Here is a 72,089-nt window from a genome sequence, read left to right on the forward strand (position 1 = left end):
AAATTTCCTTCCAAGAAATTTTATATCTGCCACATGCTGCTCTTTATGGTCATTTCAGAGATAAAATACCATAAACTCAAATAAGCACTTACATTTTTTTAGCACTTACATTAAAAAAAATCATTTTATTAGGGGCTCATACAACTCTTATCACAATCCATACACACATCAACTGTGTAAAGCACATTTGTACATTCATTGCCCTCATCATTCTCAAAACATTTGCTCTCCACTTAAGCCCTTGGCATCATGTCCTCATTTATCTCTTCCCTTCCCACTCCCCCCTCCCTCATGAACCCTTGATAATTTATAAATTATTATTTTGTCATATCTTGCCCTGTCCGATGTCTCCTTTCACCCACTTTTCTGTTGTCTGTCCCCCAGGGAGGAGGTCACATGTAAATCCTTGTAATTGGTTCCCTCTCCAATCCACTCTTCCTCTTCCCTCCCAGTATCACCACTCACACCACTGGTCCTGAAGGGATCATCTGCCCTGGGTTCCCTGTGTTTCCAGTTCCTATCTGTACCAGTGTACATCTTCTGGTCTAGCCAGACTTGCAAGATAGAATTCGGATCATGATAGTGGGGGGAGAAGGGAGAGAGAAAGCATTTAGGAACTAGAGGAAAGTTGTATGGGCTTTGGGTCTCCACTCTGCACTCCCCACCCCATTCACTATGGTAAGATTTTTTGTTCTGATAATGCCTGATACCTGATCCCTTCGACACCTTGTGATCCCACTGGCTGGTGTGCTTCCTCCATGATGCTTCTGAACTAGATGGCCGCTTGTTTACCTTCAAGCCTTTAAGACCCCAGAAGCTACATCTTTTGATAGCTGGGAACCATCAGCTTTCTTTGCCACATTTGCTTATGCACCCATTTGTCTTCAGCGATCATATCATGGAGGTGAGCATGCCATGCTATGATTTTTTGTTCTTTGATGCCTGATAACTGATCCATTCGGCACCTCGTGATCACACAGGCTGGTGTGCTTCTTCCATGTGGGCTTTGTTGCTTCTGAGCTAGATGGCCGCTTGTTTACCTTCAAGCCTTTAAGATCCCAGACGCTATATCTTTTGATAGCCGGCACCATCAGCTTTCTTCACCACATCTGGTTGTTCACCCGCTATGTCTTCAGCAGTTGTGTCAGGAAGGTGGGCATCATAGAATGCCAATGTAATAGATGAAAGTATTCTTGCATTGAGGGAGTACTTGAGTGGAGGCCCAATGTCCTTCTGCTACCTTAATTCTAAACCTATAAATATTTGCACATAGATCTACTTCCCCATCATCAAATGTAAATATATTTGCCTATGTACATGTCTAGACCTCTATAAATGCCCTCTGCCTCCCAGCACTTTCCTCTATTTCCCTTGACTTTCCTCCTGCCCCACTATCATGCTCCGTCATCACTGGGTTTCAGCAATTCCTCTTGGTTGCATTACCTTTGCTCACGCCCTACCAGGCCTCCCACACCCTCCTCACTACCGATTTGGATCATTTGTTGTTCCCTTGTCCCTGGGTTTGTTAACACCACTAAATTTCTCCCCACCTCCCCCTCTCCCATGTTCCCCTGGAACTGTTGGTCCTGTTGTTTTATCCTCCAGATTATTCATCCAGCCTATCTTATTTAGACAGACCTGCGGAGATAATAACATGCACAAAAAGAAGATAGAGCAAAACTAAGCAACAATATACAACAAAACAACTAACCAATGACAAACAAAACAAAACAAGAAAGAAAAGCTTGTAGTTAGTTCAAGGATCATTTGTTGGCCTTTAGGAGTGTTTTCCAGTCCAGTGTGTTGGGGCACCATGCCCTGGCCCCAAAGTCCACCTACGGCATTCCCTGGGGACCTCACTGTTCCATTCCCTTGCTGTTCTGTTGCATCCACCCCCTTAGTGTTTTCCCTTGGTGTGGCGGGACCATATCGGGTGCAATACTCACACTGTGTCTCCGGTGTTGTCCCCTGTAGGGTTATGGGTCCGCGAGGGGCGTCATGTCTCAAAGTGGGATCCGCGTTGTGGTCCTCTCTGTTGACTGCCTGCTCTAATTGGGAACATCCTCCTCAGAGCCTGGTGTGCCAGGATGTGCTCCACTCTCTCCTCCTCCCCCTTCATCTGCTCCCGTGTGCTCCGATCAGATATGTCCCTTTCCCGAAGCTGCAGAATCAATGCTGTCCTTTGAAATAAATTCTTCTGGGGGAGGGGCAGGTGATCACTTAGCAGTTGGGATTGCTGCCAGCCCCCAGACCTCTCCACTGGTTCGGTACTCCACACCACCGGCAAGTTGTGAGCGCTTACATTTTAACAGTGCCACCTCCAATCTGTCTTAAAGATTGACAGGGACATCCCCCTGTGTTCTCAGGAAGGGAGGGCTTACTTTCTGGGTTTGCGGATTGAAAGCAATGGCGCATCAAAGCAGGGAGGTTCTTGGGTTATGCAGAGCAAAGGCGACTTCCTGTCTTGTTTTAGGGTTTGTTTCCTTCCCCTCCATGAAGGTGGTGGTTTCTGGCATTCTGCATCTTTGGCCTCAGTGGTTTCTCCTCGAGAGTGTGCGGTGGGAGTGCCTTGGCAGGTCATCCCAGCTATAATACAAAGGGAAGGGATGGAGAGAGGAAGGGCTCATTAGTAGACAGAGGGGTAGGCCCGCAGGGAGCTCGGTTAGAATTCTGGTTTTGCCACTAGGTTGAACTCACCTGGAGCGAAAGGGAAAGGAGATAGGTATTCATTCCTGTCATCCTTCATCCAACTGTTTGATGAAGCTGCTGGCGAGAAGAGTAGAGCAAGTGGCCTTCGCTTCAGAGAATGAAATCAGAAAGACCTAGTCAAATCCAGCACTGAGTTAGACATCGAGCTTTTAAACATAATCTGAGAACCTCTCTCTGGTCATAGAAGTCTGAATCGACCGGTGCCAGTGGGATTGGGGGTTGGTTTCGATTTTTAAAGCAGCAAGTTTCCATCCTCGAGCTTAAAAAGCCAAAGATCCCAACTTGCAAGCAAAGAAAAAGAAATTAAAAGGGGAAAAAGGTCCTTGCTTCTTGCTTTGGGGGTCAGTTTGTGACTACATAATATTTTCTTCTGCTTTTCTTTAAGGCAATTTCTCCCCCTGGAGTTCTGGTGCCCTGGTGATGCGTGTGGTCTGTACGGGTGACAATATTGGTTCCTCAGAGAAAGAGAGGGGACAGGACGGGACCCTCGACTCCAGTCAACAGTGACAGTCCCAAACTCCCAGGGCAGTTCTGCCCTCTCCTAGTGGGCATTATTGACTGGTGCTGTCCGTAATTGTTGGAGTGCTTGCTGCTAAAATCGACCAACCACTTAGAGGGAGAAAGAAGAGGCTGTGGTTCAAATCGACCAACCACTTAGAGGGAGAAAGAAGAGGCTGTGGTGCTTCCTTAACGCGGTGTAGTCGTGGGAACCATGGACAGGTCGAATCGCTAGGTGTTGGAGCAGACTCAACGGCAGCATTTTGTTTTGTTTTCATTTTGTGGTGAGTCATCAAAAACGCAGCCGTCTGCCTTCAAGAAACTTTGGATTGATTAGGCTCCTTGTCTACCTTTTGGACTTGTGAAGCAACAGACAGGGGAGCCTGATAGCTCCGATCTCCCCAGTAGGGTGTGTGACTGGAGGAGCAGCCAAGTCTAGGGTCATCTAGGGTACTCCCATCCCACTACTCATCAAGGCCCCTCACCTAACACCCCCCACACCAAGTAGGAGTGTTCTTTCCCCACCCACCCCACCCCCCTCCCAGTCCTTTTCCTGGGACTTCGGAGTGCGAAGCTGCGCGGTGGGGGTGGGGTGGGGGGTTCAGTGGCGTGGAGATGAAACGCTGCAGGGTCCAGGCTCCCCCCCCCCCCCCGCCCGCCAGGCTCCGCCGGCACGTCCTTCCTGCAACTACGGCCGCTCACCCCGGACCGGACCCCCTTCAGTTTTCGGGTGCGTCAACTCCGGCGGCACCCTCCTTGCCCCGCCTCCCCACCTCCCCTCGGACTCCCCTCCTTCCTCCGGGCGCAACCGGGCCCTCGGCCGGCCGTCCTTGGGGAAAGAGTTAATGCTGCTTTTTTAGCACCTTTTGTGATCTAAGGGACTGCCCCCCCACCCCCACCCCAGGTCTCCAGCTCCCTTGGTGGAATTCCACTTTTGTTTCAACTTCCCTGCGTTCTCTGCCTTTCCTCCCGTCTGATTTATCTGCGAGGTCTGGGGCTTCTGCCCGCCAGCGGGGCGGGGGGGGGGGGTGTAGGGGGAGGGGAGAAGGGATAAATAGGTGCTGCTGCCCCAGAAGGTTTAGACGTCGCGAGAGAGGCGCCAGAGCGCGGGGCAGCTCTTGCGACCCCATTGGGGGAATCTGATCCCAGGAAACCGGGCGCTCGCAGGGGGAGGAGACGCTTCCAGATCTTTGTGTGCACCTAAGGGGGAGGTGGAGACGGCGGACGACCTCCGCACGGCCCACGCCGCTGCCGCTGCCCGTCTCGTCCTGCCGGCGGCATGGTCGCACGCAGCCCCGGAGCGAGGCCGCGGCCGCGGGCCGGACTGCTGGCCCTGGCTGCGCTCTGCCTGCTCCGGCTGCGCGGCGCGCGGGCGGCAGCCTGCGAGCCCGTCCGCATCCCCCTGTGCAAGTCCCTGCCCTGGAACATGACCAAGATGCCCAACCACCTGCACCACAGCACCCAGGCCAACGCCATCCTGGCCGTCGAGCAGTTTGAAGGGCTGCTGGGCACCCACTGCAGCCCCGACCTGCTCTTCTTCCTCTGCGCCATGTACGCTCCCATCTGCACCATTGACTTCCAGCACGAGCCCATCAAGCCCTGCAAGTCGGTGTGCGAGCGCGCCCGGCACGGCTGCGAGCCCATCCTCATCAAGTACCGCCACGCGTGGCCCGAGAGCCTGGCCTGCGAGGAGCTGCCCGTGTACGACCGCGGCGTGTGCATCTCGCCGGAGGCCATCGTCACGGCCGACGGAGCCGGTGAGTCCTGCCCGGCCCCCTCGGGGTGCTGGCTGCACCCCTTCCCTGCCTTGCGTGTCTCCTCTGATCACTCCCCTCTCAAGCACCGTTCTCTCATTTCGCTCACCCTATTCCCCACGCAAACGGCCGCCCTCTCTGCCGCTCTCTGGTCCGTCTTTCTGAAACACCCCATTCATTCCACTCACCTCGATTTTGCCCTCAATAGCTCCCCTTCCCTAAACCCCCACGCTGAGCTCCGCAAGGGGCTCTTGTTTCGCCTGTGTCCCAACTTCTTCGTTTGTTTATAACCACTGAGCTTTCCCGCCCTGATCCCCATGAATTCTGAGCTGTCAGGTTTCGGTCCCTGTTAGCGAGTGTTAGCTGCTGCTTAAGATTTTGCAGAGAAAACAGAACCTTAAAGGCCTGTTTTCATCTAATGGCTGAAGATGTCAACTTCATTTTAGTAGCCTTACTCCACCCCACAGATGTTAGTGGTGTGCGTTTGCTCACAGTCCAGTCGGTGCAATTGCCTTCCCCTCACATTTCCTCCTCCGTCCAAGGAGATGGATTGTTCCTCCATTCCCGACTGAAGCAGCAGTGAGACATTGCTATGCGCTGTTAGTTTCTGCCACTTGCTCCGGCCAGCGCTAGACCTGATGGGGAAATTGCTCTATACCCACAGGCCTTGGAGTCATTTCATAAATGGCGTGTGGCCGAAGGAGTTTTATTTAAGACTTGTTATCAGCAGGCGCTGGTGTCATGCTATTTTTGTTCTCGCCCCTCCACAACAGCAATCTGTCTTCATCCACTCTTCCCTCTGCAAGCCACTCGGTGTTCTATCCCGCACTCCTTCTCAGGGACTGCACATCAGCCACACATTCCTTTCCGTCCTTCTCCACCATAAAACCTTCTTGCATTTCTATACTTAATGGAATCAATCAGAAGTTGCTTTCTCACTAGTGCTTGCTCTAATTAGGACATTGAAAACACTCCGAAGCCCACGAATCTTAATTCACCACCGTCCATTTCATTCTAATTCAGTAGTATCCCTTCCGGGACCCCAAAGTTCACAGTCCACCCTTCAAATACTTGAAACATAAGCCCAGCCTTCTCTGGGCAAGTCCCTTTCACATCGTTCCCGGACTGACTTCCACAACGTGTCTGCTTGTTTACCGTCACTGCTCGCTCCCTGGGCACCCCTTCTTCTGCCCCTCCACCTGCTCACACTAAGTTCGTGGCCTTAATCCTTTTCGAGGTAAAAGCTCTTGGTTCTCAGCAGATTGGTGTGGAAAAATGAGGGGGCCTTCTCCGACTACTTTCTGTACATGCCAGCTTATAGAGTCTAAAGCAGCGGTTCTCAACCTGTGGGCTGAGACCCCTTTGGGGGTTGAATGACCCTTTCACAGGGGTCACCCGAGTCATAACAGTAGCAAAATGACAGTTATGAAGTAGCAATGAAAATCATTTTAGGGTTTATGGGTCACCACAACATGAGGAACTGTATTTTTTAAGTCATTGTATTGGGGCTCAATCCATACATACATCAATTGTGTAAAGCACACTTACACATTCGTTGCCCTCATCACTCTCAACTTTTGCTTTCCGCTTGGGTTCCTGGAATCAGCGCCTCGTTTTCCTTTTTCCCCTTCCCCTCCCTCCCTCATGAACCCTTAATAATTTATAAATTATTATTTTATCATATCTTCACCCACTTTTCTGTTGCCCATCCTCCAGAGAGGAGGTTATATGTAGATCCTTGTGATCGGTTCCCCCTTTCTGTCCCCACTTCCCTCCCAGTATCGCCCCTCTCCCCGCCGGTCCTGAGGGGTTCATCTGTCCTGGATTCCCTGTGTCTCCAGGAGGAACTGTATGAAAGGGTGGCGGCATTAGGAAGGCTGAGAACCACTGGTCTAAGGTGAGAAGGGGAGTGGGAGGTACTTGAGCAAATCATGAGAACACCAAAGTGGCATAGGAAAACTTCCTGATGCCTCTACGACCACCTCACTTAAATGACTACCAATTGCATCTATCTGTTTCTGTAAGTTTAATAAAGACTAAAAGCAAGCTGGATAAGTCATTAGGAGTGCATGGTTAATCTATGTGCTCAAAGAGCATCCTTGGATCGCTTCTCACTGAAGCCACGGGCTCAGCAGACTGGGGAAGAGCTCAGAGAAGTTGCTTCTCAGTCTGCCTGGCCCTCAGAGGAGGTCAACTGCGAATAGTCCTCTCGGGCAGAGAGCCAGCAAGGCTTCCCCAGGACACACAACCCACTCCTCAAAGGAGAAGATCTCTCTGAAACCTCCCTGAGACATGACTCCCAAGTGAGGGTTTTAGCAATTTAATGACTCTCAAGCATCCTGATAATCAATATTGAGAGGAAGCAGTTTTATTAAGCGCTCATCACTGAGGACCAAACACAGGAGACCTCGTGGCACAAGTTACAGGTTGGGCTGCTAACTGTGAGGTGCGTGGTTGGAACTCACTAGCACTCCGTGAGAGAATGAGAGTCTGCTTCCGTAAAGATTCACGTTCTGGGAATGTGTCCTGTAGGGTCCCTCTGAGTCAGAATCATCCTGATGGCAGTCGGTTTGGTGAACCAAGCCTTTTGTCTGTCCATGGAGCACAACTTCTTAAAAATGGTACGTGCTTTTGACAACATTCTTGCTAAAAAATTAAGGAGCAGTTAATTGGATTCAAATTTTATTGATGATCCCACCCTTCTTGCTCGTTCTAACCTGCAGCATGAACTTGGCCCTATGGTGGCAAGGCGGATTAAAAGAAAAGCAGGGTGTGGATTCTTGATGGAAGGGGCCCCCAGGCTGTCAAGGTTAGCTTGATGAAACTACCCTGATTATCTGAGGTCAGATTGTGCATCACCTGGAATTACTTAGGAACTATCATACCCGACTAGCTTCATCTACGATGCACTGTCTTGTGTGGTCCTGTGGGATATGATAGCTCCCAAAGGAAGTGTTTGTTTTCTTTATTTCTTTTTATTCCTTCCTTCTTCCCTTTCCTCCAGGTGGAAATGGAGTCCCTGTGTTTTATGACTGTGATCTACCCCAGACAGATTCAGAATGAGGTCTCCTTGAATAGACGCCACAGCCTTTCACAGTCCTTCAGTGTCAGGAAGAGATTTCAAATTCCACGGTTCCATGGAACTCTTTCAACACAGTACATTAAGACTCCTCGAACGAGCTAAGGACATTTTACGAAGCAAAGTTCTATTGCAATGAATTATTGCTTCAAATTGCGTATAACTTTCAAAATACTTAAGGCACACATACTTGTATAGAGCAAAGGACATAGCCTGGCCATTACTCATGAATTCACATCGTATTCATGTCACATATGTTTACCCCAGGGCTGTTGCTTCGTTCAAAGGCTTTAAGGTAAATCATCTGAGCATTCAAGTCCATTTAGTCATTCAGCCAGTTAAGAAATTTAGCCAAATCTTTAGCATGGTGAGTAAGGAGATTAGGCTTGAAGTCAGCCTAACCAGGGTTTAATCTGACTCGTTCTGGGCTAGCTCTTATAATAGGAAAATTGTATAACCTCTCTGGTTCAAAGGTGACTTATCTGTAAATGGAACAATACTACCTATATCTTGAGGGCATGGCAGAAATTACATTGAATGACCCAGATGATGAAATGTAAGACCTGGTACAGAGCAGCTCGTAACAAATGATTGTTGCTTCTGCTGAGTTTGTTTGCTTTTATAAAACTATTACCCTTATTGATATAGCCAGTTGAGTGATATTCTTTTTTTTTTCTTCCTCTTTCTAGTGGTTGTGTTGGTGGATGCAGATACAGCCTAGCATTTTAATCCTTTCACCTCTGGGAAACAAGGTGCACACTGGAAAAGCACATCTGATTCATCAGAATATATAAAGTTTATCATTTCATTTTACACAAATAGACCTCAGACTCAAGAATGAAATATCTTGGAAACCACAGGGTGGGGAGTAAGGAGACAATAAGGCTCATCTATGCCTGTTAATAGTTTATCCCAGAAATCAAGCATTTAAGAAAATCTCTGGTATGATATTTACCAGCTATTTATACAACTTCCCCGGCTTGCCATGCCAAGGCTTCATAATCGCTCCTCAGTCAGAGCTGGTTTTCGTGGTAGTGCTAACTTGTCACCCCAGCTCTTGCTCAAGCGATTTCTCCAGGCCTCGTCCCGACGGGCAGGCCCGCGCCAACTTTCACATGCATGAACTGCTGTTTAATCACTTCTCTCCTCGCTGAGAAACAGGCGCTCTTTTCTTTAGCCTAGTCTACAAATATTTGAGAGGCCAAATACCAAGAAAGAAGAATTATTTAGTGTGATAGGCGGAGGAAAATGGAAGGGAAGGAGAAATGGAAATTTTATATTAAGACTAGAGAAAAAACATGTTTTGAAGGATATTTATGTAAAAAGATTCTGGATGGTACGGAAAGCGTGTTTTGGAGTGCTATGATATTTAATTTAATTAGTGGCTGACTTGATTATCAGTGGCAATAGAATCTTAGGAACAGAAACCATTTGGTTCTTATGCCATCCTCGACCTTCTTTTAAACTTTGTTCCTACCGGAATTTCATATATTGTTGCTATAAATAGAAAGATGGACTTAGCTACTTTTAGACTTACTATTGTCTGTCTAGAAAGGAAGACCAAGGACTCACCATACTTCGGAAGTACCATCGAGTCAATTCTGACTCAGAACAAGCCTTTATCGGGTTTCTGAGACTGCACATCTTTCTGTTAGCAGAGAGCTTTATCTTTCTCCCACAGAGTGGCTAGTGGACTTGAACTGCCAACCTGGCTGTTAGCAGTACCACCAGGGCTCCTTATAGATACATACAGCTTCAATAAGAAAGATATGCATGGGTCATAAAGGTCATGAAAGAATTAGTTCTTTTAATGAGATGTTTTTATGAACTTTAAAAATCCCCCTCATCTTTCTTCCATTTGAAGCAAACAACATTATTAGTGGGACAGGCTCTCTGTTGGTCGATCAGTGGGGTTTCCAGAGAAGCGGCAGTGAGAGGATTGGTCGAGGAATTGGCTCGCTCACACAATCATGGAGACTGGCAGAAACTGGCGGCAGTTCACCTCTCAGTTTTTGTGTTTAAATTTTGTGTTTAACTCAGTCCTTGTGAAGGACTCATGGTCTGAGACCCACCCATCTTAACAAGCTTAATCTATACATAAGCCAGCTGATCTAGACTAGACAAAATGGATCTCATCTCCAATCCTAGTAACACATAAATTCACATTTAATTAAGTAACTAATAGTATAACCCAGCCAAGTTGACATATAAAATTAACCATCAAAATTGGAATTTAAGATTTTCTCTTAATTTTGTAGCTCCAAGAAGTCACTTGACACTGACTGGAAATTGTGAAGAAAAAAAATTGATGTAAACTAAATATTCATGTGAGTTGCAAAGTATCATGAAAATTGTGAAGGAAAAATAAACTATTCATGTAAAGTATAACTATTGATGTAAATGACAAAGATGTTGGAGATGTCTCTCACAATAACATAAGCAGTAGAGGATATATGGTCATCCTCATTGTGGAGATTATTAACAACAACAGAATCATAACCAATAGCACTCACCCTCCACTGGGTGCTACCCCATGTCTTTTATGCGTGTTAGCTCGTGTCATTCTCATACTAGCTACATGGTAAACTCGGTGCCATCTGGTTGATTCACATTCATGTTGACTTATATAGGACACCGGGAACTGTAAGTCTCTGCAGGAGCAGATAAAACCTCAACTTTCTCTCACAGGGTGGCTGGTGGGTTTGACCCAGCGACCTTGTGCTTAGCAGTCCAACACTTATCCAACAGCCACCAGAGCTCCTTAGTACATAGAAAGCACTGTTCGATGGTACCGCCTACAGGGCTCCTTGGCATTAAATGGAATTTTGCAAAAAGAAATGGAAGCACAGAGAGACAGTAACAGCGCCTCCAAGTGGTGAGAAAAAGAACTCAGATCCAAGCCTGCTCTTTGCTATATTTCCTCCACCACTAAGAAAAGAGGTGATTTCTAACTTTACAGAAAATCTTGATCTTTTGCCCACTGCATTGTATTTAAAAGGAAAACATATTACCTATTTGTATTAGATTTAAGAGCTAGAAGGTGGCCCTGGCATGTGATTCCAAGAGATAAGAGAACATTACTTTATTCTATTTCTGAAATACCATGCACATTTCAGAATCTCAGCTCTAATGCCAAACTTCGCAATCTTAGCATGTCCAGGAATGATCTTTCCATTTCCTCACCCACCTACACCTGTTCTTTTTCGAGTAGGTTCTATATTGGGGAGAGAGCCCACCCACCCTTCTGACCAAGGCCATGGGGATTAGGTTTGATTCCAAACTTTTCCTTATTCCCCACGTCCAGTTGTTGAGTTGATTCTGACTGCTAGTGATCCTGTAAGACAGAGTCGACCTGCCCCATATGGTTTCCCAAGTTGTCATTTTGGCGGGGGAAGTGACGGTGGGTTAACGTTGTTGACGTTTGGGCTGCCTGCTGAGCTTTAACCCCCGTGCCACCGCCGCCACCTAGACACTCCGGGATTTTGCTGTTGCACACAGTTCCATTCATTAGAGGTTGCTTCCTCAACTGTGGACACCTTAATCATACCATTTCTTGTTTATGGAATCATGAGAAGAATAAATGGCTGTTCTTAATTCTTGCCATGTCTATTAGTTGTACTGGATGGTCGGTTTCCTCTCTGTGGAAGAACTCTTTCATTTGCAGTCGTTAAAGGGCATGAGGCCACTTTCTGATGTCTTCTTTAGGCACTCATGTATGCCAGTGTTATGATTCACTCATTTTTTGAAGAAGTGTTTGGCTCTGCCAGATATAAAGTCACATGTGTGTAGTGAGTGGCTGATGTTTGCAGGAGTCTTATTGTGATTTCAGATTTCATGAAACATAAAAACTTAAGTAGATAGTTACTAAACCCTAACATTCCAAGTACAGATGATGCAGATTTGCAAAGACAATCACAAGTTACTTCTTTTAAAAAAAACATTTTATTAGGGACTCATACAACTCTTATCACAATCCATACATACATTAATTATGTAAAGCACATCTGTACATTCTTTGCCCTCATTTTTTACAAAGCATTTGCTCTCCACTTAAGCCCTTTGCATCAGGTCCTCTTTTTTTTTTTTTTCCCCTCCCTCCCGGCACTTTTTACTTCTATAAAGGACTTGATCGTACCTTTTTGACCAACCAGTGACTGAGTGCCAGTCTCAGAGGCAGACAATAATGTATTCTTTTCAGACACCTGGGTTCTTACCCAAATCAAACTTGTCACTGGATTCGAGTTTCATGTGTGACTGCTTGAAGTGATGTAATAACAGATATGCTGTGGTCTCTCTGGTCTATCACCTCTTTTCAGATTTTCCTATGGACTCAAGTGACGGCAACTGTCGTGGGGCAAACAGTGGTGAGTGTGAATATCGTTATCTTCCTGATTGCTGTTCTGGAGTAAGTTAGGCTTTGATGTGACATAGACTCCCCAAGTCTTATCTGAGGACATGTGTAACCTACATTTTAAGGTAAGCTTTAACAATAAGTATTTATACTTTTACTTTATTTTTCAAAAATTTGAGTTGATCTAAATGGCCCCCCCCCCCTCAGTATGCAGTTCTAGGACCTTGTAAACCCGACTGTATTTGTAGAACCATCATCCCCATAGTCAGATATATATATAATCCATCACTGGTTTTCTCCCTTCAGCCGATTTACTGAGAAATTTGCAATGTCCGTCTCCCTTCGTTTATCGCAATGCTCCAGGAGCGGTCTGAAGCATGACTTGGAGCATTTCTTCTAGCACAGTCCTGTTGGAGCAGATTCTCCGCTTTCCCCACCTGAGTGTGTTTCTATTTTGCTTTTCTTCCTAAAAGATACTTTTCCTGGATATAGAATACTGAGTTGGCAATTCATTCGGTATTGTAAAGTGTTGCTGCACTTTCCTCTGGCCTCTGTGGTTCTTCATGGGAAATTCCCAGTCATTCAAATCTCTGTTCTCCCGTTCATATCTGTTTTCCCTGGTTGCTTTTACAGTTTTCTCTTCCATTTTCAGCAGTTAAATGTGCCGTGTCTGGGATTTCATTTCTTCGGGTTTAGTACGTTAGGGTTAGCCGTGCTGCTTGAATCTATCATCTTTGATCATGTGACAAATTTTGGAAGCTTTCTGACATGATTTTTCACATATTTATTTTTGTACCGCACTTATTCTCTTGTACTTCGCTGACTATGATGTATCAGTCGTAGGTATTTTTGTATTGTTCCACACGTTCCAGGGGCTGTGTTCAATTTTCTTTTTCAATAATTCTGATCCCCTTGCTATTTTTATTAGATCTTGTGCTTCAGACTATCTTCAAGTTCATGGACTCCTTTATTGTTTTGGTCCCTCCCCCCAAACAGTTTTATTGAACATTAATTTACATATCATATAATTCAATGGTTCGATCATATCACCGGGAATTGTACAATCATGCCACAGCAATTTTAGAGCATTCCCCTTTCCCATGGTTAAATCGCCTTTAACACGATTCATGCAACCATGAATGTTCTAATGCTACCTTCCCCCTCATCTTCATTACTTACTCCTGAAATCCCCTACCACCCCCCACTATCTTCCACCCCAACCCTGCGTTTCCAATATTCCCTTGGATCCGTTATCATCATTATGCATCCAATTCTCTTGGGCTTCACAGCTGGGAGACTGGGAAACTAGCCCTGAGGGAAATATGAGGAGGACTATATTCCCTAACTTACTACAGAGGGAATCTGGAAAGCTGGTATTTCACGGTAGGAATGCCTCCACTTTAGTGCAAGTACATGATCCTGTTTTAACTACCATTCCCACAAATTCTCCCATAACAGCTCTGCTGCCTTAAAGGGAACACATGGTTGATTATAGCTCCCTATAGAAGCAGACATTATCCTTTTGCTCCCCTCCCCCGCCACCGTGACACCCAAGCCCTCTTACATTCCCCCCCCCCCCCCCAATGCAGGTATTAAGTTTCCTTCCCTGTGAGCTCAGGGACCTTGATGTAGATACCACCCACCTTGTGACGCATGTAACTACTGAATATGCATGTCTTGAGGCTACCTGTAAATGTCCCAAGATAGTAAAGGCTCTCTCTCACTTCTCCCAGTTCCACGTGGTCCATCAAGAGGAGCTGAGGTGAGCATGCTACCATGAAGTGTATCTGACTCCTTATTTTATTCTCTCTCCTATCTTTCTTATCTTCTATGACTTTACTATAATCTTTATATATTATCGCTGTACATTTGAGACTTCTGGCCCTTTGGTTGTTGGAGGCTGGTCTCCTAGGACAGAAGAAATGATAAAAAACAGAATCATGTGTATGTATATGTATGAACGGTGATAAGAATTGTATGAGCCCCAATAAATTGTTTTAAAAAAACAAAACAAAACAAAAAAACAGAATCATGTTAAAGTGGTAAGGGAAAATATAATAATATACAAACAAAAATACTAATAATGTGTAAGAAGGAAAACATCCCCAACAATAATCAAAAACCCAGGGATAAAATTTCTGTCATGGAACCAGTAAGAGATACTTGCACTGAGATCAAATTCAGGTCTTGTCTACAGGGTGGTCATCTGGCCAAGTGTGGTGTTCAATCCAGCATCACCAAGATTACAATGGTCTCTGTCTGATAGAAAGGCTCATTGAGACTCTTGCCTGTGGCTTAAGAGGATCTGCCAGTGACTCAATCAGGCCCAATACACTGCAGATGGGTTTTGGGCTCCCGCTGTCCCCCATAGCCCTCCACAAATTGGCTGTTCATAATTTTTGCTTTGATGTTTTTTTCTTCTCACCATATTCGAGTTTTGTAATTGCCATCCTTGGATCACACAAGCTGGTGTGGTTCTTCCTTGTGTACTTAGTTGGCCCCTCACTTTGTTAGCTGCTTGTTTGAATACAAGCCTTTAAAACCCCAGACAGTATTCTGATTGATAGCCACGCACCATCTGCTTTCTTCACCACACTTTGCTGTAGCACCTTATCTTCAGCGATCATTCATTCATGCAAGTCAGTATCAAGCAGGGCCATGATATAAGAACTGGTTGTTCTTAAATGGGGGCTAGGATTTAGTACGAGCACAAAACCCATTCCTGGATCTGTGCATTTATTTTCTTTATTTGTTCATTTTAATTAATTTGCTGTGATTTGGAAGTCAATACATGTGTGATATCGTCCTATAGTTCAATCATGTCAAACCTAATCACACGATTTCTTGCATTCTCATACATGCTTTCCCAGACATACTTTGGCTTTCCCAGATTTCTTGACATCCTTTCCCTCCTGTCTCCCCATGTCTCCCCTACCCCCTACAACCCCTTCCCCCAACATCCCTAGGTTTCAATTCCCAAAAAATAATAAAACCCAATGGCGACACACCTCTGATACACACTCTCATGTGAACGAGCATAAACAGAATGTAACAAAATGGCCGTCACAGGGTTGCTGGGACGCGTCTTCAGACAGCGTGCTGGGTGCTGATGCACCAAGACCTTGTTTGTCCTCCAACCGACAGTGCCCCCGATCTTGTGCAGTATCTTCTCCTACCTCAGACGCCACCTGTTTTCCAACGTAAGTCCTCAGGTTACAAGGGTGTCTGGGGTGGAGTCCAGTGCCCCAGGGGGAGTTCCCATTTGGGGTCTCACCCATGCAGCCCCGGAGCATGATGTGTAGCCCGAGATCAGGATCCAGTGTCCCAGTATTCTATTGTTTTTATTTTGCTCTTCAGCCTACCCAGTGAGTTACAAATGATTTCTTTTCAGATGCTATTTTTCTCCATTATAAAATTTCTATTTGGTTCTTCTTTACATAGTCTTCTTTTTCCCCCAAGACTGCATTTTTCCATTCATTTCAAAACCTTTCTCTTGTAGTATTTTGATAATAGCTCCTTAAAGCCATCGTCAAATCATTTTAACATCTTTGTCACCTTTATTTCCCCTATACAAGTTGAAATTTTCTCGGTTCTTCATATCTTGAGGAACGTTGCAGTCATCCCTCTGGTGCTTTCGTAGACTCTTGGATAGTGTGAATATGTAAATTTGAGCACTATTCGGCTTTGCGTCCCATTGCAAACCCTGTGGAGAATGTTGACGTTTTTGCTTTAGCAGGGATCTGCCCAGGAAGACTTAAGCTGCAGTTTCTGGCCAGCCTTCTGCGGGTTACAGATCTCCACATATGTGCACCCCCAGGGGCTGATATACGACCAGGGCATGATCTATTCTGTGGTAAGATGCTTAGTGTCAGATCCCCACATGTCCAGCTCAGGGGTGCTCCCAGCAGTTCCTAAAGGACTCGGGGGTTCATTTCTCAACCTCTTCTCTCTCTCTGTAACCTCCTTGGTCCTTTCAGTTCCCATGGACTCTTGTTTCTTGGGTCTTTGGCCCAGGGGCTGGTGCTTTATTTACCCCACTCCCCCTTCTCTGCCTACAACTGCTTGTGGCTGTGAGTCCAAGTGACAGAAAGCATAGAGGGAGGAGAGAGCGATCAGCAACCCCCCGACTCTCCTGCTCATAAGTCCTTCCATCCAAAAGAAATGATTCCCTACCTTTGAACTTCAGATTCCTGGGAGCCTTCCTTGCTGCCACGATTGCTGCTGGCATTCCCATTGGATTGCTTGAGACCCGAAATAGAAGACAATGTTAGAAGAGTCTTTGGGATGTTTTGAGTCAGGAGTATTCAGTCTGCCTGGATGCCTCCTTCCAGGTTTCAGGCTGTGCTGAGTCCCGACTGGGGATCCTGGAGGGAAATGGTGGTATCGGTTGAAGGTATCAGCCTCCCCCAATCTGCCTGCTATTATTTACTTCTTTGCAGTCTGTAAGAAGCTCACTCACTCATTCATTCATTCAGTAAAAGAGACAGGTTGCACTCTGTTTATTTCATCTTAGTATAAATAAACTTTTAAAGGCATTCATGCAGAAAGGTACATAGTCATAAGTATACAGCTGAGTGCATGTGGAAAGCAATCCGTCTCATGTGCCTACCATCCAGGTCAAAAGATACAACATTATCAGTACTCCAGGGGCCTCCCTTGTTTCTCTTCCAAATCACTGCTCCCAATCTTTTCTTTCAGAATAAAATACCGACAGGGATTTTCATATCCATAGATTAATGTTGTCTGATTTGATCTTTATGTAAGCAGAATATGATCGTGTTGTACAGGCATGTGTGTTGTTTTTCTTTTCTTTTGTTCTTCATTATGCTGTGTAGCAGGTTTCCATTGTTCTTGCTTTATCTTCTCCCATCATATGAACAGACTCCATTTATTCATTCTACGTTCTTTGTTCCCAGTTTCTGACACTAAGCTAATTGTGTTTGCATTTATAAGAAATAAGCACAATCATTTTCCTCATTGTAAGTACGATTATTTATCAGTAATAAGTATAATTACTTTCCTTGTTGTTCTATTTTACTTTTAAAAAAATAATTTGCACCAATTTGGATCATATGTTCTGCTTTTCCAAGGTGTTTTATATGTGGAAACTGAATGTTTATGATTAGGTAAAATCATTTGAGACGTTGGTTTTGATTACAGTGGGACTGTTTTCACAGATGATTTCCTCTGAATCTTATCAATTAATGTGTTTTTGACCCACAGCAGTGTCTATCAAAGATACCCCAACAAAACTTTATCTCAAAAACTTAAATGAATTAAAAGTATTTCTTTAGAATTATTTTGTGATCTCCTTGGTAGACAATGCTCTTCAGTGTCTCAAGTCTGTTAGAAGTCACCGGTGTCCAGCAATAGTGCTTCCGAAGGGCCACTCCTACTCTTAGGCTTTGTCTAAGTAAACCAGAAGCTCATCTACTTAATAGTGCAACGGGGGAGTCAAAATGTCTGATCAAATGCATGCATGTGCTGTCGGTTTGTCCAGAAACAATGTCAGAATACTCTAACCCTTCAATGTGGGCAGGAGAAAACAGGACATTAACAATATTGCAAGCAATATATACAAATAATCCCGTGTATAAAACTACGTAGAATGAATACAGTGTTCTTTGGTTCAGAGTTTACTGTTCCTCTTTAATAAATATTTTCCTGGTGTAAAGGTAGTGATGAAAACAAACAAACAAACAAAGCTCACATTGCTTGTGAGAAAACACACTAACATATTCATATGTTCCAAAAGGAAATACAGGATTTATTCATTCTCAAAATTTTATACTTTGGGATAATGTACCAGCTGAGGTTGATCATAACAAAACAGGAAACGAGGATTCACAAAAAACCATTGTAGCCCACATAGCCCCCTTTCAAACATGTTAAGCTATTTCTCTCTGGAATGTGGAAAATAAATTCTATCACTCCAGCTAATTGATCCCTGACCTCAAAGTGCAGTTATGCTAATAGGGAGCACTGAGAAAGAAAGAGAGCTCAACAACTTTGGTTTTTGGAGATAATTATTCTGAGACACTTACAATTTATGACTGCATTTTGCTGTTGCATATCCACTATCAGAATAAGTAGATCCTTTCTGGTTTCTTCACCATGGAATATGGAGAAAACCAATTTTAGTTCTGTTTTACCGAGTCACTTAATCTTGTCAAATCTGCACTGCAAATTAAAGTAGGTATTCGCACAGATCAATGAAAGGTGTTTCATTGAAAATTCCAAAAAATCAGTTTCCCCACTTTTCTTTTGTGATGGTGACAAAATGATGAGCTTCGTACCTTTGAAAATGCTCTTTCTCCAGGAAGGGGATGTCGTTGTAGATTGACACTCATCAACTGCATGACCATGACCAAGATTGCTCTTCTCTTTCCTAACATTCAATCCGATTGTGTTGACCTCTGAGCTCTCTTATGATGTACCTTCAAATTAGGGAAATCTTCAGAGTATCCTCTTGGGGAAATCAGATACTCTCCCAGGCTGTTCACTGAGCTCTCCCTGGCCGGACTTCAAAGGCCCTGCAGAGAAATCCTCTGGATGGCTAAGTGGCAACTGCTGAGTAATTGGAGATTGCTGTTTCATGTGGTTGCCAGGCCTGGCCCAGCCACCCCGCCTTTTGACTGGGATGTCCTGTCCTCAGCTTAAGGGGCTCTGGAGGTGCAGTAGGCTAAATGTTGGCCTGCTGACCACAAGATTAGAGGTTCGTACACCCTGCCTTCTCTGTGGGAGAAAGACGAGACTGTTCTTAAGATTTGCAGTGCTGAACTCTCTAAGGAGCAGTTCCACTCTGTTCTTTAAGCTCACCGTGCTTCAGAATATTCACTGGCGATGGGAAGCTCTCACGTGGGGAGTACGGATTTAACTAGCTTTCTTTTTCCAGTTCCTTTGGGCCCCCTACTAACTTGGGGAATGAATCTCGGTTTCTCCTTGGTGTAAATGTTTACTCTTTTAAGAAGTTGAATTAACTTGGGTCATCTTCTCTGGAAGAAATTTCAAGGGATTAAAAATAGCACTCGTATAATCATAGAGTACCTACACCTATAGTGTTTTCCTTGCAGCAGTTAACAATTTTGACTACCATATATATGCGAATATAAGCCGACCTGAGTATAAGCCGAGGTGCCTAATTATTACCTGGGAAACCAGAAAAACTGATTGACTCGCGTATAAGCCTAGGGTGGAAAATGCAGAAGCTACTAGTGAGTTTCAATAATCAAAACAAATGAAAATAAAATTACTAAAAATTGAGACATCAGTGGGTAATGTATTTAAATATTTATTTTAAATTAAAAACATAAATAAAAGGACAAGTCATTTAACATTAGTAAACCAGCACAATAAGTGGAAAATAGGTTCAACAAAAACAATAATGTATCAACAATGATACTTAAGAGTACTATTCCCTGAGCTCAATCAGCAACCAAGCTAAAATGTAAAGAGTTAAAATACTTCAAAACTGGATTCCTCACCATCATCCATATCCCAGTGCAGATCTTCAGCTGGTGTGAGGTCATCATAGACGCTGTCCTCACTGAGATCGCCGTCATCTCCATCACTGCTGTCATTTTCATACAAAGCACAGTCTTCACTGCCATCCATAGCATTACTAAGACTACATTCCTGGAAGGCACGGACACACCATGTCTTCTGGAATGTCTTCCCATGCTTCTCGAACCCACTTTGCTATTAAATCATGTCAGGCTTCATGAGATTTCCTCCTTTTGTTAGCCGGGATTGACCAGATGACATCCATTCATGCCACATCCTTCGCACACGGTCTTTAAAAGGCTTATTCAAAGATACACGTCATAGGACGGCTCTGATTGGCTAGATGTGAGTAAACAAACATTCAAAGCCCTGCAGTGTCAGCGGGACTTTGAATGAACAGCGGAGAAACGACAATCACCTGCGAGATAACGGGCACTTGTCCCGTTATCTGGGGGGTGGCAGAGAGATGTTACACCTCGCTGGGGTAGTACTGACCCGTGTATAAGCCGAACCCCAGTTTTTCAGCACATTTTTTGTGCTGAAAAACTCGGCTAATACATGAGTCTATACAGTAATTTCCCTTCTTAATCATTCTTATCCTTGCAATATACAGATTGTTGTCGTTCTTCTCCTGCTGTGTTCCAGCTGTAGATATTCCCCAAGGCTCTGGGCCTAGTTTCTGCTCTTCTCATAAAGATTTACAGCCTTAGAAACCCAAAGGTGCAGGTCTACGATGTCCTCTCGGGCCCTGTGATTTAGAATGTACTGGATGGCAGTGAGCCCTTTGTTAGGCACCACAGTTCTTAGGTGACAAGAAGCTGTGGAATATTGCCCGTCTCTGCTCATTCAATGTCTTACAATGATGGATTAATACATGAGTGAATCTTGAGCCTATTTGAATGTAGCACTTATGGGGCATGATATGCTAGGTACTGTGATGAGTATGCATATGTCATATACGTGACCTCATTGAATTCTCCCAGTAACCCTATAGCAAGATACCACTTACACGGTATCCAGAGTCACATTAAAAGGAAAGGAGGGGGTCCTGACTAAAATCCAGCTATGTTCACCAGTATTAACCACCCTTCCAACTGCGGTGCTTCTCTGGTGTCTGCTGCAGTATGACAGTTCTTACTTCATCTGCGTGGTTAGCTTGGTTCTGCAAAAGATACATTAAAAAGTTTCATCATTTACTTTAGGAAATTAGGGTGCTGGAGTTTAATTGCATGTTGTTTGTTTTTTATGCCCCATGAATAATGAGATTGTCTAAATTTTTAATAGGTGTATCCACAGGATGGCATTATTTGGGCACGAGAGAAGATGGTTTTAGGGGTGAGGTTCAAAGCATATTTCATTTTTGCTAGGTGTTTTTAGGAGTGTGGTATAACTGACCTTGTGGAAGACCAAATGATCTGTTTCCCAGCCTCCATGTAAGCACTCTCAGAACAATTCTACAAAGGCTCCTGAGAAAATGAATGATGTTTGACTTGAATGTGCCATCCAGTGTCCTCTAAAGTCCATATCAGCATAAGGTTAAGGTTAAGGTCAGATGTACCTTCAACCTCCAACCATCCTTCCCAGGCACTGTCTGCTGCTCAGCTGGGTCAATAATTCATTGCAACGGCCACATAGAACTCATAAACAACACTCATGATTACAGAGTTTACTAAGAGACTACAAAATCTTCAGTTAGTCTTTTTCTGGCCTTTGACCTCTCAGGCACATGACCCATTGACTCTTGCCTGCTCATGCAATGTTACACAGCTCTCCCAGGGCTGTTAATAAATGGCTGCAGTCCATGCCCCTCCACAATGAGCCTCAGCTAGAAGGTACTCAGCTTAGTTCTGTGGATCTGCAAACCTACCTCCCCCAATAAAGTGTCTGAAGGCATCCCATTCCACAAGCCAGCCTCTTGCCTAAGGTACTTAGCTTCACTTGCACTGTAAGCTGGTAAACCCACTGCTCTGTTGAATGCTCCGTTCTTGGTTGTGCTGCTGCTGCTCCTTTGGGGTCAAACTTATCTCTTGGATGAGGAGGTTCAATGTACAGAGATCCTGAAATCCAAAAGGCATACTCCACTCCTGGCTCTTGCTGGTAGTGAGATCACGTTTCAGGCAGCAGAACGGCAATCGCAGTTAATATTGTTAACAATCACTCGTAGCGGAGTGCTCTCAGTGTCTTCTCTCGTCTAAGTGTAAAATATCTCGCTTTGTTCTGGTGGGTGGTGGTTATGCATTGGGCCGCTAACTGCCAGCTCAGCAGTTTCAAACCACTAGAAGCGCCTCAGAGGAAGGCAACGCTTTCTACTTCCACTAAGGGTTACGGTCTTGGAAAATCACTGGGGCAGTTTTACCTTGCCCTGTAAGGCCACTATGAGCCAGAATGGACTCAATGGCATTGAATTGCCTTGCCTTTAAAATAGGTGTAACATTTCAGTACACAATAACATATCTGTATAGGTAGGCACAGAAATGATAACTTCCTATTTTCTTTCAAAGACAAATAAGTACATTTCACTAATTAGCTATTTTTGGAGAATGACTGCAATAGCACTAAACTACTGTTTGAAGACCAAAATTCCCGCTGTTGTCAGTGCTGACTCACGGATAGCATCCTGTGGCTTCCCAAGATTGTAACGGTTGAAAGTGGAGAACTCCGCTGCCAGCTGTGCGGGGTGGCAGCGCAGCGCGTCACCACTGCACCGTCAGGGCATCGGTCCGCGCTGATTCATGGCGACTGTGGCTAACAACAGGAAACAGTTCCTGCCCTGTGGTAGGCTTGCGTCTGCTGCTGTAGTTTTGTCAGTGCCTCTCACCGACCAGTCCTTCCTTTGTGTTGTCTCTCTTGACCAACCGTGATGTCTTTTGCTAAGGCTTGGAGTTTCCCAAGGCGGTGTTCGAACTCAGTCAGTTAAAGTCTCGCTATCTTCGCTTCTGCAGGACACGTGGCTGTGGAGTGAGAGCTGGGTTGTCGTTAACTGCTCTTGCGTCCGCCACCGTCCCATGGTGACACGGAGCACAGGTGTCGTCCTGTGCCGTCCACGTGGGGAGCTGTGTTGTGGGCGGCAGTGCTCCGGGCTCTGCTTTCATCGGCTGATGTTTGGAAGCAGATCCCCAAGTCTGCCTGCCCACTCCCACCCCAGCGTCGCCCCAAAGCCCTGCATCAGCCAAGCCGCACAAAAGGCTCCCCTGGCAAAGGGTGGCGGGTGCACGTGGCGGGCCTTGGCTGGCCTCCCACACAGAGCGTGGGAATTCTACCGCCAAATCACGAGGTCTTGCTTCCACTCTCCTGCGTCTGCGCACATACTACACACCGGTTGTAGGTGGAGAACTTTATCGCACCGAAATGCTCCGTTGAAAACTATCTGGAACAAGCGGTGGAAGAGTACTCCCGTCTTTTGTTGGTCTCAGTGCCAAATGTAAAGCTAAATGTAAATTTAAACACCTTTTTCCCTGTTGGCCTTTTCCTGGCTCATGTATTCTTGTGTGTGTGTGTGTTTGCGTGTGCGTGCCAGCGTGTGTATCAAAACAGAAGAAATTCGCCATTTCTTGTTTAATGAAGCTTTTTTGAGGATATTAAAAAAGTCTTTGTATACAATAAAGTGATTCCTAAGGTAATTGTGTATTTTATAGTTCTAAAATGACTATAATTACTAACCGTTCAACAGGATTATTATGTCTATTTCTTAGCAGTGGAAAAAGTACAATAATCAATTTTCCAAAACGCTTACATGACCTGTACCAGGGTCAGCAATCTTTTGAGACAGAAGAGCCAGTCCTGTCCTTCACAGCAATTTAAAATATATTCAATAGCTAGCCATAAATATATATTTACAAACAAATGAAGTAACCATTATCTAAATAATATCCCTTTTAGACCCTGCACTTTACTTCAGAGATGCATATTTGGACCGAAAAAGCTCCTTCTGGCTTGTGAGCGGCAGTTTGCTGACCTTTGACCTACACTATCTATGTACTATTTTGAGATAATTAGAGCTTTTATTGCATCTACCTATGATACGTAAAAATGTTTTCTGGTTATCATTCACCAAATGTTTTAGAAACATGGAACTTCTTCTAAAATATGTACATAATAATTTCCTTCAAATAAGCACAAAAATATCACTGAGTGAAATAGCAGCTAGTCTACCCATAAAAGGGGCTTTAAACTCTTCTTCTTAAAACCTGCCTTAATCTCGCTGGATTTCAAATCTGAGAAAGGAGGATTGAATTCCTTTCATGATCTCCTACTGTCTTAAAGTGGCCACTTAGCACCTCAGAGTCAGCAGTACATGAGGGTGGAAGTAATCCCTACTTGTCCGAGTGAGCTGTTTCGGATTCATGAGCTAACAATTGCAGCAGAGCTGTATGCACTGTCAACCATGTAGAGTGTAGGTGCTACTAGAGATAAATGGGTCAATCCATGACCCTGATGAACAGTGTATCCTCAGAATATGGGTAGTTTTTCAAAGGTGGGACATTACGAACATGTTACTATGGAACGAGAGGCTATAAAACCAAGCTCATGAGCTTTGGGTTGATTCCAATTCATAGCCACCCTACATAGTCCCAAGAGAAAGAGATTGGGCACATAGAATTGCTACGAATCTACTCGCTGCCAGATTCAGGTCTAGCCTTATCAAACAAATGTGATTTTTTTAATATGGAACATGTCACAAATTTGTGTATCATCCGTGTGCAGGTGCCAGGCTAGGGTTCTCTGTATCATTCCAATTTTAGTATGCGTGCTGCTGAAGAAGCGCCAAATGTGATTTTTTAAAAAGGACGCTAATGTCGACATTTTGTTTATAGCTAAACTGTTTTATTTTTCAGAACGGTGCAAATGTAAGCCAATTAGAGCTACTCAGAAGACCTATTTCCGGAACAATTACAATTACGGTAAGGATATCATGGAGGCCTAGAAACTGCTGTGTTAAGAAGGGTGTGTATGTTTGTGTTTTGGCGTAAATGAATAGAGCAGTTTGAACATAAAGCTTAAAAGCAACACAAATATATAACTTTATGAAGACCCTCCCCCTATCCAAAATGATTCAAGCGTGTGTCATGTGGATAAAAATCTTAACACAGGTTTGATTGTAAAGCATATTGAACTGGTTATCATCAAGTTCATTGCATTTATGTCAAAGGTGAACTGTCTCAATCTTTTTTGTTTTTAACATAACCACCTCTTATGTGTGGGTGTATAAATATCGCATTCATAATAGTCAATATTGACACAGTCTAACATCTAATGTGGGACCCATGTTCAAATATTAATAGTCACTGTCATGTCCTTCAGAGCCTCTCCTCCTCCAAATCCTGGATGCAGAGTCTGCTGCTTAGTTGTCATGTCTCATTAGCCCCTCCTTTAATCTGAAGCAGATCCTTGGCCTGCCTTTGCTTTTTATGAACTTGACATTCTTGAAGATAGACCAGTTTTGTAGACCATTTTGCAGTATATATCTGCCTTTTTCTTCACAATTGAACTCAAGCCATGTTTCACTGGTGAGGAATAATGTTAACGACTCACCATAAGTCGCATGATGTCTGTTGGCAATGTTGGCTTCGATCACTTGACTTAGGATCAGTTTGTGTCCACTGAGTTTCTCCTCCATGAAGCTCCATGTCCCCCCTTTCCAGTAGATGTGGGAATAGGGAGCGTATAGGCTTTTCAGTGACCGAGTTTTAGCAGTAGCCTGCCTCCTCTTTCTTCATGGTGCCTCTGGTCGATGGGAACTGGTTCCAATGTTTTTAGTTGTGAATTAGTTGTGGGCATCACTCCAAAACTTGAGAGCCTTTAGGCAGCATTCATCGATGGTACCTTAGAGCCATCAGAGGGCTGAATTTCAAAATAGGTGGGACTCTATCTCTTGGTAGACTTTCTGCTCTCTCAACGATTTATAGCCTCAGAAATTCACAGGGGCAGTTCTACCTGGTCCTATGAGGCCCCTGAAGAGAATCGATGGAAATGATTTAGGATTTCTACCCTTGCCTCTAAGATTGCTGAATAGAATTGAGGTAATGAGTTTGGCTTTTGGGTTGTTCTCTGTCTTGATGCAGAGGAGACTTTGAGCTCAAATGTTTGGTGTTTCATCAACTTCAGCTACATTAAGGTGAACGCAAGTGTCTTTTGATACTCATAAGGCATGTGTAAGTGAATCAAATTTCTTTTTCCTGTCAGTAAGGAAAACATTGGCAGAGTTAGAAAGTAACTTAAAAGAAGTTGTCACCATTCAATGCAGGGCACATTTCGTTCGATACATATAGAAATGTGACATTCTGACAGGCTAAATGTTGACTGACTAGTACTTATTTTAAGCGTATTTGCTTATTGATTTTTCTTTACCTGCCCTCTGTAGTGCTACCGAGGGCGGTGCTGAGATAGCTGGTCAGAGCTAGAGCACTAGTGGCCTCTGTCATGGAAAGAATGCACATGACTGAATCGGGTCACACCACATAGCATACAGGTCACAATAGGTGGAAAGGAGCCGGTGACTTCTCTCTCATATCCAAATGATGCCCACATTGCTCATCACTTAGGGATTTTGCTTTGTCAGGGACTTTCAAATTCTTTGGGGGGAAACAGGCACTCAGAAAATTAATTATGAGAAAAAAATCTGAAAATAAATGTTTACTTCCAAATTATGTTGATTTTTCTTTGTTGTCATATTTCTGCTTGTCCATTAAAAAATCAAAACATATAAAGCAATGTCTACTGAAACAAAGGAACCATGCAGCTGACGTCTGGACTATGAGCCAACACAGGGGAGGTGACAGGATCACAGGGTAACTTGAGAATGCTAGAAATAGGGCAGCTTCATCCCTCTAAAGAGTCTCCCCCGCCCCATCTCTTTAGAAAACTTACTAACAGACTGGGTAATGTCGTGATGGTAAGCATGATGGCAGACGGGTTAAGCCCTAGCCTGCTAACGGGAGAGTGAGCAGTTCAAACTTACCAGCCACTGCAAGAGAGAGAGATGAGGCTGTCTGCTCCAATAAAGACTTGCCATTTCAGAACCCCCCGGGAGCAGTTCTAGTCTGCCCCACAGGGTACCTGTCAATTGGAATTGACTTAACGGCAGTGGATTTGGTTTAGTTTGGTCTGGCAACAAAACAAAGCATATTCAAGTACTAAGTCTTGATCTCTGTCGATGTTAGCACAGTTTATATTCCTGTAAGCAGCAATTGCAGTTGCAGGAAAATTATATCAGCCTATTCACTTAGCTTTTGCATATTTAAGTGTAATTTTCATAAGGAGACACATGCCCACATGTGCCCATATACCAAACAAACATACACACCATTGGAAGGGATGGGACTGGGAAGTAAGGGACCAGCTGCGTGTTTCGTTTTCCACTCACTAGTCTAAGTTAGGGTCTATTCAAGTCAGCATTTTTTGGCATCTAAGGTAAAAAATACCTGGATGACTTTGCCCATCCGTTTATTGGACAACAAGTGTTTAAGAGTTGACAGGAAAGAAGCCTACTTGTCTATTTTGGTTTCAAATGGAGAGCCTATTGTGGATCATATTAGCATATCAGCTTTATTGTCTTTTCATCTCAGTCATTCGGGCAAAAGTTAAAGAGGTCAAGACGAAGTGCCACGACGTGACAGCAGTGGTTGAAGTCAAGGAGGTTCTGAAGGCTTCTCTGGTCAACATCCCACGGGACACCGTGAACCTTTATACCAGTTCCGGCTGCCTGTGCCCCCCACTGAATGTTAACGAGGAATATGTCATCATGGGCTATGAAGATGAGGAGCGCTCCAGGTAATCCGTGCCTAAGGATTCAGAAACGTGCTCGCCTCTGCGACGCTGATTGCCCCTCCCTCTAGGACCCGGCCCTGGGGATGTGTGCACCTTCCAGGGTATCATTACATTGTTGGGCCCCACAATTTTACGTATTGGATGCAAAAGTGTATGTAGGCACTAAAATTATGGGTATGCATTCACCCCCCCCACCTTCCATCGGAGTGAGGATGTATAACTTTTATTTGATTCTCAAAGGGGGTCCATGACTGCCAAAAGGTTATGGACTCCCATTGTAAAATGTTGCTCTTCCACTCCACATTACACTGTCTGAGCACCTCCCCTTTGCATTTATCTGTGGTGTGTTTCAACTTTCAAAAATGCTTGCTGCTTTTTCAATATACAGGTTACTCTTGGTGGAAGGGTCCATAGCTGAGAAATGGAAGGATCGCCTTGGTAAGAAAGTTAAGGTAAGCCTCTATGTTATACGCAAAATAACACAGTTAAAGTCCAAAACTAGCTGTCTCTCACTTAAATTAGGCAGTTGTCCTGAACTCATGAGAAATGCCCAAATCTGGGGTAAATATGATGGGGCTTCAAAAATGTTGTGGGAAAATCCCATTATCTTTTCATTCAATTTTTCCATGCATTTTCTGAAGCCCCCACCTATATCTAAAACTGTTAAGGATTGAGTTTGTCTCTGATGTTTGCTTCGTTTAAAGCATGGATTCCTCAGCCTGGTGATCAGAGACCTAAGGGTCCCCTGGACGTGCACTGCCGTTCTTTTGGCTGGCCGCCAAGCACACTCACGCTTTGTACAGGCGAGGACTCTGATCGAAGGAGGGTAAAGGATGGGTCGGAAAATGCCAGTGTCTCTCCAAACGCATCGACCTCATTTGTAGTCATCGGTGTCGAAGAGAGCAGACCTAATCAGACCCTTCAGCTGTACGGGAGTTGTGTTTTTCAGTCAGTGACTCTCAGAGCTAGAATCAATACAATTGTAGAAACCACACAGGAACTACTATGGAAAGCTTCATTTCTCCTCACTGCCCTAAGCAAATCTGTTTCAAAGAATGTGGGGAGTCCATGGAGAGCGACAGAGAATCTAAAATGTGAAGTGTGAGAGGGTAATGGGAGCAGCCCCAAACATAATACATCCTCTTCCTCCTGCAAGCCGGAAGCCTGGGGAGACCTTTGCAGGGTAGGCAGTTTATCTGCTACATCTGGCACTGACACAGCAGACACATTGGGACTAAGTGACTGACAGAAATGAAGGGAGAATTGTTTTTCATGGAGAAACCCACCACCCTCCCGCAAGCGCATTGTCCTCCATCCCCCGTGTGTTGGTCAAAAGTGAGAGATACATTTCAAGTTCCCATTTCTGGGAGTTCTCTGTACTTCCCTTCAATAGGGGTGCTCTTTGCTAAAGAAAGAGGGGCTCTTCAGCGTGTTGGAATCTCTCACTGTCCTTTTAATTTGGTTTTCTGCTTGCTAATGCAGAACAGGAATTTGTCCTACATTCCTGGACCAGTTGGAAGAGCTTCCAACATCCCTGCTGCAAAGCGTGTAACAAAGTTCACTGCTGCTCTTTCGGTACCCAAACAAGAGCATCATGTAAAGGCCCGGGCGCATGAGGTGTTGGTCCAGCTTCTGAGTGAGGGGAACATATTTCCTTCTACAGGGAATTCACAAAAGTCTTTATGTGAGGTCATTTATTTTATGTCTGGATGTAGCCATGCATGCTAAAGGGAGGAGGCGAAGCAATATCTTGAACAATTTTTATTTCTTCTTCAGATACTTGGGTCTGAAGGGCTTAGAAGGATTGAGAATTGGCTGGACTGGTTCAGGTCTAGCCTTAGAGTTTGGGTCCAGTCAATTGGAGGATGTCACACAGCATTTTATGGAAGCAATTAGCATTTTCTTTTTAAAATCAATATTGTTCTTTTAAACGGATTTTTGCTATCAGTGGATCAAAAATTTTCAAAAGACTTAATGGTGGGAGAGGGAGGGGAAAAATGAGGAACCGATACCAAGGGCTCAAGTAGAATGTTTTGAAAATGATGATGGCAGCATATGTACAAATGTGCTTGACATATGGGTGGGTGGATGGGTTGTGATAAGAGCTGTAGGAGCCCCCAATAAAGATGATTTTTAAAAAGACGTAATTGCATCACCATGTAAATTACTCTTTGCCTAAGTCATATTAAAATTAGATTATTCAAGTTACAATATTTGGTCTGCCTTGGGGAGATGACAGTCACACTGTGTAACCTTTACAGGAATTAAATACAATAAAATTTAAATTGCAGCAAAGTGAAGTAAATGAAGGAAAAATAGTTACTTTCATGATCAGAAAAACTCTAACAATAGTGACTATTTCATTCGTGCTCTGGAGGTGTAGCGAGTTGGCCCTGAGCTACTACCACAGGTCAGCTGTTTGCAAGATGAGCCTGTCAACCCCAGTGATGATTGAATCTCAGAAACCCAGAAGGGAAGTTCTACTCTGTCCTCCAGGGTCACAACAGATCTGAATTGACTAGAGAGCAGCCATGTTTGGTTGTTGTTCTTTAAAACACTTGGTACATTTTCATCCGTTAATCTTCAGAACAGTCTTATAAGTCTCTTCTTTTGTTAATTACATTGTTATAAGTGATAAAAATGAGAATGAATGAGTATGAGAAACTTCCCATGATGAGAGGTAAAGCTAGATTTAAACTTGAGCCATCTGATGTCAGCTAATGTGGTCCCCGGACCAGCAGCATCAGCATCACCGGGAGCTTGTGAGCAAGAACAATCTTGGGCATCTGCAGTTTAACAAGATCCCCAGGTGATTCCTATGTCCACTGATGTTCGAGAAGAGCTGCTGTGGTGTGTTCTAATTCAGTACCTATAAGCCAGGCCCGCTGCCACTGAGTTGATTCGAACTCACAGCAGCCTATAGCGCTGCCGGACAGGAACTCTGCCACGAGATAGCGCCAGCTCTCTGCTGCCCAGTGACTGGGGGTTTGATCCATCTTCAGTGTAAAGTATATCAGCCTTGCTAATATAAAATATCAGTAAACTTTATCATGGCGTCAATCAAGGTTGGTACTGGCTTCTTTGTAAAATTAGAATTCAGGGTAGGACCATGTCTGGTAAGTTTGTTGTCGTTGGGAGATGCTGCATAGAAACCTATTTTCAAGAGATCCCCATTATACCCCAAATCTCCTTTTTGAAACTGTTCAAGTCACACAGGTTCTAAAAGGCTATGTTCTTATATATCTTGAAAGAAGATGAGGGGGAGGGGGTGGATGAAGGGAACCCTTCCTTTGAATTCTCCGAGTAAACTTTCACAGGCCAGGCTCGTGTCATCTCGGAGGAATGTCACAGGTATTAGACACGTGTACCCCAGTTGCAGAGGACGGCCCTCCAGGAAAACGTTCCTGAGCTGTGTATGGGCGACCGACCTCACTGTGATACTGAAGCTCAGAGCGTACGCGCGTCTCCCGCGGGTTGAGCGTTGCCCGGGAGCAGCAGTCCACTGATGGAGCAATCTGACTTTGCAGCCTTACTCAGTTGTTTGACAGCACAGACTTGCCGAGCCTCGTGATGTTTGCATGTGAACACGCTCTGTCTTACATCCCACAGCGCTGGGACTTGAAGCTCCGTCATCTTGGGCTGAGTAAAAGTGACGCGGGCCACGGTGACTCCGCTCCGGCGCAGAAGTCTGCCAGGAACTCGAACCCCCGGCCGGCGCGCACCTGAACTCGGCGACGTGACCATGTCGGACCGCTGGGCTGCGGGTCGAGCCTGCCTTTGCTGGACTAGCAAAGGCGAATTGCACGATTGCACGTCATGTTCCATTGTTTCCTACAAAATTCATGTGGTAACTTATACTACTTCTGGCTCTCCTGCCCTGCTTTTCCCTCCCCTTCCCACTTTCTGTGGTCTGGCAGCAGAACCTTAAAAGAATGATCTATTTTCTATTTCGCTAGCCATGGGGAAAGGGCTCTTTTGCAATACTACTAATAATAAATGAAACATGTTCATCACAGGGCCTCTTGGCTGGCGTTCCCAGATGCAATTTACTGTTCTGCACTCAGATTGGGAATGCAATATTGGATGCAGACATTTCTGATAAACCCGGAGAAAGAGATAGGCTGTGAAACTTGCTCTGGGACCTAATCACAGCTTCCTGTGCCTCCGCCTCCCAGCCTTGGCCTCCCTCGGGGCTGGGTGCTTATAAAGGTAACCGGCAGCTTGGAAGCAAATGCCACCCAGGCAGAGCCGTCAGGCACCAGGAAGCATTTATGAGAGAATGACACACAAGATAGTTTATTTGCAAGATTGGCAGGAAGCAAAATAAACAGCATTCAGACCCGTGGAAAGCACGCTTTGCCAACGGAGAGGCACAACTGAACCAGTCGCTGCCGGGCTTAGCAGAGGCTCTTTGGGGTTTTGTTTTTTGGCAAGGCACTTGCTTTGTCCATGAATCTATTAATCAGCACGAGGGAAATGAATTATAACTAGCCACCTGCTGTTATCAGCATGGCACCGTTTAATTTGCTTCCCTTTAAACCAGACCATTGGTGTGAGTCTTTAAGAAAATAAATAAATTTAACTGTGCATTTACCAGGAAAACAACGTCTGTATGCATTTGAGACAGGGATGATTTTTAAAGGAACATCGCTCTGCACAGTGCTATAGTGTGCAAGACGATGACATGTGCAAGTTTTGTAACGGGGGGGGTTCACATCCAAGCTGGATGAAATTACCGGGCCTATGTACTGGTGTTGGTCGGCAATTTACCCATAGGGCTTGTGCTTCTTAATGCTCAGTAAACTAGACCTTGTAAAAGGAATGTGTGACTGTGAAGGTAGAGGTTAGTTTGAACTCTGAACCAAGTGTACATTCTCATTACCCAAAGGGCAGCATGATCCCCAGGAACGGTGAGGAGCAAATGACCCCTCTCCTCGCTTCTTTTAGCCAGATTCCGTAGAACCTGTTCCACTCGTGTGACAGTCTCACTTCCTTCAGTTTGCATGTGTGGTATCAGTGGAGACAAATTTCTAAGTTCTGATGTGCTGACAAGTAAGCCATCATGGAGCCAAATGATGGCGTGCCTTCTTTACAAGAGCAATCAGGCCAAAGTGAGCTTCATGCCTGGACAGGTTTCCTAAAATGGTCATTAATTAATCATTTAAATTCTCTGGGAAAATTAAGAGAAGCCCTCTATTCTGACTGGTTCAGCCTAGAACATGCCCCCTGATCCCAGAATAAAGACATCCCATCTTTGCCACGTGAATATTGGGTTATCTTTAAGGCACTGTATGGTCGCTTCCAGAAAATTTCGCTGTCTGGCATTTAGCCAGAATTTTCAGATGGCCTACCATGCGGGTCCCTATCTCTAGCTGCTGCCATGATGGCTTTAAAAGGGTCAACTTGGGGATGCCACAGTACCAATGAAGTGCCAGACGGGAGGACCCTCAGTTTCTCTTTGGTGTTTAAAAAACACATTATTTTCTTTTGCTTTTATTGTTGTTGAGACTATCCACAGCAAAATGTACCCAGTTCTCCAGTTTCTCTATGTACAAGTCAGGGCCCTGGGGTGTTTTCTCTCCCCCTGCTGTGGGAGCGGCTCCTCCCACCTGCCCAGTAATACTCTGCTTCCGAAGGTCCCATGGCATCTGCTGAGTTGCTATTGTCAGTTTGATCTCATGCAGATAGAGCGTAAGAAAGCATAATGCTCAAAGCAGATAGTCTTTGCCATTTAAGCTAAATTATTCTTTGGTTTTACGAAAACTTCAGGGATATTTTTGGCTCAAGGTTCAAAGATGATCTCAGCGCAATAGTTTAGTGCCTTCGTCCAGCACCCATCACTCCAGAGAGCCTGGGATTTTTGAAATTTGTTCTGCGTTTCCCTCCTTTTGATCTTGGTTTTTTCAGTAGCATCTTTGATCAGAATGTTTCACAATGGTAGCTGGGCACCATCCACGCTGTGCTGCTTTCATGGCAAAGGAGGCAGTGGTTTGTGGAAACAATTCGCCACATATTCCATATCTCCCTGCTCGTCCTGGCTCCGGTTTATCCTCCGCAGCTCTAGGCTAAGAGAGATTCATTGTTGTGCTGTGGGTGGCTGTTTGGCAGCTCTTAAGAACCCCAGGCCCGAGGCAGGAAACTGGGAGGTAAAGCAGAAACACTAAAGGCGTTAGTAAGCCAAGTGACAGAAATGTCCTATGAAACCACGACCCTTGATTAAGGTTTTTATGCCTCAAGTGAGTTTCTCCATGCCTGTGAAAGTTGGACACTAAGTAAGGAAGATCAAAGAAGAATTGATTATTTGAATTGTGGTGCTGGCGAAGAATATTGATGATGCCATGGACTTCCAATAGGACAACACCTCTGTCTTAGACGAGGTTCAGCCAGAGTGCTCCCAAGAGACAAAACTTCATCTAAAGTACATTGTGCATGTTGTCAGTAGAGCCGAGTCACGCTTGGTAAAGTAGAGGGGCAGCGAAAGAGAAAAAGAGCCTCAACAAGGTGGATTGGCACACGGCTGCAGCAATGAATTCAAGAATGGGAGCAATCGGGAGGACAGCGCAGGACAGGTGGCGTTTCTTTCTATTGTGCATAGGGTCATGTTGGGCCAGACGGACTCAATGGCACCTAACCACAACGCTTTCCTTTTGACCAGGCTATAAGAGCGAGAACTGACGGCATGAGAGTGAAAGCAATTGGTATCTCCATCAGCAAAGTACCAACAACTCTTTCAGAGCATGTCCACTGCGTATGCAGTTCTGATTCTTAGCAACACTGTGTGGTTTCCTCCATGGCTTCCAATGCAGTGATCCATACAGAAGCAAGCTACCACACCTTCTCCTGTAGAGTCGGAACAATTGTACGTGCCGAAATGTTCTGGTATACCATAAAAGCCACAAATGACTCTAGCTCCTTATGTTTGTCGTCATCTTCTTCTTTTTGTATATTTAGTTTCTGTGTAGTGATTTGGCATAATTTATGCTCAATAAACATGCATGCATACTACAACTAAGCCATAAACCGAGCAGGACTAGGTCCGTAGGTTCAGCAGTGTCTTCAAACTCTTCCACTTTAGTTATCTAAATTAGCAATGCTTGAATGTGCTTATCCTTATTAAAACTGTGGCCAGATATTTTAAAAATTCTAATGATATGCATTCTATGCCCAATGCACATCTGGTTTCTAATTAGATAGTTACGGTCTTATATTCATGAATTCTATGCAAACTTCTTTTGGAAGATGACATAATTTGTTGATGATGAGCACATTTCTTTTTTTAATCTTTTTATTGGGGCTCATAAGGCTCTTATCACAGTCTGTACATACACCAATTGAGCAAAGCGCACTTATACATTCGTTGCACTCATCATTCTCATAATTCACCTTCCACTTGGGTTCCTGGAATCAGCTCGGTTTCCCTTTTTTTCCCCCGTCCCCCTCCCTCCCCGATCCCACCCCTGGTCCCTTGATAGTTTATAAATAATTATTATATCTTTTCTTACACTCCCCGGCGTCTCCCCTCACCCGCCTCCCCATTGCCCATCTCCCAGAGAGGAGGTTACACATAGATCTCCGAGATCGGTTCTCCCTTTCTACACCCCCTTCCCTCCTGGTGTCGCCACTCCCACCGCTGGTGTTGAGGGGTTTGTCTGTCCTAGATTCCCTGTGCCTCCAGATCCCCACTGCACCGCTGTACATCCTCTGGTATAACCAGGTCCGCAAGGCAAGGTAGAATTGGGGTCATGATGATTGGGAGGGGAGGAAGCGTTCTGGAACTAGAGGAAGGTTTTTAGTTTCATTGTTGCTACACTGAACCCTGAGTGGCCCATCTCCTCCATACTACCCCTCTGGAAGGGGTGTCCAGCTGTCTCCAGATGGGCATTGGGTCCCCATCACGCACTCTCCCTCTTTCACGGTGATGTGATTCTCACCACCACCCCACCTGTGTTATTGGAGACCTGGTCTCCTCTGCCCTTCACGATCACCTATGTTGGTGTGCTGCTTCCGTGTGGGCTCGGTTGCTTCTCGGCTAGATGGCCGCTTGTTTGCTTTCAAGCCTTTAAGTCCCCAGACGCTATATCTCACAGTGGCCGGGCACCATCAGCCTTCTTCACCACACTTGCTTATGCACACTTTCGTCTTCAGCGATTATGCGAGGAAGGTGATCACACAGTGATTGTTTTTGTTCCTTGGTGTCTGCTACATGGTCCATTCAACACCTTGTATTCGCTTAGGCCGTGTGCTTCTTCTCTGTGGGCTTTGTTGCTTCTGAGCTAGATGGCCGCTTATTTGCCTTCAAGCCTTTAAGACCCCAGACGCTATATCTTTTTGATAGCCGGGCACCATCAGCTTTCTTCACCACGTTTGCTTACACACACATCTGTCTTCAGTGATCATGTCGGGAAGATGGGTATCCTGCAATGACTGTTTAGCAGGGCGAGGTGCTATTGTCTTGGGGGATTATCATGAGGAGGCCCAATGTCCATCTGCTACCCTACTACTGAACCTATAAATATATGCATATAAGTCTTGCCCCCATAATCATAAATATATTTACATATGTACATGTCTGTATTGATGATGGACACATTTCTAATTATACTCCCAGACCTGCTCTGTACAGCAAGTCCTCTACGTGTAGATCACACCTGTGTCTCTGCTATAGGTTCGCTAGGAGTCAGGATTGTCTCGATCACAGGGAGTTTGGTTGTGTTTGTTGTGTGTGTGTGTGTGTGATTAAGTTTCATTTTGTTTGTATTTTTTACTTACTCACCATCATTTCCTCCCCCTAGGGAAATTCTCTCCCCTTTCAGTTGAGACTTTGTAGTAGAGAATTAGCAGAAAGGTGGACCACTCTGCCTGTCACTATGGTGCTTTGGGAGGATATGGAAATATTTAGGGTAATTGTGAAGGTTATGTGAGATAGTCACAAAACATCTCAGATGGTTCTTAGCATGTAGACATACTCCAGAAGTACAAATCGCCACCACTCCCCTCACTGTGTTCAGAATGACTACTATAGAAATCCACACCTCCACTTTTGATAGCCCACCTCAGTGCTGGGCTCTTTTACATTCTGTTTTTATTTCCATTGAGCCTGACAATGGTCATATAAAATAGATATTACCCTTTTTATTGTTTAGTAACCGAGAGCCTGCCAAAGTTACATAATGCAGACCGGCTCTCCCTAGAAAGCAGAGGGAGACACCAGGCACCCTCCACCCCACCCATCACTTTTGAGTCAATCTGACTCATGGCAACTCTTTAAGACAGAGTGGAGAAGCCCCACAGTGTCCACAAGACTGTAGTGTACATTGTTCCACTTTCAATTCTGATGGGGTGGGGTTTCCCAGTCAGTTCATGAATATGTATGTTGTCTACAAATTTTACCGGCAGGTACTCACATTCAAAGTAATTAAAATTTTCATATAAATTCATACTTGTTAGTTTCCTTGGAATATATTAAAATATATTTTTTAAAATTTGGGACCATTTTATTCACCTTCAGGATGTCAATTTTCTTATATATTAAAAAAGTGCCTGATGTATACTGAAGAAACTGGCAGAATTAAAGAAATAGCAAACTTGGCCTCTCTTATTCCTGGATACTCTGTGGTGGAGAGAGTGTAATCTGACTCGGGGCCATATGTTGCCCTGGACATTGGGGGTGGGGTGGACAAACCATGACTTTCCACATCTGCTATGGATTATTGAAGAAGGTAAGCATGAAAGTTACAATCACTGTGAGTACAGAGCACTATTTAATGCCTGCAACAAATTATTTGCTATTACATTTCAACGAGTTAAATGACTGAAAAATAAATAGTTCAAGATCGGAGTTTACTTAGCACTATAAATATTAATATATTTTCAACACATATAATGTTCAAGAAGATGGTCAAAATGTGGTCAAGGTGAGATTTCTTATACTGTGTTACTGAAATCAAGCTTTTAGAATTTGAAAATCTAGTTCACAGTTGTATGAATATTTGCAATAAACAACATAGCCAGACCTTTTGATAATTACCTACTTGGGCGAATAATATTGTTTAACAGTGGTTAGAGTTCAATACAAAGCACTTGCTTATTACCTCCTTTCATCTTTGAAAGTCTGTGAAGTAGGTATTGTTATTGATGAACAAATTTTATCGATGAACAAATTGAGGATTTAAATGTCAGAGTTATGTAAGCAGCCAAGCTTGGACTCATTCCCTCCCCATGATGTCACTGGAGCCCCGGTGGAGCGGCGGTTAAAGTGCTTGGCTGCTAACTTAAAACTTGGCAGTCTAAACTGACCAGCAGGTCTGCAGGGGAGAGCGGAGACAGACCGCTTCAGTAGAGACTGACAACCTGGAAACCCAGCGGGGTAGTTCGGTTTTGTCCTAAAGGGTTACTATGAATCAGAACTTGTTCAGTGGCAGTGGGTTTAATAGTTTCCACTATTTTAACTGCCCATAAAAAGGTGAAACGCATCCTAACCTCATTAAAAAAAGGAAGCATGATGCCAGGCATATAGTGGCTACGAAATGTTTGCCCCTTCAACTAAGGTCTACTAACAAGATGTCCTAAAGCCAATGCCACTCAGTCCCAGCTCCGACTCACAGTCATGTTACTACATCACTCCAGTTGTCTTCATCTGTCGCGTCAACACGTCCACGGGCTGATTCTTGTACAGAACAAGCAGGTAAATTAATAAATTAGCAAAACTTTTGGCACCAATAGTTTAAAGACTTAGTACTCTTAAGAGAATAAAGATGATCATTTCTGTTTTTCCTTACGTTTGGACAAAGAGGTTTAAGAGTGTTCAACAAGGCCAGGGAGAACCTTGAAGTGAAAAGTTGACAGTTACTACAGATAAAGTCAGAATGATGACTTTCTTTGGCAATTTTCATGTTACTAGATTTTCCTTTCCCACCACGGATCCTCCAGCATCTGGAAAGGAAAGTTCTGTATTTCCCAACACCCCGTGTTTTCCGTTAATTATTTTTCTTATGGCTGGGATTCAACATGCTGAAAGACAACTAAAACGGGTGTTCTCTGAGTAAAATGAAAACATTATGTTTCTATTCTGAATGCTGGTGTTAAGTTCCCATGAAATGGTTCTATGCAGGAAAATGTGTTCCAGGAATCATGTGCATCTGAAGAGAAAGAACCCAAAACTACTAAGGAGGCTAACCCAGGAATGAAAGACAATGTAGAAAGAGCTTCCTACTCACTGTGGGGATGTAGCCACTCTGATGGCAGAGGGGTTACGCATTGGGCTGGTAACTCCAAGATCGGCAGTTGGAATCCACCAGCCAGTCTGTTGGGAGAAAGATGAGGTTATCCATTCCTGTGAAGAGTTACAGTCTCAGAAACTCACATGGGCAGTTCTGTTCTGTTCTATAAAGTCGTGAATGAGCCAGAATCATCTAGCTAGCAGGAACTTGCTTACCCCCACCTTACCCCACCTACCCACCACCACTCTAAAAATACCCAAAAAACCTTGAAAAAGTTTGTTACAGGGACAGGGTGAGTCTAGGGTGATTTATGAGGTTCACCAAATAAAAAATAAACAAACCAAACTTGCTGCCACCTAGTTGATGTTCACTCACAGTGACTCTCTGGGGCAGGGTAGAGCTGCCGCTGCGAGTCTCTGAGCCTGTCACTTTTTAGGTGAGTAGAAAGCCCAGAGTTTCGAAGTACGGACCTTGCAGATTGTAACCCAACAAGTAACCACTATGCGCGGCTCAGGATAGCTTTGGTCTATTAAATAGTCTGTGAAATCAGAAAAGAGGCCTTCTTGCCTCTGTTCTGACTGAGAGCAACCCTACCGGACAGAGGGGAACTGCCCCATAGGATTTCCAGGGCTGTCCGTCTGTCGTCCGGATGGAAGCAGACTAACACCCTTCCCTCCCTCAGTGGCTGAGGGAATCATCCACCAGCCCTGCAGTTAGCAGCTCAGCGCTTAACCCCTGCACCACCACAGACCTTTTCTTGTCAAGATGTATGGTCAATAAAGCTAGTAAGTGAAGCTAATTGGGGTAACTGTATTTCCATATGATATTGGTGATTCTGAGGGATTATGGCTTTCCAGACATGGGAACCTGGCACTACCAGTGAACAGAATGTTGTGTGAATAGGTTTAACCCAACTGTTGGAGAATTGGGCAAAAGAAGAGATCTGAACAAAACCCTTACTGAAAAACTCCTTATGACCTGCAACTCAAGTGATGCATCAAATCTTAAAAAGAAACCCCAAGCCCAAGAAATTATCTACCTACCAACGCTGCATGATCCTGTCGGTACACATCCATCTCTTTCATTCTGGCCATTTCCCCCTACCCTGCTTCTGCTCATATGATCTGGCTAATTATGTACAATACATGCCTGCAATAGGGCAGCAGCACTGTGAGACAGAGCAGGAAGATGACACCGAGATTCAGTCTCTCTGCTCATCAATACCCAGGACACGCCTCCTTTCCTCTGCTCCCTGGTTTAGGCAGTCCTGTCTTTTACTGGGAAATACTTTCACATCCTGTGGGGAGCTTCTCCCCATCCTAACACCTTGGATGTCCATCCTCTCTGCAGTCCCTGAGGACAGTTTCTTTTGAGACATCTGGTCACTCAGAATGGCCCACTCCCCACACCTTGTCAAACACTTTGGAGTGAGGCGACCTCCATTCTAATTCTTGCTTCGCATCTCCCTGGCGGTGAACCTCCTCTGATTCGTCACAAGAAGCGTGGTGATCAGCTGAGCCGAACTGGACGGAGACGGAGCATAGTTAAGTGCTCAGTAAGTTTCACGACTACGCTGCCTTTCCCTAGCAAATCCGTTCTGAGCTGCGGAGTTCTCAACCTGGACTGGAAGAAAAAGTAACTCCCAAGAAGCCCTACTTCCTTCCCTGTCTTCCTCCTCCATCTGATGCCAGACTCAAAAGCCCATCAACTCATCCTAAAAGGGGAAATTACAAGGCCCTTTCCCTTTCCCGTGGCCAGCTAAACAGTAGAATATATCACGATGAGGAAACTGGGTGGATTTCAATTAAAATTAATTTTAACATTTTCTTTAAAAATTATTTCAACTGCATAGTGTTCAATGTTAGCATATTTATATCACCAGCGCAAATGTTTGGTTATTCCAAATGTGACTTGTTTTAGAAACGGGAAAACGCAATCAATTAAGAAGGCATGCCGATCACTTTGAAGTACGGGGATGGCAAACCCTTAGAACCACAGATAACTTCATGCTGGTCCAGATCAACTTGTTTAATCCCTGAAATATTAAGTGGAATTCGGTTTTTATCATTTACTGTCATTCATTATAGATAATAGATGGCATCACATAAAAGAAAAAGCAAATAAAACAAATTTGTTGTAAAATTAATCTGTAAAAGTTTGGCTCCCCAAACCGGCTATTGTTCATAGTGTCGGTCTGTGGGAAGAGACCCCTTGGGAAGACACGTGTGCTCAGAAAGGGCTGACTTGTGGTCAGAAGAGTGTCGTCATGTTTTCATCTCCCAGGGAGTTTTGAAGCACCCTAATCATAATGATATGTGTCTTTATGTTTCAAAAGTGCAGGCCCTGCATTTCAAGATCTTTCCTAAGGGTTCCCCAAACAGATGCAGATTTTACTGAGCCTTGCAAAAAATAAAGATAACTCACGAGGCCTTGAACTAGTCCCTATTCGAACACCAATAGATAACCTACAGACCAGCTGAACAAGAACACCCTAATCCAGGGGTCAGCAAACGTTGGCTGTCAAAGCCAGATACTAGTAAATGCATTGTGAACCAACTGTACAGTTTCTTCCTCCCCCACTCAGCTCTGTGATTGCTGCTTAAAGGCAATCAGTTGCCATCCATTCACCAACGAGTATGATCTTGGTTCACTGGAACTTTATTACCCAAACCAAATTCGTCTGGATTTGGCCCACAGGTGGTGTGTGTTCATCCTTGTGGGCCTCACCAAATGCCTACTAGGTAGGTTGAATGATTTATCTTTTTTTTTTATTTACTGAAATGAGTGTTTTGGATTCAAAGAGAAAGAGCTTCTCAGAAAGTTTAGACTTGTACTTAAATTAGACTCTGGCTAGCGTCCTACTAGATTCAGTCTTTCGGGCCAAATATTGTTCTCTTTTGGGATTGCTCTGAATGCAAGAGTTTATTAAATATATCTAGTCAATAATATTTCCTTAGTATTAATTAGTTTATTAAGTAGCCGGAGTCCTGGAAGCTGCTAGGAATAACTAAAGAAACGGAGCTTGAAAGGGGAGTAAGAGCTAAGAGAGGGCGACATTAATTATTTTTCTACCACCCTTCTTGACCCATTCAGCTGCCCAATAATACAACAATATCTTGTGATACTGCAGAGACACATTTCTTCGCCTTTTGTTTAGGAAAAAAGTCTTATATAAGTGAGTGGTCACTTTGTTTCACATGCATTCAACAAACACTTATTTTGTTGCAAGGGGCTAGGATTTGAAGGACAGAGCATAGTAAAATAATCCAGCGGGGAAATCCACATGTGATACAAAATGACAAAGTTATAAAGAGAAGCAAGAACAAGGGGTACTCTTTTTAAAAGCCCGTCATTTATCTCCTGCTCTCTCCCATTTATTCCAGTTTGAGGCAGAGGAGTGTGTTTGGAGAGATCGCTTATTTTTAAAGCTGGAATATCAGTAATCATGAACATTTATAAATATTGTTGATATTTGTAAAATATCTCATTTACTCTTTGCTGTTTCCTCAAAATTTACATTTAAATTGCTAAACTTAAAAAAAAAAGTCTTTGGAAAAGTTCCCCCTGCACTCAAACGCTCTTGTGTGTTTAACCCATTCACCAGAGACTTGATTTACAACTGCCTTCCTGGCCTGATGAGTCCCAGATGCCCCACAATTTAAACATCTTAATGTGCCTTTCACAGGAGTGCCTTTTTATTTGAATGCAGATTGATTCTGAAACTGCTCTGAGTGAGATGCTGGTCTTTGCTATACGTCCTGTAACTCAGAGTCACCTGTGGCCCCACTAAGATCCAATCGCAGAGTACTGAATTGAGGCGCGATTTCAGCCATCTGACCCACCTCCCATCAATTTAACCATAAAATATACACTCTAATGGACTGTTTATTCTGCCACATATAAATGAGAGGCACAAACTCTGAACTACTTAACAAGTGGGATGCAGCTCATTTATATCAACACAGAACGACCTTGAGAGTTCATCCAGGGCTTTGTGCAGCTTTTCATTTATTTTTGGAGGGTTTTAAGGGATTTTTCAATGAAAGGCAAACAAGATCCTTATAACTTTATAGACCTAGATGCAATATCTCCGAATCCTGTCTAGTTCAGGTCAAACAAAATACAACCCATGTAAGTTAGTAGCTTATCTCTTTCTGTAAAACATTTAATTATCTCCATTTATAGATACTTCTAGAATTTAACAATAATTCCGGCTATTGGAAATTAGCCCAGAAAGTGCTTAGGAAGAGGAATTAACTCTCCTGGGAGAGGGGTTGGATAAACTGTAGGCGATTCTCCAGGTCAGGCTAACTACTAATTTAGGTGAGCGCTATAGGCAGTTTCATAACTTAATTGAGGCAAGACAAAGCCTCTACTCTGAAATAAGTGAAAATATTAAATCAAAGAGTGCCATGGGGAATGACAAGGTTCTTAGGAAACCAATGCTGGGAGATAGGTGGAAGTGCTGCCAGCAAATTGTAATAATCGCAGAAAGTTGTATTAGGAATATCTGGAAGGATATTTATGTTGTAATGGTATAGCCATCTTTGTGTAAGTATGCCAATGCTGACATTTCTTTGAAGGCGATGTGAAAGGATTACGGATTCAGACACAGTGCTGCCTCTTTTAATCCTGCTAGGGCGGGCAAGAATGAACTAGGTCTGTGAGCTGTGTGCACCCTCTTAAGAAGTCAGGCTTTCATGTTTGTTTTCTGCGTTAGTTTCCAGTTTTTAGTGTCCTGAGAGGAACAATTGTATGTTGCCCATCACTGAGTCATTCCAATCAATGTACAGACCGGGCTTTTAAAGCTTGTCTGAAATGTAGTCAACATTGTGTTTGCCTCGGGAGTACGACCTTGACTTTCAGCCTCAGTTAGGAGATGTCATACTAAAGTTAAAAATGCCCTTTTGCAAAAAAGAAATATTAATGAGTCTGAGTTTCTAGCCTCTTCCAAGTGAAGCTGAAAGTTCTAAATTCCACTGTAGCTCAGAGTACTCCGGGTAAAGAATGCCGACAAATTCGCTCCTCGTTTTCTGTGTTTGGAGCATTATAGTCAAGTTTAAAGCGCCGTGAAGTAAGATATTGTACCATAAGCCCAAACCAAGCCCACTGCCACGGAGGTGACTCTGACTCATCGCAGTGCTATCCTGCTTATAGGATTTCCCAGACCAGGGATGGTTAAGGGAGGACAGAAGCTCATCTTTCTACTCAGGAGGGGCTGATGGCCTTGAATAACTCACCTTCCACATAACAACCCACACCACCCCCTCACACGCACCCACTACCGCTGAGTTGATGCCGAGTGATTCTGTGTCAGGCTTCCCATCATGGTGGGAGCACCTACCGTCCTCTTTCTCCTGAAGAGTGGTTGCTGGGTTTGAATCACCAGACTTGCGGTCCATAAGAAGAAAGTAACTTAGCACGTCGGTCTGAAAAATTCCGACCCTTTCCGTAAGTGATAAGGAGCACAATCTATCTCATGTTTACTCTGCGATGCTGCACAGTGGCTAACCACTTGGCTTCTAACTGGAGGGGAGTTGCTGGACTCCATCAGCCTCTCCAGGAGAGAAAGATTGTGGCAATTGATTGTTTGTTTTTGCATATATAATCCGCACTCACTCACTCACTGTCATCCAATCAATTCTGTCTCATAGTGACCTGATACGACAGAGTTGAACTGCCATTATGGGTTTCTGAGACTGTAACTCCATGGGAATAAAAAGCCTCCATTGGAGCTGCTGCTGGCTTTGAGCGGCTGACCTGAGATTCCTGTCCACCAGTAAGCCACCAGGACTCACACGGTCAGTAACGCAGAACACGGTCTAGAACTGCAGTAAAAGTTGTTATTCTAAAAGCCGTTCTCATTCGCTTTAGAGAGTGCGCAGGTAACGAAGCCATTTTGGAAGGAGGCGGTTCGGCTGCAGGGTAGCTTTCTTACAGAAGAATGACAGCTGTCACCATTAACTTGAAGAATGTCATGATAAAATTTCCATGAGATTTTGTATGAATTAGTTTCCATGTTAGCAGAATCTCTGTTTTCAAATCCCCCTTTATTATTGATGGCCGTAGTGATCTAGGAGTGTTTCTATATAATTTTCGTAGGACTTTTGGCCTCCTGACAAATACTTCCTGAAATCTCTTGGTATCTGAAGGAACCCTGGTGGCAGAGTGGATTCACATTGGACTCTAGCTGCAGTTATAACCGAGGAACCCCAGAGGGGCCTTTCCACTCTGCCAATCGGGTCACTATGCATCACAGTGACGTGCGACACTAGTGCTATTTGATGGGATGACCAAGGGGGGTCGGATAAAGAAGGCAGGAGTGGGGAAGTAGGAAATAATATATGTTGCTGTAAGCGCAACGAGACAGCCAGCAGGAGCCTCTTAGGGGTGAAAACAATACTTTTTCAATTGCTGAATATTTCAGTGCTAGAGCCTAAAGAAATAGAAATGAATGTTCAAGTTCAAACATTTTAGAAAAAAAGTAGGAAAAGAGGCTAAGACTATGGTAGAATTAAAGGGGAATGTTTCAAGAAACCTTGCCAATAGCACTGGAAAGAAAAGTAACACAGTGGTCAAATTGCAGAATTTTGGGTATGTTATTAAATAGGGAATCCTGCTCGCTCAATGGTTATGGACTGGACTGTGATCCTCAGGCCCCCAGTTTGAAACCACCGGCCACTCTCGAAGAGAAAGTCGGGATTTTCTACTCCCACAAAGAGTTACAGTCGCAGAAACTCACAGGGATAGTTCTGCCCTGCCCTACAGGGTGGCCGTGTGGTTACTGAGTACTGGTAGCAGTCAGCATGCACTTGATGGAAGTGAGTTTGTCATTGTTTTTATTAAATAGGGCGGGTCTAACAGCTGCCTACAAGTTGTTTGCTAATGAGGCCTCTGCCTTCACCTCCCATTTTCCCCAGGCAGCAGCTAGTTGTTAGGTGGAATTCAAAGTGATTACGAAGAGTTAGTAGGTCGTTCTCTAAAAGGAGCAATACTAGTAGGGGAGCAGACACCAGGAGAGCAGTCGAGCATTTGAAATAAGCGAGCCAGTGTTTCCCCCAAGCCAGAGTTCCCGAGGGTCAGCGCAGGAGGGATGGTCACAGGCAACAGAGGGAGGAAGGGATGTTACACGGTGGAGATTGCCCTGAATGAGATGGAATACATTGCTTATGAACTGAACGGAAAACTGTCCTCTCAACCTTCATGGGGTTCACACTACTCCTCACTGATTCTGATTCCTGGCTACCCGCCCAGACAGAGGCAAATGCCCCTCTGGGTTTCTGATACTGTCAATTTTGGGGGGAGTAGAAAGCCCCATCTTCTCACGAGGAGCACCTGGTGGTTTTCAACTGAGCAGCCAACTAAGCCATCAGGACTCTTTCTCGCTTCACAACGAAAAGTTAAAAATAAATGAACAAACAGGTCATTGTGTTGCCACCTGAAACACCATCCGTGCAAGAGTGGGAACTCTGAAGAGTGACCTCTCTCCTGGCTCCTGGCCAGGGCGCCCCCAAGGTTTTGAGAGGCGCACTTGGTGCGGTGGCAAATCTGCGGGAAGGAGTCCCAAGAGCCCTGGCCTTCACCTTCGCTCTCCAGCCCTTGTCTCTCCAGTGGCTGCCGAAGACCGCCGCTTGGAGTCAAACCTGAGGGATCGGCCGGAACAGACCTGCTCACAGCCCCGCAGGCTTTCCAAGGCTGTACGTTCGTAGGGGGGCGGTTTGCCCCATTTCTCTGGGGGGACGGGTGGACTTGAAAAGGTGACCTCTCAGGTGGCCGTAGTTCTGCATCCTGGACTCTGGCTTACCTAGGCGACTCTCCCTTCAGAAATGTCTCCCATGTTCCCCACTGCGCACGCTCAGCTGGTGCCCGTGGACCGATCTGTGCCAGCTCTCACACTGCATTTGAACTTCCGCAGCACACCAAGCTCAAACCACACTCCCTGGCACCGAGTCTGCTCTGACTCACGGTCACGCGAAAGGTCAGAGTGGAACTGGCCCTGGCGGGTTCTGAGACTGGCCGTCTTCCCGGGAGCAGCCGACATCAGCCTTCTCTTCCCAAGCGTCCAGGACGTGCCCACGATGCCACCCGGCCTCCGTGCGCAGCCACGAAGGCGTCAATAATGGGCGGTGCACGTGGCTACCCCAATAACAAGGTTGACGGAATTAGCCATAAAATATACGTTTTATGAATATCTATGAATTCTATTTATGAACTAGAAGTAGAAATAGTATTATTTATTTTCATTACCAGACTTTGCTTTTAAAAACGTCATTTTTTTAATCGAAAGAGAGACCTGAATGAGTCAGAGGTCTTCCTCTTATTACTGACAAGAGTGGCTTTTGTCAAAGCGGGAAGAGTGAGCCAACATGCAATTCCAGAAATATGGCTGCTGTTTGTGACTTTGCACGAGACGCGTTCGCGCTCGGGAGATCTGGCACAGTCTTGCCCCGTGCAGTCAGCGCACTGGATAAACGTCTCACAGCGAATTTTGCCCCGTCTCCTATGCTCATAGCACGGCTTCTATCTGCAGTCTGCTTGACCTGCTTTCGAAAGCACACTGCGCAGCCGCAGTGGGCATTCTAATGGAGTTGTCAATAGACACAGGCATGGAGGCGCTTTACTGCCCTTTCAGGCTACAAAAACTTTTCTTAAAGGCTGCCTGCTGTTTCTACCAACTATGCATGAAATACAATTAAGAAAAGTCTGGTGCAAGGTAGTCACACAAAACGCTGGCAAATCTTCTCGGGAGCAAATTGTGTGCAACGGTGCTTGTAAGAATGTGTGGCCTAATGAATGGACGCCACTTAGCGAAAAGTTAAATGGCCTTGCTGCCTTTTGCCCTGTACCCTGGTGTCTAGCCTTCAGCATGAGAACTCTAGCTGAATGCTTCTTTTACCGAGGCACAAACACAACAAACTAGAAACGAACCAGACGAATCACTCCGACAGTCCTGGTCCAAGTATGAATGCTAAAATTGATACTGGAAGAATACATACCTCTTTGTTATTTCTAATTGTCCTGGTGAAAAGGTTACTGAATTCCCACACGGGACACCACAGAAGACAGCAGACCCGCACAACAGCTCCATTGAGCAAAGTGGAAGGATGGAGGATTGCAGACTTGTCAGCTGAGTTGAAAAAAGCCATCTGCCGTGGTAGCATAAATGTAAGTTAGTAGTTTTTAAAACTGTAGGAAATTGCCCTCTTGTTGCTAAGAGCTTGCTATCTTGACATATGTTTACCACTTCAAAATCACTGATAATCTCTTCTAAGTCCGAAGGGACACATCCATTTTTAGGTGCTATTGAAATACTCACGGAGGTAAAATAACTCTGAAACATCTGACTCCCTTAGAGCTGTTCTTTGATGCATGGTGTGTAGGAACATGTGAACCCAGGAGATGCCAGGAAAACTGGCTCATGTCAACTCGGGACTTATTTAGCATTTTTTAAAGAGTATGATTTTGAAAATACCTGAATGTAAAAGCTTAACGGTTGCTACTAACGGAGTCATTTAACTTTAAGATTTGTTCCTCATAAAAATAGGCACCGTCAACCCTCATTTAAAAATTAAAATAATTTGGTTTCCTCCCTCGCTCTCTTTTTCGCTGCTTGACTGCCACCATCATGGGTCGCATGCATGCTCCCGGGAAGGGCCTGTCCCAGTCGGCTCTGCCCTACCGTTGCAGCGTCCCCACCTGGCTGAAGTTGACGTCCGACGACGTGAAGGAGCAGATCTAGAAACTGGCCAAGAAGGGCCTGACTCCTTCCCAGATCAGTGTGATCCTAGGAGATTCACATGGAGTCGCACAAGTGCGATTTGTGACAGGTAATAAAATCCTGAGGATCCTGAAGTCCAAAGGACTTGCTCGCGATCTGCCTGAGGATCTCTGCCACTTGATTAAGAAGGCTGTCGCCGTTCAGAAGCATCTGGAGAGGAGCAGAAAGGATAAGGACGCCAAATGCCGGCTGATTCTGACTGACAGTCGAATTCACCGATTGGCTCGATACTACAAAACGAAGAGAGTCCTCCCTCCTAATTGGAAATATGAATCATCTACAGCCTCTGCCTTGGTTGCATAAATTTGTATGTACTTGAGCAATAAAATCGCTGTTTAACTACAAAAAAATTTAAATAATTTATCATCATTCTTATTGCCACCACAGGAGAAAGAGGAGATTTTCGCCTCCTATCCACAGCCCATCTCAGGAACCTGCAGAGGCAGCTCCACTGTGTCCTACCGTCACCAACGAGTCATAATCGACTCAGTGGCAGTGTTTATGTTGCTGTGAACAAAGTTAAAACATACGGTTTTTAAAATGCTGAACTCTCAACATTTTAAGATTAATGTGAAATGAAAAGATATTAAATATTGTTGAGAACAAGTGGGGGACCAGAGCAGAGATCCAAACCCATCTCTAGACAGTAGGACATCCCTTCACAGCAGGGTCACAAGGAAGGGATGGGCCAACCAGGGTGCAGGTTGCACCCATGAAACACACCACATATTCCTCTAGCTCTCTGAGGCTGCCTCACTCCCCATTATCACGATCCCAATCCTGCCTTTCAGTTCTGGCTAGACCGGAGAATGTACACTGGTACAGATAAACCCCCCGGGAACAGAACTCAGAGTAGAGATACCAGGAGGATAGGGAGAAGGTGGGTGGAGGAGGGGAGGAAGGGGAAACCGATCGCAATGATCGATGCATATCCACCACCCACCCCCACCCCCACCAGGGGAATGAACAAGAGAAACGTGGGTGAAGCGAGGCAGTGATCAGTGTAAGATATGAAAATAATAATAATTTATAAGTTATCAAGGTATCACATGGGTGGGAGAGGAGAGGGAGGGGGAAAAGTGGAGCTGATACCAAGGGCTCAAATAGAAAGTCAATGTTTAGACAATTATGATAGCAACCTATGTTCAGATATGCTTGAAACAACTGATGTATGCAATAATATAAGAGCTATTAGAGCCCCCCAACAAGATGATTAAAAAATATATTGGAATTTTTCTACCAACTTTTGAAAGCCCTGTATGTGTGTCATGCCAGAAAAACTAGATCCTGAATTGTAACCCATTTCTTTGCTAAGAAACCCTATGAGTATGCAAAAGAAATTACTTTTAGGTCACGATTCTAATAACAGAATTACCATTTTAAACAAATTCAACAATATAGAACAATGTTGTTGTTCTGGTCAGGCCCAGTCTAGACAGCTCTGCTTCCAACTCAAAGTGACCCTGTGTCCACAGGACAAAACGCCGACCGCTCGGACCATCTGTACAAGTGGTTACCTTTGAGCCCACTGCAGCAGCCACTGTGGCCATCGACGGCTGTTCTTATTGGGGACTGTCGAGCGGGTTCCGTTCCTAGTGCCTCAGTGCACAGCAGAACGACACACTGCCCCAGCGCATGCCATCCTCACAATGCTCTTCCTGCTGAGCCCCTTGCTGCAGTCTCTGCGTCCATCCATCTAGCCAAGGACCTTCCTCTTTTTCGCTGCCTCTCTAGCCTACCAACCATGACGTCCTTCTCCAGGGACTGTTCGCTCCTGACAACATGTCGAAAGTACCTGATACGAAAGGTCTCCATCCTTTCCTCTAAGGAGCATTATGGCTGGGCTTCTTCAAAGGTGGGTTGTTTGTTCTTTTGACGGTCCAACATCCATCACCAGCACCACAATTCAAGAGCATAGATTCTTGTCCGGTCTTTCTTGTTCCAGGTGTGCACATACACCGGCACACACACAGCTCCAGCATATGTGCACACACACACACACACACACACACAGAATACTTATTTTTAATCACTCAGTTCAGGTAAAGATAAAGATTTGGAGAGGTTGTAAATGGTAGGAAAGGCATTTATTTTAGGAAAATTTTAAAATCATTTTATTAGGGGCTCATACAGCTGTTATCATAATCCACACATACATCCATTGTATCCAGCACATTTGTGCATATATTGCCATCATCAGTTTCAAAACATTTCCTTTCTACTTCAGCCTTTGGTATCAGCTCCTCATTTTCCGCCCCCCACCTCCCCTCCCTCATGAACCCTTGATTATTTATAAATTTCTCTTATTTTTTTCAGGTTTTACACTGACCAGTGTTTCCCTTCACCCACTTTTCTGTTGTCTGTCCCCCAGGGAGGGGATTATATGCAGATCATTGTGATCGACTCCCCTTTCTCCCCCCACCTTCCCTTACCCTCCTGGTATTGCTAGTCTCAAAATCTGTCTGAGGGGGTTATCTGTCTTGGATTCCCTGTGTTTCCAGTTCCTAACTGTACCAGTGTACATGCTCTAGTCTAGCGGGATTTGTAAGGTAGAATGGGGGTCATGATAGTCGGGGGGGGGGGAGGAAGCATTTAAGAGCTAGAGGAAAGTTGTAGTTTCAAAGGTTCTATACTGTACCCTAACTGGCTCAGCTCTTCCTTGTGACCCTTCTGTAAAGGGTTGTCCAATTGTCTACAGATGGACTCTGGGTCTTCACTCTGCCCTCCCCCTCATTCACAATGATATAATTTTTTTGTTCTTTGATGACTGATACCTGATCCCATTGACACCTTATGATTACACAGGCTGATGTGCTTCTTCCATGTGGACTTTGTTGCTTCTCAGCTAGATGGCTGCTTGTTTATCTTCAAGCCTTTAAGACCCCAGATGCTATATCTCTGGATAACCAGGACCATCAGCTTTCTTCACCACATCTGCTTATACACCCACTTGTCTTCAGTGATCATGTTGGGAAGGTGAGCATCACGGAATGCCAAGTTATTAGAATGCATTGAGGAAAGACTTGAGTAGAGGCTCAATGTCCATCTGCCACCTTAATATTTAACCTATAAATATATGCATATAGGTCTATTTCCCTATCATTATATATAAATATATGTACATATGTACATGCCTGTCTTTAGACCTCTATAAATGTCCTTTGTCTCCTAGCTCTTTCCTCTATAGGAAATGTATCTTTAAAGGAAGGTGTTTTTGCTTTTCTTTTTGCACTAATTAATTCTTGCTTATAATAAAATTCTGTATCAAGAATTACTACTATACAAAACAAGTTTCTGTAGTTACTGTCTTTGTTACAGATTTGTAGCAGCTATAAAGCTTGAGAAGATCAAATCCAAGGTCAAAACATCGCTGAGTAGAAATATGCTTATGATACGTCCTACACATTCACATGGTTGTTTATTGTTCTTGAATAAAACTTGTCAGGGTCTTGGGTCCTCTTTTGACCATATCTGACTCCTGTGAGTAATTTTGAAACTATTCAGACCGCAAGCGAAAGGTTCGCAGAGGACAGAAAAGCAGCAAGCACTTGATGCTGCCCTGAATGTTTGTTAATGAGAGCCCGCTGAAGGTTAGGCTGGAATTCTGCCAGCTGTCCCGGTCCATGTAAAATAAAATACTACCAGCTGTGGTCAATTATTTGACTTCCCTATGAAACTTGAGAAATGTGTAATCACTGTTTATATGGCAAAAATTGATCAAGCGTGACATGCTATGCAATTTACTGATTGCAATAGCCTTCCAGGTACCAATTCTGAGAGCAGCGCATGTTGATTAGCTTCGAGATCTCTGGGGCTTGAGTCAGAGTTGGCTGATCTTTGTATGTCAGATGTCACTTGCTTTCGCATGACAGAGGTTTGGTTTATGGAACCTCTGATTTACCCAGTTTATCAACTATTAAAATATTTTTGTGTAAGTGTTTTTAAAAATGTAAGAAATGCTTACAATGCAATTGAAATTAGTAAAGCAGAACCCACCAGAATGTATGTAATCATTTCAATTTCATTTTTTAAAAATTGAGTTAAAAAATAATAAAATAAAAAATGCTAGCACATGAAAACATCTTTTTTACCCCCTCATTGCTATTTCGATTCAATTGAACTCATTAACTCAAAATATTTACCTGACTCCAAAAGTTTATATGATAATTTGGGAAATATCCATAGGAAAATGGTAGATAAAATAAAAAAAATTATAATGAGCCAAATGCAAAAAAGCAGTAAAAAATAGAGGGATGTGCGGACCCAGCCACTCATATTTACAATATGTGCCAAGAAACCCATTGTCATACTGCGTGTGCTTTGGTAACAAATACGCTTGCAGATGTAATGTCATTGGTTACCTCTGGAAGGTGTCTTGATCACCTAGTGCTATGAAAACAGGCTTACCACAAGGAGTGGTTTTAAAGAATGGAAATTAATTTGTTCATAGTTCTGGAGCTAACAATCTAAAGCAGCTGTGCCGATTCCTTATTTGTAGGAAGTTGGAATGTTCCTTGGTTCCTTGGCCAACTTAACACGGTATCTGTCTTCCCCCATTTATGTATGTGTGCATCTAATTTGCTCTTTCTATAATTCAGAAATGGTTAGGTTTATGACACATCTTATACTGATATGGCTTCATTTATGTAACAGAAAGCTTATTTCCCAAGATTACATCCACAGGGATAGAGGACAGGATTCTGACACACAGTTTACCAAAACCAAACTCACTGTCATGGAGTCAATTCTGATTCTTAGTGACTCCACAGGACAGAGTAGAACTGCCTAAACTGTGGGTTTCCGAGACTAAATAGTTATAGGAGAAGAAAATCTCACTATCTCCCTCAGAGTGGCTGGTAGTTTAGAACTGCTGACCTTGTGGCTAGCAGCCCAATGTATGACCTAGTATGCCACAAGGGGAGGCATAATTCAATTCATAACACAGAGGTAAGAAAGACGGACCTTTAATTACATCAAGGTAAGGAGGGTGAACTCAGAAGTCATTTCTGTGGTGCAACGAGTTACTTAATATGATTCTTCTAGATGCCTCATCTTTGCAACTCCCAACAAATCACTGGGTAGTGCTATGCTAATGTGAGATGTTTATTGGATAACTTGTTAATAATATAACTTTAGCGTATGACACCCTTGTGGTGGTAGAGCCATGCATATTGTATTATACTGACTTACAATATTCCATCTAGAGACAGAAAGGGGGAATCTCATTGAGGTAGTTAATTTAGTATGCCAACCTGGCCGATAAACACATCTGGGATTAAAGGAAGGGCGGAGAAATAAATGGCTCAGCGAGCCTGTCTTTCTTGTCTCTCGCTCTTTGATCATCGGACCAGTGTGCAGCTGCCTTACTTGTTCTGTGCTTCAATTTGCAAGCTACACTACCTGTGGGACACCTAACCCGTGGACTGTGTCACTGTAATTTGAGGTTCCTTCAAGACCTGCTTTGCCACACCATTGGAATTTACATTTCTTGAGCTGGGGACTGTCGGACCTTGTCATCTGGCTGACTGTTGGTGACCTGCCTTGCTGTTTGCTGCCTGTGCCCGGATTGCCTGAATTGCTCTACAGAGGACTACTCAGTGGCCCTCAAGACTTGAAGGACTGCCAATTTCTCACAACTGTCTCACTGGCTCAGTTGCACAGAGCCAATTGTACTGCTTTATAATTTAATTAACTGTTTATTTCTTATGTTATATATGTATCTGTATAAATATAAATATATATATAACTATTAGCATTCAGGTTTTGTTTCTCTAGAGCATCCTGTCTAACACACTCATGGCCACCCATGAAGAGCCAGGGCTGGAACATGCCCTCTGGACCCAGATCCCTGTACAGAAAACCTCCTTGATTCGGGAGACAGAGTGGGGGCACTGAAGATGATAAGAGCGATAAGAAACAGCACTAGGGAATGGTGGCAGCAGAGGCAACAAAACCATGAGATCAGCATGAGCCAAAGCAAGAAAGTTGAGTACTTTCTGCTGGGCTGCTTGCTGGCAGAGTGGGGTAGCTCTGTGCACTTGCTGGAACTAGGTTTACTAACTCATAAAGCTATAGTGGAGAGTCTTTGGGTAGATTCTTACTGGTGGTCTAGGGTAACTCAGGGCACTTATCAGCAGACCGTAGCAAGTTTTGTATGCATTGCTTGCTGTGGGGCCACAGGGAATAAGAAGTCAGGGCAGAGAATGCCATGTTTGTGGACATAAGAAAGAAAAAGCTGTCCTGATTGAAGAATTGTATCCTGGATAGTTTCTGATTCTGAATTGTAATGTGCTATTTCCCCAGTAAATCCCATAATTGCATTGTTTTTGAGTCTGTGTGGTCATTGCAACAAATTATTAAATCTAGTGAAGGGATAATGTTAATATCTATCATGTTAATATTATGTACATATAATATAACAAAACATAATTATGCATAATATTATATATAACATTAATCTATAATGTTAATAGATAATAATGTTAATATCAGAGTAGGTATAAGTGTGGAGGCTGGGGAACATCTGACTTCTGTCTCACAGGAATCAGCCTTGGACTATTGCTTGGGGTTATTCTCTCTTCCCTTGGGAAGTTAGAGGAGGTCAGATGCCTCATCCAATCCAGTCTTTTTCAATTTTCACTACTTTCTAGCACCTCATAATAGTGATTTTATTGGAAACAATGACTGTAAAGGTACATAGATTTGGGGGGGGAGGGGCAAGAGAGCAGTAAACTTTTAAGTTGCTACCTATATGTGGTCTATTTAAAAAAGAAAGAAAATATGATGCTAACAAGCTAGTTGCTTTTGACTTGCTTTAAATTCATGGCGATCCCATACGTGTCAGCATGGAGCTCTCCTCTGTAAGATTCCCAGTGACTGAGTCTTCTGAAGGAGATGGCCAGGGCTTTCTCTGAAGTGCCTCTGGGTAGGGCTGAACCATATTAGTAAGCAAGATTTTTTTATGAACATTCCAATGAACTATCTCAAGCTTTCAATTTACTAATAAAAAGCATGTTCTTTCATCCCCTGAGGATGTTTCACCAGGTGCATCAATCCAGTGGCTCTGGATTCAACATTTCAGTGGGACTCCAAGCGACAACTCCACAGGCTAAGAACACGTTAGTGAGGTCTTGCATTTCCGTCCTAGAGTCAAGTGTGTTAGCAGGTTCCTGGAATGTGGAGGGGATTCTCCCCGATAATGTGTGGCCCTTTGGACACATTGCAGGAAGAATGACTAGGACTAAAGGTCTTGCTGCCGTTGCTCTTACCGGGTCAAATAATGACCCCTTCCCTGCGTGACTCACCACGCTGGAGGGCTAGAGGGCTCAGAACCACCCCTAGCCCGTAGCCCATAGAGTTACCACTAAGATTACACTTCGGGGTCAGTGGAGTCAGCCACTATGGTGACTCAGAGGAATGTCACTGGTTTGTTTCTCCAGACGACAGAACTTTACTAGATACGATAACTGTGCTACTCATCTGTTCCCTCAGCCAGCCCAACGTACGACTTTCCTTCAGGAGCCTGGCCCTTTCCCGCCTTTAGGATTCTGGTCAGGTCCTCAGGAATCCTCTGCTGCGTACTCTCCACTTGGAAGCCCTGAAGGAGCTGGGATCTCCTTTCTCCCCAACTACGTCCAATGGTCGCACAGCGCGGAGGTTGTAGGAAACCTATCTCCCTGACGACGTCACCGTCTGTAGAGTAGCGCCGACGACTCGACACAGTGGTTTGTGTCTGACTGGGACCGGTCCGCAAATTGCCTCTCGAGTGCTTCCTTTAGCTTGGGTTTTCCCCTGAGTTTCGCAGATGACTTCAAATTTGTCTGAGTTCTCATGCAAAAGGATTTGCACTGGTATGGTACCATTTGCAAACGGTAGCACTGCTACGGGTAAGCACTCGGGGAGCCGGTTGAACCCTTCGGGGGTTCTCAGGGGGGTGTGTAGTAACAGCCGGCCCACTCTGCCGCGTGGCGCCGCCCGGAGTCCGAATGGGCAGTGGGCGACGGTTCGGTTTAGTCCATTCCCAGCATGGCTTGGAACGGCACGAGCACGAGAACAGACGCGCTTTCACGTTGAGGAGAAAGGGCCGCGGCACCCCTCTGCTGTCGTTCTTGCCTCCGCATTGCATGCTGCCAACGCGGAGGAGAGAGCAGCGCTAGTCTGTCGTTGCTGGGCATCGAGATCGGCCGGCACCCGAGTACCTGATAAATTCCATGTGCCATTGGATGAGCTTCCCAGTCACCGCATCGCACCCTGGGATTTGGGCTACTTTTATGATCAGGAAAACATCGAGGCACGCGAGATGAAAATACACAGTGTCTACAGAATGGGGCAACCCTTGCAGCGGGAAGGACAGTTCTTGTAGCTGTCACTAAAGCCACAGGATTCCTTTCGCAGAGAGAGGGACAATATCCTAACTCAAATCAGCTGGTTAGAAACGGAGGCCAATTAAGTCACAAAAGGTAGACGTTTGTGTGGTTGTGTGTGTTGTTTTATCTAAACATAAGCTTCACGAGTGAGCCCCCAAAGCACTGTCTCCTTTCCATTCGGAAAATCGCAGTTGGAGTTTTTCCATTGTCTATTTTGGTTCTTATGAAAAGGAAGCAGAAAAATGGCCTGATGAGGTGGCATCGAGCTTGAATCCACACCCGTTCTCTGCCTTTGCTCCCCACAGGGGAGACTCCCCTCTAACACTTGCTGCTATTAATAAGAGCTGAATAAAATGCTGCCTTTGTCTAAGGACATTAGCGCAATTGTGCTCCCGTTCCAAAGGGTGGGGGTGGAGAGGAGATGTGTGAAGGCCAGTTGCCCAGGGCACCAACTGCAGGGTTGCTAAATTTGTGAAGGTGGAGGCAGCAAGCCAGCCATCAGTGAACCACGAAGGCTCTGCCGCCATCCTAGGTGTCCTTGACGCTTGGAATCCATCTGCTTCCTGTAAGCACTTAGGCACATGTGTCTCTCAGAAATGCTGACGACCATTTATATACCGGAAGGAAGCCAGTTTTTTAAAAATCGGGTTGTATTCCTGCTCTATACTCATGATCACCACGGCTTCAGGATTAACTCATAACACGTTGCCAAGAGGGTAGGTGTTGGCTCATAAAGAGCAGAGACTCGGAAAGATCCACAGCGCTTGCTTTCCAGGGCCCATTTCCTCAACCTGGTCACCAGCCTTTTCTTCGGAGGTCTCTGGGTGGTCTCAAACCGTCAAACTTCTGGTTAGCAGCCAAAGCCATCAACAGTTTGCACGACTCAAGGACTCCACTTTAAGACCAAGGTGGTAAAGATATCCGAGCATTTCAAACTTAAACGAGGAGACTAGGACCTCCTTTTAAAAAGAAAATAGCGATCGTCGTAGACCTCTAGCGGAACATCACACACACCTGGGGGTAGCAAAGGGAGCCGCGGTGCTACAGTGGTTACACGTTAGGTTGCTCACGTTGGCAACCATCAGCCAGCTCCATGGGAGAAAAGGGAGGCTTTCTACCCCCGTAGAGTAACCGGCTCAGAAACTCACCAGGGCAGTTCTGCCCTGCGCTATGGAGTTGCTGTGAGTCAGAAGGACTCGCTTGGGTTTTGAAGGTAGTCAAATCACCTAGCCGCTCTGAGCCCCACAACACAATCTCTGGAGTGTAGCTCCCGTGAGTCCTTGCGTCTCAAAAGCTCGCCAGGTGATTCTGGAGTTGAGTGAGAACCTCGCAGCGATGGTGACCACTAAGACTCGCAGGCCTTTGCCCTCATCAGAATCGCCTGGAAACGGGCATGGAAGCAGGTTTCCCAGGCCTACTCTCATTTCCTGATTAGGAGTTCTGAAAAGGCTCCCAGAATCCCCATTTCTATTGATTGCTGCTGCATGGTGATGTGGCTCTTGGGACAGCATTGTGAAGGTCTCTGCTACAGTATGACTACTGAGTCATTCTGCACATCTCAAGGTACCTTAATGCCCAGAAAACTTCCTGAATTGTATCTGGTGGGATTTGAAGAAGGGACATAGGCAGAGAAGCAGGAAGTGAAAGAAAGTGATTTTAAGGGGGAAAAGGTGAAATTGTTATGAAGATTGGAGAGACAGAGTCCATGAGTTTTAAACGTAAAGGAGAAAGCCTGATGGCATAGTGGTTAGCTAACCTCAAGGCCAGCAGTTCAAAACCACCATCCACTCTGAGGGACAAAGATTAGACTTTGCACTCCTGTCAGGAGTGACAGTCTCTGAAAGTAACAGGGGCAGTTCTGTTGCCCTTCAGGGTCGCTGTGAGTCCGCATTCACTGATGGCGGTGAGTGGGGAGGCAGGGCAGGGCAGTTTTACCAGAGAGGTTGAAGAGGGTAAGAGACGCTAGCAGTGGTTCTCAACCTGTGGGTCGCGACCCCTTCAGAGGTCAAACAACCCTTTCACAGGGGCGCCTGATTCATAACAGTAGCAAAATTACAGTTATGAAGTAGCAACGAAGATAATTTTATGGTTGGGGGTCACCACAACATGAACTGTATTCAAGGGTCACGGCATTAGGAAGACTGAGAACCACCACACAGAGGACCTACAAGGACTTAAAGGAGGCTTAAAATATGATTCTGAGATTCTTTGGCTTTCCCTCAGTGTGCCAAGAAATAGATAGGTTATTTTTTGGTTGTGTTATCTGTGTCACAACTCTGTGTTGTTGTTGTTGTTAGGTGCCATCTAGTGGCACCCTATGCACAATGGAACAGAACAATGTCTGGTCCTGCACCAGCCTCATCCTGGTTCCTGTGCTGGAGCCCATTATTGCAGCCCTGGTGTCAATCCATCACCCCGAGGGCCTTCCTTTTTTCATTGCCGCTCCACTTACCAAGCACGATGTCCTTCTCCTGACATGTCCAGAGTATGCCAGATGGAGTCTCTCTGCCTTTGCCCCTCAGGAGCACTCTGGCAGTACCTCTTCCAGGAGAGATCCATTTGTCCTTCCGCAGTCCATGGTACTTTCAATACTCTCCTCCAGCACCACGAGTCAAATGCACCGTTTTTTCTTTGGTCCTCCTTAGTCCGTGTGCCCCTGCAGCAGGCCCTTAAGGCAAGGAAGAATATCCTGGCACGACTCAGGAGCCCCTTCCTCCTCAAAGCCCCACCCTGGCTTTCCAGGACTCTAGGAGACCTTGTGCAGCAGCTAGAGCTGGTGCGATGCGTCTGTTGGTCTCGTGACTGCTGCTTCCATGAGCATGGCTTGTGCATCTGAGCAGGACAAAATCCTCGACAACTTCGACTCTCCAGAAGGAACCATATGGATTAGGCTATTTTTGGTGAGGAGAACCTTATCTAAGAAATCATTTCCTTTATTTAAAAAATTGATTTTGTTGTTGAGAATAACAATACAGCAAAGTGTACACTTATTTAGCAATGTCTACAGGTTTCATTTAGTCACGCTGATCACATTCTTTAAGGTGTGCAGCCTCCTCCTCCTTTTCCCACTCACAGGAATTTACACCCACAAAGGTTCCTACCCCACCCCTGGATTGGGTAGCAGTGGATTGGATAACATTGGACTGGGATTGGATTGGATTGGATTGGATTGGTTAGCACTGGATTGGTTTGGTTAGCATTGGACTGGGATTGCTAGCCAATTGAACCACTAACTTTTTGATTAGCAGTCAAAACCATTAGAAAAAAAGAAAGCAAGGAAAACCTTTAAAATAAAAAAAACTTATTTTCCTGTTCAGTTCTAATTTGAGGATAGTGAATGATGGGACTTTCCATTCCCATGAAGAGTTAGCCTCAGAATCCCACAGGAAAAATTTTACCCTCTCCTGTAGGGTAGGAGTCAGAATCAACTCTGCGGTAGGGGTCCTATGAAACCTGGTGGTGTAGTGTTTGTGCTAACCACAAGGTCAGCAGTTAGAAACCACCAGCTGCTCCCATGGTGAAAGATAAGGCTTTCTACTCCAGTGAAGATTTACAGTCTCAGAAACCCACACAGACAATGCTACCCTGCCCTACAAGGTCATTTTGAGTCGGAATCCACTTGATTACAGTGAGTTTAATCTTTCAAGTTGCTGTGATCCCTTTGATACAATAAAGATAGTTCTTAAAAGATCATAAAGTTCAAGGCAGACATTCTTGAGCTAGTTTTTGATTTTTAAGAAGCCTTTATGATATACCGTATTCCTAAACCCTGAATTGTTTCCCATGTGAGTTATGTGTGTGCATGTTATTTACATGAGTATGTTATATGCTGAAAAGCAGAGTGAAACTGCCTGCCCCATCAGTTTCTCTAAGCTGTTGTCAGATGGGAAGGCTCCTTGGTGGTGCAGTAGGTAAGTGCTAGACCGCTAACTGAAAGGCGCACAATTTGAACCCACCAACAGCTCCACCAACAGAGGTGACAGTTAGGAAACCCTATGGAATACGTCAACTCTGTCTGGCAGGGCTGCTGGGAGTTGGCACAGACTCCACGGCGACAAGTTGAGGGATGGGTTCATCTTTATGGGAGTCGATCCCAGGTCTCTGTTCGCATCCAGGGAGGGTTTGAGGAACTTGAATTACCCACTTCTCGGTGAGGTGTCAAGCTTCCTGGTTTGTAGCTTCTGCTACAGCCTAACAACACGGCATCTAAGTGGTGCTGGGGGTAGTTGTCCAGTTTATATTGTAGGGCCTGATTTATTGATGTTAGGGGGTGCCTTTACAGGTGCTACAAAGAAAGTAACTGGTTTTGTTTCCTTGCTCTTTTTTATGATGTTATTATTGGTAAGTGCTGGTGATGCGTAGTGAAGCCTGTACAACAGAACAGAGCGCAGTCCTGTCCTGCGCCACCCTGCCCGTACAGTGGGTAAACTGAGCTCATTGTTGGGCTCCCTGTGTCAGTCAACTTAGTCGAGGGTCTGCCTCTTTTTCCGCTGACCCTCTGCTCGACCAAGTAGGATGCCATTCTCCAGGGGATTGGTTCCTCCTGACGACATGTCCAAAGTAAGCGAGATGATCACCTGCTCTCATTTCTAAGGCGACGCTGCTGGCATTTGAAATGCCAGTGGAATAACTGTCTGTCACAGCAGCACACAAGCTCTGAGAGTCTGACAAGCTGACAGGCCCCCTGACAGACTAGCGGGGTTTCCATGATCGAAAAACTAATTTGATAACCTTTACTCAGTCCAATTATATCTGCTTTAAAGTTGTTATCATTGCTGACATCAGGCTTTCCCTCCATTTTGATCCTTAGCGCTCTGCGTCTTTTTGGCATTTCACTCAGCTTTCCTGTGTGTTCATTTTAGTACAAAGTTGGAGGAAGTAATGTCAGAGAATGGTATTCAAAGTCAATTTGGAATCAACTCACCTGAATTAAAAAAAAGTTGTTGTTGACAATCTGCACAGCAAAACATGTATCCACCCACTAGTTTTTACATGTGTAATTCAGTGACATTAATAACACTGACCACGTGTTGACCATTCACACCCTTCTTTTCTGAGTCTTTCTTCCCCCCATTAACATAAATCCACTGTCCCCTAAGAGTCCTGGGTCATGTTTCAAGTGACTTTTGACACTTTGATCCCATGGAGCTGGATCTTAAGAGCATAATGCGTATGAAAGACATTTTTACGAGTTAGTCAAAATGATTGTTTCGTTTTAAGAAGGCCTAGGGAGATATTTTTATATTACGTTTAAAGAATATCGTCGGACAATACTTCAGGGGGTCATTCAGTCTTCATGGCTCCAGGAAGTTTCAAGTCTATACAAATGTGAAATTCTATTACGTGCCCCACCCCCGCCCCCGCCCCCTCACTTTGTTCGGGAGTCTTTTCTAGACTCTCTGAACAAAATGTTTGGTAACGACAGCGGGACAGCACCCAATTCTTTTTGCTTCATGGCAAAGGAGACAGTTCATGAAAGCAATTGCCAATACATGATGCATCTTCCATCTGTTCCTGATCTGCCTCCTCCCTCTATGGCCCCATGTGTATCGAGAATCATTGTTGTGCCAGGATGGCTGCTTGCAAGCTTGGAAGAGCCCAGGACTATTCAAGGGACTCGGCGGTGGAACCAAAGTACCATTTAGGCATAAAATTCCTGGCCATTATTTATTTTTTCCTCATGCTTCTCCATAGGAGAACCTCAGAAGCAACTGTAAGGACTTCCTAAAGACACAAATATGAAGTGATGGGTTCCAAACACTCACAACACTAAATTGTTAGGACGTGAAGCAGAACATGTTTGCTTGAATCTAGCAGGGACTGTATTCAAGAGAAGAGATGGAGAGAAGAGTGGATAAATCATCCCTGGCCCCTGTCTCTGGTCAAAAGAAATCCCGCTGTATGCAATGTGTATATGTGTGTGCGTGCACCAGGGCACACGTGCATGTGGATGGTGGTAGAAGTGTGGAGGCATGGAGCCTCCAGTGGAGGCCCATGACTTGTGTTGTGGGTGGGCTCCCCTTGCATGGCGTCATGGAAATCTACACGCACGTGGGCGAGCAATGGCTTGGTCTCGAGGCTCTTCAGGTGTTGCAGACATGAACTGGTCGTAGGAGGGAGCAGGGTGGAGCAGCAAACAGTGTCCTTTCAGAACTCGCAGTGACTCATGGATCCACAGGACAGCACACATCCCACCAAACCCTCAAGAAGACCTTTTCTTTAACATTCTTTCTTGATGTAATTTACCAGGAAATGGCATGCAGGCCATGTATGACCCGACCCCACCCTGCTTCAGTAGGGAAGAGGGAAATTCTACTCACACAAGCCCTAACAGACGTGAGAGCTTCCTCCATCCACACTTCACCCTCTTTGAGCCTATTCTGACTCCAGACGCTGCTCTCACAGCACCCTCCTTCCCTGCTGGGTCCGTGATCCAGGTGAAGGCCACAGAGAACTCACACACCGTCGTCATGAGCACGAGGGTTTGTCAGGGAGATCGAAGGGGCCCCGGTGGCAGGGTGGCTTAGGTGCTGGACTACTCACCACAAGGTGCCCAGTTTGAGCTGCTGGAGAGAGATGAGGCTTTCTGCTCTAGCTAGGGCTTACAGCCTCAAAACAACCACTGGGTCAGTGCCACTGTGTCCCGTGACCTCTTCGTTATCAGCTGAGCACTTCACTACTATACCATCAGGTCTCCATTGGACTGGTAAGCACAAGGTTGGCAGTTCAAATCCACCAATAGTCCTACTGGTAGAAGATGGGGGCCTGTAAAGATTGACAGTCTCAGAAACCCGATAGACCTGTTATGACTTAGACTCTACTCAATGGGAGTGGGTTTGAGCAGAATTCAGAAAGCCTGGGGTCAGTCCTGGATTTGTAGATAAGTCACGCATGTGGTGAAGTCTCTTGTTTTTTGCCAGCTCAGTGTCTTCACACAAAATGATTGTACCTAAGGTTCAGGCTGGCAAACAGTGCAGGAGACAGCTGTAAAGAATCTGATGTTTAATCAAGGAAATCCAGTTTTTGAAACAGAAAATAAGCTTGTACATTGTAGCTGTATTCAACTACGATTTCAGTTAGGTGAGGCTCAGGTTTGTTTCCTTGTGTTTGGGGATAAGGCCAAAGTAAGGTTTTTAGAAGGCACAAAGAAATCAGTAGAGCCTTGTGCTCAGGTTAGGAGCAGGCAGGACAAATGTTATGACAGTTCAATTTTGGTAAACAAGAAATTTGGCAACATAAGCACAACCCTAAAATAGTTTAATAACCATTCAGGTTTCCCCCACCCCCTCTCTCACTCCCCCTCGGGGGAAGAGCGTTTACATTCCTGAAAGGACATGGACTAAAATAGATGAGATGTCACATGGGGTCTTCTTTATAACAAACAGCAAACACTATTTCTTCATTTCTTCTATCTCCTTTTGGTTCTGATGTTTTAAAAGCAGAAATACTTTTTAAAAATTGGATTCAACCATTTAACTTATATACAAACTAAATATACTTTTTCTTGACCTTATTTTTACCTTGCCTTCAGAGATAACATGTTTTGTGGCTAACATGGAAAGTTTCCCCCTCTCCAAAAATTTTTCTGATGGAATAAGTACAAATTATAACTGGGTTATTAAGGATTTAGTCAAAAATATGAGATTGCATCTAAATGTCAGCTATTTTACATAGTTGCACTATTATTAAGAAAATGATGGTCTTGTTCTAAAATAACTTAAATTCACAATTTCTGAATCATGTGTGGCTTATCGATGACATTCTAGCAGTTTGACTAAAACACTATTCTTGAATCTCATTATAAAACTCATCCCTCCAACAGTTCCTGATCTTCTTGTCTCCTACCCTCTTGTAGACTTTGCGCATTATGTCTTTCTCTTCTCTGTATGTTAAAACTCTTCCTACTAAATTATGTTTCTGAAAAACTATCCCAGAAAACAATTAGATTCTCAGGTATCTGCCACTGTATCCCTCCTTGTCTTTTTCTTTTCTCTCTTTCTCCCCTCTTCTTCTTCCTACCTCTTTTTTCCTTTCCCTCTTTTCTTTCCACTCACTTATTGGATAAGTGTGTTAGATTTGGGCCGGGGTGTGGGTAGGTGTCTTCACTATGTACCTGGCTCTGTACTATGTTCCAGGAGACAAGAATGACTATATGGGAAAGATTGGACTCTTCTTAGTGGATTTATGAACTGGAGACAAAACAGACATTTGATCAATAAGCAGTTGAAGGGATTGCCTTTACACTTCCAGTCTTCTGAAATGGGGCTTGATGTTCTAGTCCAGGCCATCAATGATTTCTTCATTCCAAAAGTAATGAGCTCTCTTGCGTTTGTTAAACTTCTTTTGCTGAATGTCGTTACTTCATTTTTTAAGGAACTACTTTCTCGTTGGCTTTGTGTGCTTGTTCTTGTTTGGTTTACTTCCTTCACATTTCCCAGGCTCATTTGCTTCCTTTCCCTCCACTCATCAATGAAATGAATGTTGCACTCAGCCTTTTTAAAGGGTTTCTTCTCTGGTCTCCTGAGGCAAACGCACTGTATCCACCTACTACCCATGCAGGGGAATGTACATATCAAACCCATAGTTCTTTCCTAAGGACCATCTGTTAGCTTCTCAACTGCCTGCTGTTATTCCACCGCAAACCCTGCGGGTCCTCAACTGAACGTGTGCTCCCTCAGGAGGAGCTCCGGTTGTAGTTCCTATCTCACGTGTGAGAATCACCTTATTCACAATCACCACAATGAGGCTGTGGTAAGTAAGAGCAGCATGATTGTAAAGAAGTGGCTTGCGTAGGTATGATTTGCCTTGATATTTCACATGAACATTCAGAGTATAGAGTATTCCAGGCAGAGGAAAGGGGTGGGGGGCACGGAAAGGCCCTGGAATGAAAAATGAACTTGGGAAAGAGCATCCACGTAACAGAAGGAAGGCTTGTGTTACTGGAAGTTAGTGGGCTAGAAGAGCTTGGGGAAAATGGCAGAAGTCATGGAAAATATTCTAAGTAAAATGAGATGGCACTGATGATACTTCACTACTTTTGTGAAGTGCAAATGACGAATATATTGCTTCAGTGATGAAGAGCATATCGTAAAAAGGCAAGAATGTACATGCGGTGTCCAATTAGGAGAGTGTTCAGTAGTCTGGGCAAGAGGTGCTAATAGGCAGAAAAACAGAAGTATCAGTAAAACTAGAGGGAGTAGGAGAAAAAGATATTTTGGAGGCAGCGTCAATATGATTTGTTGACAAACGAAGTAGAGGATTGGGGGAAAGATAGTAAAGATTGCTCTCAGGGTTGAGGCATGGATTAACTACTCTGTAGATGGTTAAATCATTTTACTCAGATGGAGAACACTGGGAAAGGAAGAGGGATCTTCTTTGAAGGGAGGCCAAATAGAGAATTATGTGTCGATCAAATTACATTCGAAAAGCTTATTAGCATTACAAGAGGAGCTTGCAATAGACAGTTGTATAAATGAACCCCGAGTCCAGCAGAAAGGTCAAGAGTTTGGTAGAGTCCTAACTGTGGGAGGCATTGAGAAGTAGTATACTGGTGTTTGGATCCAAGGGAAAGAATAAGATTTCTCAACAAGAAAGTGTAGAGAAGAGCAGAGGACAAGAGGCTGGTGGGGATGGAGTCATTCATTACTGTAATATTTAGAAGTCAAACAGGAGAAGCAAGTGGACTAGGTGAGTGTGGATAGAGAAGAAGGCAGGGTCAGAGAACAGGATCAATGCTGGGAGAGGTGCTTACTTTCTCTGAAAGTTGATAAAAACATCTTAATTATCCCACAAGCTTTGATATGTTTGACATTACTATCATATTTTGGTGGGACATTAGTTATATAGTTATTGTTCTATTGTTTTCATTTACTCTAATCTAATATGAATGCATATAACCCAAACTCAAACTCACTACCATCAAGTCAATGCTGACTCACAGTGATACACTGTGGGTTTCCGAGGCTCTTAATTGTTTATGGGAATAAAATGCCTAGCCTTTCTCCTGCAGAGCTGCAGGTGATTTTGAACAGCCAACCATGTGGATTGCAGCCCAACATGTAACCACACATCACCAGGACTCCTATGAATACATACAGTAGGACATTTTTGTGTGTGTCATATCTTGCCCTGTCTGACGTCTCCCTTCACCCACTTTTCTGTTGTCTATCCCCCAGGGAGGAGGTCACATGTAGATCCTTGTAATCGGTTCCCTCTTTCCAACCCACTCTCCCTCTTCCCTCCCAGTATCGCTACTGACAACCCTGGTCCTGAAGGTATCATCCTCCCTGGATTCCCTGTGCCTCCAGCTCCTATCTGCACAAGTGTACATCCTGTGGTCTAGCCAGATTTGCAAGGTAGAATTCGGATCATATTGGGGGGGGGGAGCATTTAGGAACTAGAGGAAAGTTGTAGTTTTCATCGTTGCTGCATCGCACCTTGACTGGCTCGTCTCCTCCCCTAGACCCCTCTGCAAGGGGATCTCCAGTGGCCGACAAATGGGCTTTGGGTCTCTACTCTGCACTTCCCCCTTCATTCACTATGGTAAGGTTTTTGTTCTGGTGATGCCTTATACCTGATCCCTTCGACACCTTATGATCTCACAGGTTGGTGTGCTTCTTCCATGTGGGCTTTGTTGCTTCTGAGCTAGATGGCCACTTGTTTACCTTCAAGCCTTTTAGACCCAGACACTATACCTTTTGATAGCTGGGCACCATCAGCTTTCTTCGCTACATTTACTTATGCACCCATTTGTCCTCAGAATCGTATCATGGAGGTGTGCACCCAGTGATATGATTTTTTGTTCTTTGATGCCTGATAACTGATCCCTTCGGAACCTTGTGATCACACAGGCTGGTGTGTTCTTCCACGTGGGCTTTATTGCTTCTGAGCTAGATGGACGCTTGTTTATCTTCAAGCCTTTAAGACCACAGATGCTATATTTTTTGATAGCCGGGCACCATCAACTTTCTTCACCACATTTGCTTATTCACCTGCTTTGTCTTTAGTGGTTGTGTCGGGAGGGTGAGCATCATAGAATGCCAATTTAATAGAAGAAAGTATTCTTGCACTGAGGGAGTACTTGGGTGGAGGCCCAATGTCCTTCTGCTATCTTAATACTAAACCTATAAATATAGGCACAGAGATCTATTTCCCCATCCTCACATATAAATATATTTGCATATGTACATGTCTTTATCTAGACCTTTATAAATGCCCTTTGCCTCCAAGTTCTTTTCTCTATTTCCCTTGACTTTCCTCCGGTTCCACTATCAGGCTCCGTCCCCAGCTGGGTTTCAGCAATACCTCTTCATTACATTACCCTTGATCATGCCCTACCAGGCCTCCTACACCTTCCTCACCACCAATTTGGATCACTTGTTGTTCCCTTGTCCCTGGGTTTGTTAACACTACTTCCTTTCCCCCCACCTTCCTCTATCCCATGTCCCCCTGGAATTGTCCGTCCAGTTGTTTTCTCCTTCAGATTGTTCATCTAGCCTATTTTATTTAGACAGACCTGTGGAGATAATAACATGCACAAAAATAAGACATAGCAAAACCAAGCAACAATATACAACAAAACAACAACATCAAGAAACCACTGACAAAGAACAAAACAAAACACAACAAGAAAGAAAAGCTTGTAGTTAGTTCAAGGATCGTTTGTTGGCCTTTAGGAGTGTTTTCCAGTCCAGTCTGTTGGGGCACCATGCCCTGGCCCCAAAGTTCATCTTCGGCATTCCCTGGGAACCTTGCTGCTCCATTCCCTTGCTGTTCTGCTGCACTGCCCCAGTGCTTTGCCTCGGTGTGGCGGCATCAGGTTGGGCGCAATTCCCACAACGTGTCTCCGGTGCTGTCCCCTGTAGGGCCATGGGTCAGTGAGGGGCATCATGTCTCATAGTGGGGCTGGCCATGTGGTCCTCTCTGTGGACTGTGCTCTAATTGGGGTCATCGTCCTCAAGGCCTGTTGGGCCAGGATGTGCTCCTCTCTCCTACTCCCCCTTCATCTGCTCCCATGTGCTCCAATCAGATATGTCCCTCTCCCGGAGCTGCAGATTCAATGCCACCCTTTGAAATAAATTCTTCTGCGGGGAGGGGCAGGTGTCCACTTAGTATTTGGTACTGAGGCCAGATCCCAGACCTCTCCACTGGTTCCCTGCTCCATGCCAACATGTTGCATTCATACCTTGGGTTGAAGTTTGGTCCCTCTTTCCCTGTGGAGATATAAACAATACCCTCCCCTTGAGTGGATTAGCACCCTGTGACCCCCCACTACCCATTTCTTCCTTATTTTCATCTTTTTTTCCCCTTTCCCCACCTCCTCCCCAGTTGTCTACCATATGCATCCCTGGTTTTGGTCTGGTCTCTGCCATACTATACGGTCCTCACCCCAAGAATGTTTGCATACAGCAGTTTTTCCCCTATGCCCCTTTTGCATTTTTTTTAACGCTTACCTCAGCAGACTCATGTTTTACTTGTCCTTTTGTGTCTGACTTACTTCGCTTAGCATGATTTCCTCCAGTTCTTCCCATGCTGCAATATGCTTCATATGTTAATCACTGCTTTTCAGGGATGTGTAGTACTCCATTTTATGTATATATCACAGTTTTTTAATCCAATCATCAGTTGATGGAAACTTGGGTTGCTTCCAACTCCTTGCAATTGTGAACTGTGCTGCCATGAACATTGGAGCACAGATGTCTGGCCTTGGTTTGTTTCTTGCCTCTTCTGGGAATATACCCAGTAGGGGGATTACTGGGTCATATGCTAGCTCAATTGCCATCTGTTTTATATATCACCAGATCGATTTCCAGAGTGGTTGTACTTACTTACAGGTCCACCAGCAGTGAATGAGAGTTCCTGTCTCCCCACAGCCCTTCAACACTTGTTGCTTTCTGATTTTTTGCATTTGGCTACCTTTGAAGGTGTTAGGTGGTACTTCCTTGTTGTTTTAATTTGCATTTCTCTTATGGCTAAAGATCGGGAACAGTTTCTCATATTAGTTGGCCATTCGGATTTCTGCCACTGTGAAATTTCTTTTCAAGTCCTTTGGCCACCTCTCAAGTGGGCAATTAGTTTTTTTTCTTTTTGAAAGCTAGCAGAGTATTGTAGATTTTAGTAATAAAGCCTTTGTCTGATGTGTCATTGCTAAAGATGTTTTCCCAGTCCATGGACTCTCTTATTACTCTCTTGGTGAATTCTTTCGATGTACACAAGTGTTTTATCTTCAGTATATCCCATTGGTCAATTTGTGCCTCCTCTGTGTTTGTGTCCTTCCCTATTTCTGATAGCCTATGTATTCCCTGTGCCAAAGTTCTCAAATTGGTCCCAATTCCCTCATTGATGGCCCTAATAGTTGGGGTTTAACTTCACGGTCTGTGATCCACCTTGAGTTTATTCTTGTGCATGGAGTCAGATAAGGGTCTTGCTTCATTTTTCTCCAGGAAAATATCCATTTTTCCAGTACCAAATATTAAAGAGGGCATCAGCTTCCCATTGGATATTTTGGGGGTCCTTATCAAAGATCAGTCGTCTGTATGCTGCTGATTTTATTTCTGGGTTTTCAGTTCTTTTCCATTGGTCTGAGTATCTGTCATTGTACCAATGACATGCGGTTTTGACAACTGTGGCTGTATAGTATGTGCTAAAGTCAGGTACAGCAAGCCCTCCCATATAGTAGGCCTTTTAAAAAAATGTTTGACTACTAGGGAATGACAAATGCTATTTAAAAATGCAATTCTTATTGAAAACAGCATTGCAGTATATTATTAAACCAAATTTGTCTGGTAGGAACTGATGTCAAAATATTTACTGATGAAAGTATCTAGCATTTCCTTCCAACATGCATAGAGGAGTGGATGGGGGATAGATGAAGAGAACTGGCAGTGAGGTGAAAGTTGTTGAAGCGGCATGATGGGAATCTGAGAGGTCATTACATTCCTTTGTGTTTGTGTCTGGTTGGCATTTTCCATGAAAGTCATTAAGAAAAAAATCCCATTGTGAGAATGCAAACCCTTGAATTCCAAACATTTTAATGAATTTTTTGTGGTTCCCAGTTTTAGTATATGACTAAGATTTTCTCCAATTTTTCCCTCCTCTCCCAACCCGAGTCTTCCACGTTTGGCTTTGTCACATGAGAGTGGCTGCTGACAGTCAATGGACGGACTCTGAAGGAGTGGAGAAAGTTCACTAGGATTGCACGACTTAGGACCCTCCCTGCCTTCCAGATCAGTTGAGATACTAAAGGAGTGAGTGACTGCCAGACTTCTATTGGCCTTAACCCGCTTCCCCCTTTCCAGGTCTCAGTGACACCCTGTGTTCCTGTTACTCTTTTGAGAATAAACTCTCTAAGGAAAACCTCCTGGGAAGGGTTAAACCTCATATACCAAGTGCAGCAATGGCTGACTTAAATAGTGTGCCTTCAGTGGTAGAACATTTTCTCTTTAGTTTCGTGCTAGCCTTGACCCGACAGTCTGGAGGATGATTTCAAGACTGCTCTAGACAGACGGGGCACACTTACACTCAACAGTTAGGATGGCTTACAGAGAGGGAGAAACAGGCCACCAATTCTTTAAAAATAAATAAATAAAAGCCAGAACTGAAGCAGGAGAAAATATAGGGAAAAACAACATAATTGTACCTTGTCCTTTCTTAATGTTTCTTGCCTGTGGGGCTCAAAATATTCTCTAAATATTAATTCAAAATTCAGTAGCTCCAAGGTACATCCAGGGCAAGCGTTATTACCTTCATCTGAAAGACGAGGCTAAGTAGGGCAGGGAGTCACCAGAGCCAAGATAAGGATTCGGAATTTTAATCCTATTCTGCAGCACAGCAAAAGTAACTCCACTTGCCACAATCGCCTTTTCCTGGCTGGTTTTCTTCTTTGGCGTTTTGTTTGGTGGCCCCTTCACTCCCCGCAGGCCGCTTGTCCTATCTCACGTGTTCAGTGGCGCCTTCCTTGTGTCACTAGTGCCCGTCCACCCCTGCATCTCTCGCCCCTCTTCTCCAGTTGTGTCTTTTGCCCTTATTATTTCCCAACATCTTGCTTACTCCCCATCTTCTTTCAT

General features: G+C 44.5%; 1 protein-coding gene, 1 non-coding gene and 1 pseudogene across 3 annotated transcripts; 2 read left to right on the forward strand and 1 right to left on the reverse strand.

Moving 5' to 3' along the window:
• The first annotated feature begins 4,269 nt into the window (after positions 1 to 4,269).
• Positions 4,270 to 31,676, forward strand: FRZB (frizzled related protein). Of its 2 annotated transcripts, XM_075529592.1 has the most exons (6): positions 4,271 to 4,964; positions 12,357 to 12,404; positions 24,730 to 24,795; positions 27,460 to 27,664; positions 28,050 to 28,113; positions 31,271 to 31,676. In XM_075529592.1, exons 1-6 carry the CDS (start codon positions 4,487 to 4,489, stop codon positions 31,385 to 31,387), a joined length of 978 nt encoding a protein of 325 aa, XP_075385707.1. In that variant the 5' UTR covers positions 4,271 to 4,486; the 3' UTR covers positions 31,388 to 31,676. The 2 variants fall into 2 exon arrangements, with proteins under 2 accessions (XP_075385708.1, XP_075385707.1); XM_075529593.1 differs by lacking the exon at positions 12,357 to 12,404 and having other exon boundaries at positions 4,270 to 4,964.
• LOC142425134 (U6 spliceosomal RNA) lies at positions 24,554 to 24,659 on the reverse strand. The gene has a single exon (XR_012779505.1). It is a non-coding gene; the product is annotated as a U6 spliceosomal RNA (small nuclear RNA).
• Positions 31,677 to 48,467: 16,791 nt separating the features above from the next.
• LOC142424184 (small ribosomal subunit protein uS15-like) lies at positions 48,468 to 49,001 on the forward strand (annotated as a pseudogene).
• The last annotated feature ends 23,088 nt before the right edge of the window (positions 49,002 to 72,089 follow it).

The sequence above is a fragment of the Tenrec ecaudatus genome, chromosome 13 (genome assembly GCF_050624435.1).
Source record: "Tenrec ecaudatus isolate mTenEca1 chromosome 13, mTenEca1.hap1, whole genome shotgun sequence".
NCBI classification, from domain to species: Eukaryota; Metazoa; Chordata; class Mammalia; order Afrosoricida; family Tenrecidae; genus Tenrec; species Tenrec ecaudatus.

What these genes read in the sequence shown, in the direction of transcription:
- FRZB (XM_075529592.1), top strand. Translation starts at nt 4,487, where the DNA reads ATGGTCGCACGCAGCCCCGGAGCGAGGCCGCGGCCGCGGGCCGGACTG. An exon ending in CGTCACGGCCGACGGAGCCG is followed by an intron (nt 4,965 to 12,356) that starts GTGAGTCCTGCC and finishes ACCTCTTTTCAG; the next exon opens with ATTTTCCTATGGACTCAAGT. An exon ending in CTGTCGTGGGGCAAACAGTG is followed by an intron (nt 12,405 to 24,729) that starts GTGAGTGTGAAT and finishes TTTATTTTTCAG; the next exon opens with AACGGTGCAAATGTAAGCCA.